This window comes from Stegastes partitus, unplaced genomic scaffold, assembly GCF_000690725.1.
Source record: "Stegastes partitus isolate 25-593 unplaced genomic scaffold, Stegastes_partitus-1.0.2 Scaffold1001, whole genome shotgun sequence".
Taxonomy (NCBI): Eukaryota; Metazoa; Chordata; class Actinopteri; family Pomacentridae; genus Stegastes; species Stegastes partitus.
The window spans coordinates 1-68,843 of NW_007578732.1; the positions used below are offsets into that span (position 1 = coordinate 1).

At 42.3% G+C, this 68,843-nt stretch overlaps 4 protein-coding genes across 4 annotated transcripts in view; all 4 read right to left on the reverse strand.

The window, feature by feature from the left end:
- Positions 1-5,473: 5,473 nt before the first annotated feature.
- usp15 (ubiquitin specific peptidase 15) lies at positions 5,474-31,304 on the reverse strand. Its single transcript, XM_008294853.1, has 22 exons — positions 31,200-31,304; positions 30,385-30,512; positions 29,935-30,065; positions 27,629-27,755; positions 26,837-26,982; positions 25,386-25,447; positions 24,841-24,930; positions 20,199-20,346; positions 18,691-18,864; positions 18,033-18,191; positions 17,721-17,945; positions 17,554-17,637; positions 17,069-17,163; positions 16,478-16,666; positions 16,177-16,295; positions 15,762-16,043; positions 15,594-15,664; positions 13,938-14,053; positions 13,702-13,851; positions 12,211-12,314; positions 11,146-11,234; positions 5,474-8,290 (listed from the first exon to the last, which is right to left on the reverse strand). The coding sequence occupies exons 1-22, from the start codon at positions 31,286-31,288 to the stop codon at positions 7,901-7,903; spliced, it is 3,168 nt and encodes a 1,055-aa protein (XP_008293075.1). The 5' UTR covers positions 31,289-31,304; the 3' UTR covers positions 5,474-7,900.
- A 2,576-nt stretch (positions 31,305-33,880) lies between these two features.
- On the reverse strand, positions 33,881-43,481 carry LOC103366980 (sodium- and chloride-dependent GABA transporter 2-like). Its single transcript, XM_008294854.1, has 14 exons — positions 43,364-43,481; positions 41,628-41,762; positions 41,397-41,537; positions 41,217-41,304; positions 40,992-41,109; positions 40,700-40,834; positions 39,364-39,467; positions 38,664-38,788; positions 38,456-38,568; positions 37,320-37,457; positions 34,807-34,909; positions 34,594-34,694; positions 34,330-34,500; positions 33,881-34,154 (listed from the first exon to the last, which is right to left on the reverse strand). The coding sequence occupies exons 1-14, from the start codon at positions 43,479-43,481 to the stop codon at positions 34,005-34,007; spliced, it is 1,740 nt and encodes a 579-aa protein (XP_008293076.1). The 3' UTR covers positions 33,881-34,004.
- A 1,586-nt stretch (positions 43,482-45,067) lies between these two features.
- Positions 45,068-65,747, reverse strand: kdm5a (lysine demethylase 5A). The gene is made up of 28 exons (XM_008294855.1): positions 64,354-65,747; positions 63,583-63,660; positions 62,043-62,165; positions 61,538-61,708; positions 60,860-61,039; positions 60,398-60,476; positions 60,194-60,285; positions 59,918-60,076; positions 59,527-59,646; positions 58,423-58,581; positions 57,805-57,986; positions 57,468-57,630; positions 57,255-57,374; positions 56,969-57,163; positions 56,668-56,849; positions 55,914-56,038; positions 55,631-55,781; positions 55,385-55,505; positions 55,032-55,208; positions 54,543-54,721; positions 53,226-53,544; positions 52,558-53,118; positions 52,265-52,423; positions 50,755-50,883; positions 50,506-50,653; positions 50,089-50,309; positions 49,433-49,906; positions 45,068-45,900 (listed from the first exon to the last, which is right to left on the reverse strand). The coding sequence occupies exons 1-28, from the start codon at positions 64,498-64,500 to the stop codon at positions 45,592-45,594; spliced, it is 5,223 nt and encodes a 1,740-aa protein (XP_008293077.1). The 5' UTR covers positions 64,501-65,747; the 3' UTR covers positions 45,068-45,591.
- Positions 65,748-67,214: 1,467 nt separating this feature from the next.
- Positions 67,215-68,843, reverse strand: part of LOC103366982 (3-oxo-5-beta-steroid 4-dehydrogenase-like) — a 3,823-nt gene continuing 2,194 nt past the window's right edge. Inside the window, exons 6-9 of the mRNA XM_008294856.1 lie at positions 68,102-68,211; positions 67,819-67,984; positions 67,650-67,732; positions 67,215-67,570 (exon numbers count right to left, since the gene is read on the reverse strand). Coding sequence (XP_008293078.1) covers positions 67,528-67,570; positions 67,650-67,732; positions 67,819-67,984; positions 68,102-68,211 — 402 coding nt within the window. The 3' untranslated portion in view covers positions 67,215-67,527. The remainder of the gene's footprint in view (positions 67,571-67,649; positions 67,733-67,818; positions 67,985-68,101; positions 68,212-68,843) is intronic.

The following is a 68,843-nucleotide window of genomic DNA, read 5'->3' on the forward strand; positions in this document are numbered from 1 at the left end:
CGTGCGCGAAGGCCGACAAGCGTAGGGCGAGGACCCGTCCATCGCCGCTTGCGGCTTTAATTCAATTTGCCGTTCCTTTGTGCACAATGAGTTTAAGACAATGTTCTGCAATTTAGACCCGGTATTTGCAACCCTGTCTGCCCAAAAAATCCGTTTCTATCCCACTAATTTGCATTCTCAGAGAAATGTCTTTTCTCCTGATAATGCGACGCTGTGATGTCGTAGGAAAAGAACCACAAAACCTGCCTTTTAAAGATGATGACATCCCCCTGACACACTTTCACCCACAAGACAGGGTTTGTGTCTGATTATTTTTACACTTCTGTGTTAATTTCACTTGTTTTTATTCATTTTCATCCACTGCTTGATAAGGTTTAGTGCAGTCTGATCTCGCAAAACAGCACAGAAATGTCTGACTGCACCTTGTGTGTTTGCTATCAGGGAAAAAACCCTCTGGCTTGTTTGTGTTTGTTTAAATCAATCACAATAGTGGAAAGAGTATGCAGCAACATGTTCCCTTCAAAATGTTGTCGTGTGGGATTGTTTTGGTGGAACATTTTTCACGCGCAGAGGCAAGCCTAGTCAACAAAACAATTCACTGAAAACACTAGCAGGGCTGCCTTACTAAACCATCATCAGAACTTTTCAGGGTGGTCGGTTGCTACCCAGAGGTGGTTGTTGTTTCCTGTAGTGAAGGTAATTTTGAAAACAGTAACATGAAGGTAGCGCAAGGGGAGAAAGTTTCGTGAAATAAGCTACCAGTGGTAAACTTATGCCTACATTATTGTCCACTTTAGACTAATATGACTAAATGGATGCATACTGTAGGTATAAGTCTGCTATTTCCATTATATTACGAGAGGGAACAGCCACACCCTCCGAGCAACAAGCTACTACACTGGAAATGGCAATTTTTAGAAAAAGATTTGGGTCATGCAATAAGGTAGACCTGCTTGGTTCTTTTGGTAAATCAGGTGTTCTTCCAAAACGGTTTTAACCAACACTATTTTGAAGGGACACCATCACTGCATCCTGGGCTTAGCACCACCCGAGACAATAGCGATTGGTTTTAAGAAATACAAACAAGCTAGAGCGCTTTAGCAGAATTTTAATGAGATGCAGTCAGACCATTCTCCAGCACCCACACTAGGTCTGGTAATGCAAAAATAGGTTTTGGCACCAAAAGTTCTTGGTTACATTCACGAAAATATCCTGCTTTGGGGTAAAATGGAACTTTTCTCTTTATTAACTTCATGTTAGAAGCTTGGCTAGTTGCCAGAAGTACGTCACACTTTGGGTAAAGATACAACCTTTTCACATGTTTGAAGCTTCTCCTCCATTTTCTGTCACCAGGGCGAGTCAGGCCACATCTAATATATGGTTGGTGGACAGCTGGAAAGCAAAACAATAAGTAGCAAAGACATGAATGTGTGGTACATCACCAACAAACCTAACCTGGGAGAAAATGTGTTTCCCCTGGTAGGTAACTTAGACTACAGGTGTAGAGGAATGTTGTTTTTAGACAGCAGGGCCCTATATGTAGATGGAATAATCATTTTTAGAATACATGAATGAATACAAATGAAACATGATGGATCCTGTTGACCAAGTATCACATCCATCCCTTATTTTTTATCCAAGCTCTGTCACTGTTAGTGTGACACTTCTGTTTTGTTTTTAAAAACCATTTTGAACTTGAGTTTTGACGCAGACTAAACTTGCTAAATAACCTTCCTCACTCTGTCAAAACATATCTGACCACCACAGATTCACCCAAAGGAAAAAGAAAAAAAACAAAACCCTTCCTCCTCCACCCTAATAATTTTGGCACAGCCCCTCCATTTATCAGCTCCTCCAGTTATGTTGCACAGCTCCAACTGTGAGTTCAAGTACAACTAATAGCATTTGCATATTAAATTATTTCTCTAAATCTTAAAAGAAGCGCTGGTAAGAGGATTATGTAGATTTAAAAAAAAAAAAAAAAAGTTATTTCAGTCACTGAGGCTTCTGGAAACACATCCTGACTGATCCTGTACCTGAAACTGAGGCTTGAAAATAAATTAAAGCAAGACTTGGAGAGAAGAAACACAACTCCACGGGATGCATGCCATTAAAAACATTTTATTTAAGTAAATGGTGATTTTTAAAAAGCAGATAGTTTTAGATTTGCGTTGGGTTCAGATTTTTTTTACGCACAGGTAACAACTTGATTAATGCCAAAGCATGCGCGTCTCCATTCGGTTTATTCTGTTTACAAACAGCGCAGTCAAGTCCTGCCCTTCACGTCGATCCGGTTTGCGTCCTCCGTTGCGAGTCACCAGCGCCGGCAAGGCAGTAGATTGCGCAGTCATCTCCACAAGGGGTAATATGACAACCCGACCAACAGCACAAACTACTACCTCAACCAGCGCTTGGCACCGGGAGCTGCTTCTTTTGTTCTCTTCCGCATCTCCCCGCTCCAGTTGAAGCAGAATCTCTCGGTGTCCCCCGTGCGTAAAAGCGCACGAAAAAAATGGCGTGCGCCCAAAAAAGAAAAAAAAAAAAAAAAAAGGAGGGGGGGGCCGCAATAAAGCAAGACAAAAACCCCACCCAAAGCATCGAAAGGAGGAGAAAAAAAAAACACCTTTCCCATATTTCCTGCACCCGCCGCTCTCCTCAGATGACCTTAGTGAAAATGACATATGGCAGGTAAGGACGGCGAGACTCTCCGTGGAGAGGCGCAGACATCCACCGCTCTGTCACACCGCAAATGAAAGGGATTGTGGCATTTATGTTGCTGTTAAGTTAAATAAAACAACATAAATGAGTCGAACAAATAAAACAATTCACAATCTTTGCAATTCGGAAAAAAAAATATGAAGCATCCAGACATTAAAATATTCAATTACGCACGAGAAATCCCACAATATTTACCATTTCTAGCGAAATAAGACGTACATTTTTCAAAAATTATGCAAGAAAATTAATTAATATTGCACATATTTGTTTGCATAATGAATCACAAGATTAAAAGTAGACAACCTAAAAGTCCAAATAAAGTCACAGGTGTAAATCCACATAAATATTACCGAGATTTTACTGGAGAAAATGCAAAAAGAAGAAGAAAAAAGAACATCCACATCGGCTCTTCACTCAGTCCGTCACCTTGCAGCTGAACTGCAGCAGCCTGTTTTATAATCTATTGTTGTCTGCTTCTGCCTCTGCGTCGTGGAGCAAAGTTGTCCCGGTGTCAAATCCACTCGGTTCAAAAACACCGAGACGTGGCACAGATCCGCGAGGACACGATTTGAGATCTTTTTTTATTCGCCCTTTCTTCCCCGCAGACGCCGCATGTCAGGTTAGTGTGGAAAATGAGTGGATGTGGCGGAGCGGCGTGGATAAAATTCGCGGGGAACGTCAGGACGGGTGTAGGCACGGCCAGAGATTGGAGAAAAACACGGAGGTGCCACTCTGACTGCGTTTTTCGAGCGCCAGCAAAAGAGAGGAGCAAGTGAGAGTGCGCCATCCGCTGGTTGCGCACAGAAGAGCGCGTTGGTGTCTTAATAGGAAGGTTTTTATAAAGTGGTCTGATGGAATTCTTATGATAAAATATGTTGTACAAAATTTATCAATTATCTGGGAATATCAATATCAATATCAATATCAACCTTATATAAAACCTCTACAATCCAGTCATAGTAATAATCTATATGCTGGTGGTTATTCTTTCTGGTGATAGTTATTTTCTACCTTAAAGCAGCCAAACTTCATTTGTACCATCCATCCATCCATCCATCCATCCATTATCTATACACCACTTAATCCTCACTAGGGTCATGGGGGGCTGGAGTCTATCCCAGCTGACTCAGGGCAAAGGCAGGGGACACCCTGGACAGGTCACCAGTCTATCACAGGGCCACACTTAGAGACAGACAACCAAGCACATTCACATTCACACCTACAGACAATTTAGAATCACCAATTAACCTCAACATGATTTTGGACTGTGTGGGAGGAAGCTGGAGAACCCGGAGAGAACCCAAGCTTCATATGATGTCTTTTTTTTTTAAAAATACTTTGAGTTTAAGTTAAAGTCTTGAAAAATAGCCAAATGTATGTTGTTGTAAACATTTTTGTTAAAATCAGTTTACTTTTTTGTCTTTTCACCTACTAACAGAGAAGAAATGCATACCTAGATATATATGTATGTGTAACTTAAAAAGTTGTTAAGACAAAAAAGCAATTTAACTAAAAATTGTTTTAAGATATTTTTGATTTTTTTTATATTATATAAATTCTCATCTACTTGAATTTATGAACTGTCAAAGATTAAATGACAAGAAAAATTAATTTAAGTTAAAATTGGTTTCATATATTTTTGATTATTTTATATAGATAGATATACTTTCTTGGTGACAGTTTTTTTTCTACTTAAAGGCCTCGGTGTGCATCAGGTGTTTATAGAATTTATTTAAGCTTAAAGTTTTGATAAAGATCAGAACAACTTATAACTGTGGGCAGTTTTAACTCACATTTCTTTTATGAGTTTTCACCAACTAATCTCGGAAAAATTTAAATAAAATCAGTGAAATTAAATGAAAACAGGAGCAGAATGTGAACCACGTCAAACAGGACTCAAAAAGGAAATAATTTATTAAACTCAGGATCCTAATCTAATAGACGCACACATTACAAACACATGTACACTGAACCCTCCTGATATCTTTTGGGGTCAATTTGACCTCATTCAATGTTTAATGTTTCCAAATAAATGATTGACAGAATTTTTTCAGTTTCATTTAAAGGGATATTTACACAGAAACTTGGGTAACACTTTTAATTCTGATAAGTTTCTGGGAGTTTAAACTGCTGGGGTCCAACTGAACCCAAGGATAAAAGATGTCAGTAAACGTGAAGGTGATAGGAGGGTTACATATTTCTAGTCTGAACTTCTCTCTCTGAACACACAAGCCATGCTGGTTCCTGGTTTTTCTCGGGGAGTGATCCACTCTCTGCACACTCTCCGGCCTCCTCCTGCTTCCTCCTATTGGTCAGGAGGAGGAGCTGCTGCCTGGGGAACCTCCCAGCTGTGAGCGGCCAGAGAACCCGTCAGAACCCGGAGAGAACACCGTGTTCCCCCTCACAGACCACGGCGGGATACAGAGAGTGGAGAGGAGAAGGGAGGGGATGCGAACCTTTATGTTTAGAAAATGCAACAAATCCTAAGAGGTTCACAGGGTTGGAAGCTGATAGTTATTCTACACAGTGAAAAAAACTAAGAATTGTCATTAGCTCCTGTGAAGAAGGTGTGCGATGGTTGTGTGTTGATGACAAACAGCTCAAACCAAACACACTGTAAATAATTCGATGGCGAGCAGCGTCTTTTTTTTTAATGTACAAGTTAAGACGACAACTTCTGAGTGTGTCGTTCACTATTTATGACACGGTAAAACATCGGGGACGGGAGGGAAGAAAACCAGAGCAGGACCCGCAGGAAGCTTTACACAACTTTATTGAAGATTGTGTATAAATACACATGCACATTTCAAATGTAAACCCAAGTGAACTCAAGTGCAGCCAAACCTGGAAACCCCCAATATGTCATCATGCAAGGATGTCTGGATTATTTTTTACAAAAAAGTCCCAAAACAACAGAGTCATCCTTTATATTTTTTTTAAAAATATTCCCTCCCTGACAAGAGCACAGGCAAGACTTTGCAAACTAGTGTGTATGTGCGGGTTCGAGCCACCGACATTTCAGGTCTTGCCAAGGTTTTAAATATATTGTCTGTTTATTATTAAATGCTTACATATAAATAAATAAACTTTATCAAATGTGCACTCACAGAGTGAACTCTTATGTACAGTATTGTATAAGCCTATAGTAGCAATCACATCTCACTCAGTCAGGATGGGGTGAGTCGCCCAAAAAGCAAGGCAGAGCAGAGCTGATGAAGCCCACTGGAGTCAAAGCACAGAGATGCTTGTAAAGGCATGGTACACATCTAATATTCTGAGGCAACAACAGGTACGCTAATGCTGTTTTTACAATGAAAGAACAGGTAGAAAAGGAAAACGTAGCACTCCACCATGGAGAATAGTTTCATCATGAGTTACATCGATGGAGGAATATCCTGCAACGATCTGCCACAAAATATTTTCACTGTATCATGATCCCAAAAGCTGAAAAAAGGGCCTTTTAGGCAGACTCACCCCACAGTTTGTTTGTTTTTTTTCAGTTTTCTACCCCCCTCCCTCAAAGCTCAGGACCACAAAGAAGAAGCATACCCCCCCCAATCTCACCCCCGGAAAAGGGACGCATTCAGCCGATACCCATGAATTCATACAGCCGGTATCAAAGGCGAAGAACCCAACACCGTCACATTCAACCAAACCAAGAAAGGGAGCCGTGGAAAGAAAAAAAAAAAAAAGAAAAGAAATGAAAAGGCATCAATCACATACATCTGGTCGTGTTCATTCCATTCAGCATACATTCTGGCCCTCGTGTGGGTTTTTTTTTTTTTTTTCTTTTTTCTTGAGATGACGTGGCCGTGAGATAACAAGCAAATAATATGGACATTTTGTACACCAAGTGAAGGGGCCATGCAAGAGAGAGAGACGGCGTGATGTGCAAAGAAAAGGCGACTGGGCCGAGATTAAGAGTTTAAGGCCGAGGTGATTCAAACAAGAGACGACGCATCTGATGTCAGCGAAATCACCGATGTTCCTAATCTCGCAGCGCCTCCGATGTGAAGGAAAAAAAACAGCCACAGTAAAGCTTTAGATACCACCTATGAACTGAAGAGGGAGAGTGGAAGAGAAGATTTTAGCTAACTCTTAAACAGATATTCACTGCAATCCCTGCACAAGGTTGATTAAGACAGAGTGCTGAACTTCTTCTAAAAAAAAAAAAAAACTTTTCCTCATTTGTTTTTGCAGCTAAAATACGGACGAATACAATCTGTTTGGTTGTTCTGCAAAGTTAGCCGAGCACGTCTCGAATCCTGCTTTGTTGTAGGTTGTAAGAAATATGAATTACCAGCACAGAGACAGCGAAAGCAGGACCTTAAAGGCTAATGCTAGTACACCGTCTAAAAAAAAAAATACAAGATCACAGCAGCAGCAGCAGCAGCAGCAGCACGAAGCAGGACGTTTTGGCTGTTCGACACTATAAAACCACACGACTACAGGCTTCACTTGTTAAGTCTAGATTGTAGATGCGTCTCACCACTGGCGCGCTAAAGGCAGCTTCCTAAAGCTTCTTTTTATCGTGAGAGAAAAAAAAAACCCTCTGAGAGACTAAGTGGTTGTTAAATTGCAGTATGTCTGGCATTAATACATTAAAAAAAAAAAAGAAAAAAGGTGGATGGGTTGGTGATTGTGCAAGTTCAAAAAAGTTTCAGCGCATCATGAAAACTCAACATAGTTCAGTGTTTTTAAAATATTTACAAAAATCCAAATGATACTAAAATGATATGCCAACAATGCATTGCTCTCAAATATATATATATAGAAGTATATATATATATATGAAAAAACCAAAAAAAGAAGTAGAGGGAGATCCAGAGCGCGACACTGAAGTGCGTTACAGCCTCAGAATCGATCCCGAGAGTCGTCTTTTTTCTTTTTTTCCAGATGAGCAAAGTTCTAAACAAATGGACGTGGCGACACACTCACACTCTGCACACAAACACACACACACAGTGATCCAACCACAGAGGAGGGCCCTGATTTCTTAGAGTTGCGTACCCACCGGCGGCTCCCCGACCAAGCGTCCCCGCAGTGGCTCCGCCCGTCGAGCGCTTTGAGTCCGAGCCGCTGGGTGGGATGGTGGCGCCGCCGCCATGCTGAGTGTCCATATGGCTTTGGATGGAAAGATCCTGTTCTCTCTCTCCGTTTATCCCTGTTCCCCCAGTTTACCTCAGTTGGTTTTCATGGCGACGTCTCGATTGGGCGCCTGCTCCTCCTCCTCTTCCTCCTCTTCTTCCTCCTCCTCCTCTTCCTCCTCCTGCTGCTGCTGCTGCTGCTGCTGCTGCTCGTTGTCGTTCTTCCGGCGCCGGTTCTCGTTCAGATCCTCCTCGTCGCTCTGAACGGCGGTGGCAGCAGCAGCGGCGGCGGCGGCGGCGGACGAAGCCCCTCGAGACGACGAGGCGGCCTTCCTCTCCTGCCTCTCCTCGCCCTCGTTCTCCTCCTCCTCGCCCTCCTCTTCCTCCTCCTCGTCCTCTTCCTCCTCCTCGCGGTCGAGGGCGAAGTAGCCGGTGCCTTTCACCGTGTCCTGGCGCTGGTAGAACAACACGTATCCTGCTTTGGACTGCAGAACACAAAAACACAGGAAGAGTTAAATGCAAACACTGCTGCGTCTCAGCTTTAATGACGAATCCCTTTTAAAATTTTAACATTTCTGAAAGCTACGGCTGTTAATATAACATGACTTTGTTACTCTCTGGTAATGAGTCACACAACAAAAGGCTGCTGTACGATCCATTAATCATAGCTTAACCCCGAGGACTTCCCGCGCGTACGGACAAATAATGACGAATCATTCCGTCCAGGAAAAGTTCTCATAATAAAAAACAGGAAGCGAGCCTGCAATGAACTGATCACCTGACTGTATAAACACATCCTGTCAGTGCAAAGCCTGATGTGTCCTACTCCTCTGTGGCACAGAGCTTCACTGGTGCCAAAAAACTACTAAAAATACAGTGTGATAAGGCACACTGTTGGACTAGCTGGAGTCCAGGAACACACAATTGTAGTTTGTTCAAATACGTATTATTTCACTCCTGATAACAGCCGCTAGCAAAACACACGATTGTTTTAGTGAACTGTTTAACCCCAAAACCTTCCAGGATGTTTGAAAGGCCTGTTATCTATAAAAACCTGTCTAAATGACACCCTTTAGAAACAGAAGGAATCAACATATTTAAACATTTTTGGCGATCCTTAAACTACCGTAATGTCTGGACTATAAGCGGCTACTTCTTTCACACGCTTTGAACGCTGCAGCTTGAACAATGATGCAGCTAATTTCTGGACTTTTACGAATTCTCCTCGAGACAAAAGTGACATTGAGTGCGACGACGACAGAGAGACTGAGGAAGTGTGTGACGAAGTGAGGCTGTTCAATTCTGACACTGAAGAAGACGACTTTAGTGGCTTTAGTGCAGGAGGAAGATGAAGATAGCGATCAATGACTTTTCCTGGTAGGCTGCTGTAGTTTTTATTTTCTTAACCAGCCGTGTTACAGGCACTGTTCAGAAAAAAGCATCTACGTATTTGTGTATGTTGCCGGTACGTATTTTATTAAAAGTTTAAAAAATCTTTCTCTGTAAATATCTCATGTTCTAACGTGGACCCCTGCAGCTTATAGACAAATGTGGCCTGTTTATGTACATTTGTTTTCTTTTTAAAGTTAGTGGGTGCGGCTCATATTCAGGTGCGCTCAATAGTCCGGAATTTACGGTACTCATCTGTGATGCACCGCCACCAGAAAACATTAACATGAACCAGATTCTGTGCTTCTCAGTGCATCTATGAAGATATCAGTGACTCAGCTACAAACAGCGGTCATGTAAGAGAAAGACTTTTCAGCTAAACTGCAGGCTGTTTACTCAAAGTAGGTAAGAGACAGATACGGAAACAAACTAAAAACGTATCTGTAGAGTCATTTTGTTGTTGTTTTTTAGTACTAGTAACACGTGTCATAGAGCTGGACCCGAATAGCCGAATAGCCGACTATTCATTCGCTGTGCTGGAATCGGGATTTCAATTTTGACCTCCGAATATCCCTCCTCCCCCCACTGCCGACACCGATAGCGGATACAGTACTGTGACCGCTGTTGGCAGAAACGCCTGCTCATTAATGCCCCGTCGGACCGAACACTCACCCGCCACCACCTCCCAACTATTCAGGATATTCATCATTAATTGGGCCGAATATCCGGAGAACAGAAATGCTATTGGGACCAGCCCTGACGTGTAGATGATTGGATTTTGTTGTAAATGTTGATTCCAGGTTTAAACTTAAATTTTTTCTTTTTTGTGATTTGTGGCAATAAAATTTTGTTATACTGTAAAAAGACCATTTTTGAGTTGTCTGCCTTCTAGCTGTGGTTGTGCTGTTTCTAATGAGATGCAGGACTTTATATTACTGTTAAAAATGAGCCCACAGTGAGTGAAAATACAAAAATGTTGAAAAAACTGCTTAAAGTTCAAAGGGTTAAGAGAATTTTTTTTTTTTTTTTAAAGATTAACATTCAATTTAGTTTTTCATTTATATTTATATGGCACCACACCATCACAACATAAGTCCCCTCAAGGCATCTGACAAAGTAAAGTGAAGACTTGACATGATATTATTGAGAGGAACCCAATGATTCTTTTTACGTCTTCTCTAGGAATCAAGGGGCCCAAATGGAGGTCGGAAAGTGCAATGAGACGGATTAACACATTGTTAGCTTTGCTCTTTACATCAGATTTACTGTTGACAAAAGCAAGAACATTTCCAGCCTCATGCTTTAAATTCCATAAACTTTCAAACAGTCAACAGTCTGATTATCCAGTCTGTCTACGAAAAGGACACCCGTTAATGGAGTCGTGTCTAAACCGGAATCAGCAGGAATGAGGAAGCTAAAAGAGGAATACTCCGCTAAATATTTCATTCTTGTAAACAAATGGGAAATGGTTTGCAGGTTATCTGCGGCGAACACTGATGTGCAGATCTTGCCCCTGCTCGTTGCTTACGTTTCTTTAAACCTCATCACAAGCAGGACGGTGAAAGTGAAACCTGAGGGGAAGATGAATGCCACTTCTTTATTTTGAGTTGAGCTGCCTGCATTTCTTTAAAATACTTTAGGTTCATATTTTGGCTCTGAGGTGTAAAAACCATCCCAGACTTTCTCGGTGCACCCCGCTGTCGATGAGACGTTTCTTCTCCGGCTTCAAAAACACAACTCTGGCTACTTTATTAGTAGTTTTAGGGATTCTCAGCACAGTTGGACGTCTTTGAGGAATCAAATTGTTTGGCAACGTCGTGACTAACTGCAATCAGTCGCATTATTCGACGCAACGCAAATGAAAAATTCTAGTTTGTGTCCAGCGAAATGTGCCTTTGATGGATGTACAGTCGGACTGTTGCCTGTGGCGTCTGCGAACCGGGACACTCACCACTATCTGATCTTCGTTGGCAGGAGACACGCTGCTGTCATCAAAGTTGTACCACTTTCCGTCGTCTTTGTTCTTCGCGTAAGCGGTATCTGAGAGAGGGACGAGATTAAAAGACGTTATAATTAAAGCTCATTGATTGCTCGGTCGGGCAATAAACAGAATATTAATCTGCAACTGTTTGTGGTTTAATCAAATGGATGGAGACTGCCAAACATTCACTGGTTCCAAACTCTCAGATGTGAGGATTTGCTGTTTTGACAGTCCAGACCTTCAGTTTTGTTGTTATTCAGGCTCTGAATTTTAAATAAAATGACACCTTAAAGCACAAAGTCCCAGCTTTAGACACAGCAGTGCCTGAAGTTTAGGATTTCAGAGTAACTACACAGATACACATGAAGTTAAAGAAAATAATCTGATTTAAAATTTTGCAGAAGATACATCTAAGCACACACCTGAAATACTACAGAGTTACACACATGTCCTCATTTCAAGGTGGACTTTGACGTACTTGCACCGTTCGGCTTTTCATGTTCTAAAGCATCTTTTGACTTCAAACACAAGCTGTTTCAGTTACTGCACAGATTCTGCAATTTCAGAAGTGTCCTGATTAAAACGGAGAACACAAGCAACACTTCTCACTCTGAGATCTACTTTGGCGACAGGCGTGCTTAAAAACACGGCACAATAATGAGTCTGTAAACAACCGCAACAGCAACGCGCAACAGGAAACGAGTCGAGAAGACCGTGAAGCAAACTGATTTGTCTTTTAAAAACATGCCAGACCCCCGCTGAGCGTCTGTGATGAGCTGAGTTTGAAAAGCAGCCTCGAACGCAACCGGTTACAAACGATGTCAGCGCTGAGCTCATCGGCCTGCATCAATTATGGAGTGTTATATGTCGGGCGTGAGGGAAATACTATATGTGTAGAATATGTAAGAAAAGAGAGCATGACACAAACATGTGCTGATTGTTACTCTGGAAATCTATTGAACAACTACTATACGATTAAAACAATGTTGGTTTAAATGTGAAAAAGTTCCTCTGTGTTGTGTATTTAGTTCTTACAGTGGCCTCCTCCCATCCCGCCGTAGTGGTTGGAAACAGCGATGAGGTCGTAGCGACAGGGTCCCGCGTTGGGGTTGATCAGGAACTCAGACATGTCCAGATCCCTGTAGGAGAAACATCCAAACAAGTTGTCATGTGCACGTATGCGAGATATGAGTGTGCAGCATCGTGCTAAAACACCACAGCGTGATCGCAACGACAGAAAGTCTGTTTTGAGGTGATTTTTAATGACATGAAGTGCAGTTTGAAGCACTAAACCACAAAACCCACCAGCAGCTTTAAAGGGCATGTTATCTTTTAAAAAATATTGACAAAATTACACCATTTATCAGAGCCAGAAACTGTAGGAACAGACAGAAATTGTCAGATTTTGAACTTTCAAATGGTTCCTCTGCTCTTCATTGGTGATGCATTGTTCAGCCTGGAAAATGATGCAAATCCCAGCTTTAAATCATCATATTTCATCAAAATATTTTTCTCATTTAAAGATTCTGTCAAATAAAGTGTTTCCACAAAAAAGATGTGGCAAAAAACAAAAAAGATCTGCACCCCTCGGCGCAACAGGGAAGCCATTAGTGACTCAGCTGCGACCGACAGACACGTGATAAAATATTCAGAGAATTATTGGCTGACCCGGGCTGAACCGCAGACTGTGTTTACACAGAGCAGAGAGGAGATAAATATAGACAATAAAGTAAGAAGTTAAATATCTGAAGCGTGCAGAGCCATTATTTCTTCTTGTCCGTTAATAGCAGCATCTGTGGGTACTTTGAAAGTATCGTCATCGTTGATTCCAGGTTACTGTTGGGTGTTTGTTTTTTTTTCAATTTGGTAAAATCGATCATTTTAAAGGTGGTATTTTGTTTTGTTTTTTTCATTATAACCTTGGTATCTGACACAAACGACTTCTGAGGTCTTAACACTTCTAGTCGTGGTTGTTCTGTTTCCATAGAGGTGCAGGACTTTATATTGCAGTGAACAATGAGCCAACAGTGAGTAAAAATGTGACGAGAGAAAAAAAAAATTGCTTGGACATCACTGAAAACCTTCTGAAATTCATATCAAATCAATTTAAACTTGCTAGCCTCTTAAGGGAAATTTTAGCATTTGTGAATTCAGCCCAGCCTTGTTAAAGCCCCTTTAATTTGTAATTGTAATTTTAGAAATTAAAAAAGACCACCTTGTAAGTTGCAGTCTGACAATCACTGCACATGGTATTTAACTAAATTATCTGCATCACAAATTTACCTTTAAACAGACATATAAAACTGTACAGAAATCCCAGTTTGTACTATTGTTATGACAAAGCAACAAGAACAATCCTCACTCGTGTAAAGCAACAAACCATCTTATGGGACTATTGTGAGTCTGCACATCGTGTAAACGGATGATGTATTGTGGCTGTTGTGAAAAACAGAAACAATGAACAGAGCGCTGAAAACACACTGTTCTGTGATAAATCGCTTTTCCTCTGAATGTGTGTGTTTGTACCTGAGCGGGAAGTCGACGAGCGAGTCCAGTTTGTCCCTCATGTAGCGGCTATAAGAGAAGCGCTTCAGATGGACCACCAGCACCGGCGGCAGAGACCACAGGTCCAACTTCTTCGTGGCCTGTTGGTGTTGCTTACAGTTTGGACAGTACCTAAGAGACCAGACACACGTGTTAGGAAACGAAACCTTCACGTCACCACTTGCTTGTAACTGGTTTGTTATGACTGTGCTCCTCACCAAGGGTCCTCTGCTCCCAGCTTCTCCTTTGTGGTGAACAGTTCGATGCAGTCCTTCAGCTTGAAGAAGGCCTTCTTCTGAGGCTTGTACTCCATGCTCTCATGTTTGTCAAAGTCCTGCTCGCACGCACACATATATATATATACACACAGTTGTTAGACCAAACATTGACTGGACATGGATTATATCTCTGCACAAAAAGGGCCAGTTAACTTTTTATGAGTACTCTGCACTTACGATGCCTTTCTACAGGATAACACACTGGCTAATAAAGTGTCTTGAGCTCACTGTAGAACATATTTGAGGATAGATTTGGTGCATGGATGCAGAGCTAACATTTACAGTTTACTGTAACACATAACACCATTTTCATCTATTTGATTATATGGATTTGTGCTATTAAAATATTTATATTGGACTATAAAAATCTAAGTGGCAGAGCACAAAACAATACAGCATGTTCATATTGGACACAAAAAATACGCTTTTTTTCCTATAGTGAATACTGTTGGGGTTTAAAGCCTTTGTGTTTTAAAGGTCCCATATTGCACACATTCTCATCGAGTTAATGAAAGTCTCAAGTATCCCCAGAATGTGTTTTCATCTCAGAATATCTCCAAAATGGTTCTTTTCACCATGACTGTATAACTACTAGTCCTGTTCTAAACAGGCTGTTTCAACATCTGAAGCTTTAAATGCAGCTGAACTGCTTCTGTCCACACCCCCGTCAGGCAGGAGACTCTCTCTGCGTCTGCGATTGACAGCACAGAGCAAAAACAGTTGACCACACAGGAGCCAAACCAGATGTAAACCAGTGTGTGCCACGAGGGCTTTTCATCAACTTCTCTGAGTGATAATTTAACATGGAAATATCGTCGAATTCTCCGCACAGCTGTTGTAAAAATATTTGTTTAGTAATGCAAAGTGGCAGTCATAAAAGTAACTGTTGGTAACATGTACTCCTAATGAGATACGTTACAGTCCCTATTTCATACTTGTATCCGTTATCCGTCTTCTAACTGAGAAAAGTAAAAAAGCTTTATTGGGAATTTAGCTGTGTTGAATTCCAGTATATGTGAGCACAGAGAGCAGGAGAGAAGCAAACGTGTGAATGACTGACACCTGCTCAGTCTAAGTTTCACTAAAGCATCACAGGTGACATAAAAACACATTTATCCACACAGTTTTGTAAACTGGTTTCAAATGCTCTTACCATCTCTACATGCTCCTCAGCTTTATAATTTCCACACAACTCTGACCTCTGAGTGTACGACTGTAGCTAATAATACTGTCAGCTGCACAATGTGCTAAGACTAAGGACTCTCCTGATGCTGTGATGACATTGCCACCAACAATAAAAGTAATCCACTGGATTAAACACAGCATTGCGTTTACACCTCCTAGTTTTTAGGGCATGCAGTAGAAATGAGTGTTCACCATATGGGACCTTGAGTGATGCAGTGGCCACTAGTGACAACAAACCTGTGACCTTTTTAATTACAAGAGTCACTTGGATTGACTGTTGCTTCTGTCTGGGTCACATTTCCATATTTCATGACCTGATTGCAGACTGCATTTGTTGAAGCTGTTCTGCAACAATGATGCTGTAAAAACTAGACATCTGTATTGGAAAGCATCTTAATGTCTGAGTTTTACCTCAACAACAGTCTCATCAAAGTACTTCTTCTTGACTTCTGGTTCCCAGTCCAAGGAGAGATAAGAGCGGTCTGTGAAAAGGTGGACAGAATACACAAATTATCTCAAATCTTACCTGCATTTATTATCATTAGTCAATTTGAATCCCTGCTTCAGGCCACTTCCTACCACTAAGGCGGAGGTGTCCCTCGTCAAAGCGGATCTGCCTGGTGTCCTCCTTGATGAGCGAGAAGTCCGTTTTGCCCATGTTATTGAACTGGAATGTAAAAAGTCTCTTTCTGTTGTGCCCGGCTGTCTGCTGGCCTTTCGTGGAGTTCTGCGGGCCGACCACGCCGTTCTCCAGTTCATTGTCTCCGCCTACAGAATCCTCCGACTGGCTGTTGTCGTTCTCAGAGGGCAGCTCCTGATCCTGGCTCGACTCGTCGTCCTGCTCATCGGTCTCCATCTCACCTACGAGAGGACAGTAGAGCGCTTAGAAGCCTTGTAAAGAATAGTGGCTTACAATAACAAATGCAACGTGGGGCAAAAAAGAAGGCATTTAAAAAGGCCAAAAGTATTTAATATGATGTCTTTGTGCACTCACTCGGTGATCCCTCCTCCAGCAGTCCATTAGTGGCGTTCCCATTAACAGTGTGTTGTTTAGATGGCTGCGTCTCTTCACAGTCCTCCTCGTCTTCCTCTACAGAAGATCGTACAAACCGACTGCAAACACAAAAACATTCTGAGGTCCAGCAAACGGCATCTCTGTTTTAAACACGCTAATGACTTGATTACATTCCAAAGCAGCTTGTAAATTCAACAAACTTATGAGGCATCATCAAAACTGACGCCATCGATTTCCCCTCAGTAACTTCACGACCAAACACCGGAACAAAAGAACCTACCAGAGGCGCAGCAGCAGCATGTTGTAGAGTTTGTCTTCACTGAGTGTTCTGGGCACAGCGATGAGGAAGGGCTGTCCGAACAGTGGCGTGCTGGTGTGGTTGTAGCCCGACTGCTTGTACTTTTCCCTCAAGTGCACTGGGATCACTACGTGGTCTGTGTCCTCCACTCTGTTCACCGCCACCTCGAAGCTGCAGAAACAAGCGTGGAGAGTCCGTCAAGTTACACTTTGGCACAGGAGTAAAATGTGAAGCTGTATTTGGCAAATAAAGTGATTTAAAATAGCGGGCAGCAAGATATTCTATGCTTTATATCTCTGATGATGCAATTATAGCAGGTAATAAAGCAAAGAGATATAAATTTATGAAGCTATCCTTCAAATTAAACACAACTGAAGCTGTTTAATTCAAACTGAGTGCTACATTTTTGAATCTACTCTAAGACGTAGAGGCTGTTATTTATATCACGAACAAAGGACAAAAAGAAAGTATCCAGCAACACGAATGCAGTCTGGTTGTCGTCACAATTTAGATAACATGCGGCTGTAATCAGAGCAGAGATAACACAGTTTGTCAGCCGAGTTTGGCACTCACACGTAGATATCGTCTCTCTCCATAATGCTGCTGAGGTTTTCGTTGGTGGCAAAGATCCGGTGGAAACGGTGGTTGTAGATGTCAGTTACAATCATCTGGAGGATAAGAGAGGGAAAGCTAGTAGAAAGAAAAAGAAAGGAATCTTCCACTGACGGAGGCTAATTAAACTCACACAGCCATCTATCCCTCAGGCTGCTATGACAAGGTTGAGATTATGGGCAGTATCATTTAAATGCAGCAGATAAAACTTTTGTGGACTTAATTAACTGGGCTGCTTCTTTGTATTTCTCTTCCTTGATCTAAAAGGGAAAGATGCAACATTTTTTTTCCCCCCACTAGCTGCTGTAGCTCACTAGGCAGGGACAGTTAAAAGGGGAATGGACTATTTTGAGCTGCAGCGTCCGAGGGGATGTCAGCATTGTAGCGTGATGGCTAATAACAGGGAGGATTACTGCACAGAGCCGAGCTGACTGTGGTGTTTATACCTTCTCAGCAGGAACCCCAGACAGGCTGGAGAGGGAGGTACACAGGTCAGAGATGTAGCCCACCTTCGGCACGGTCAGCTTGTACTGAAAGATAAGAAGATTACCGTCTGCTGTATTCACATAAATCACCACAGCATGCCATTGTGCTCATTTTAATGCGCTGTTACCTGTGTGGGTTTGGCCAAAGGATCCAATCTGACTAGATAAACCTCCAACGTCCGTTCCTTCTTCATAGGCAGCGGAAGAGTCAAGTAGCAGAAAGGATCGAAGGTCACAGAGACCTTGGAGCACACAGGACACACCAAAGTTGACTTGAAAAGGCCGTGGAAGATGTCCACGATGATGGAGTCATTCCGCTTAATGTGGTTCTCCCAGGCCTCCTCCGCCACCACCTGGAGCAAAACAAAAAATGAGGCGTTACGATGGATCCTGAAATCATATTGAAAAGCATAAGCTCAGTTCTGTGCTGCCGGTCTCGCCTTATCAGGCCGTCCGTTAGCGTCCTTGAGCTGGATGTAGGGCTTCTTCCTGATGCGGTTCAAGTCCTCGTGAAGGCCGTCCAGGAGGAAGGCTAGGAGCTCGTGGGAGTCCTGCTGCTGGTAGCCCGAGAACTGAGGGGCGAAGCGGCCCACCTGGGTCTGGAGGATGGAAACATAGACACACTTAGTAAAATATGACACGTACAGAAGAGCAAAAACACTATTTTCTCCCCAATATTATACATCTTTAATAGGAAATCAATATCTTTTTTTCAAGAAATATAGTGCACCCATGTGTTTTCTTGTGTAGTCCAGCAGTTTGAGGCTAAAATAGTTAGCCCCACGATGCTAATGCAGGCTTCACAAACTAATGCTAGATGTAATTCACAACTTTGCTTAGGAGTCTGTGGAATCATTAAGTAACGTTGCCCTTACATTTTCAAGGAAACCTTCATTCTATAAGGAGATATCTGGAGATTCAAGCATGTTAGAGTTTAGCGTTACAGTTTAGACTGTGGTATGTTAGGACTGTGCTGCCCTTATAGGATGACAAACGTTCCTTTCCAAAAATGTCCTACCAGTAGTCTGGAGCGGACATTAAAAAATGCTTAGAGAATTTTGTTTTTCTTTCACACATTTTGTTTTTCCAGGTGATCACCTTGAAAGGCCTTGGGGTGACGTAGCTGTATTTTCCCGACCACAGCTGCTTGATGAGCTCGGCGTAGGCTCTGGCGATCTCCCCCTTCATACCCAGCGGATTGTCCTCGTTAAGCTCGTCTGTGTACTTGTCTTTGAGGAAGTACTCCGTCAGTGGAGGGATATTGCTTAAACACTGAGGGAAGGAGAGACAGCAAAAAAAAATCAGCTGGATTCAGTCTCTCCACGAGAACTTCCACACCATCATTATATTCACTAAAACATTAAAAACAAATACTTGTTAAAACATGCAGGGTTGCAGACTGTGACCATAAATCTATCAAGTGCAGCTAAATTTTTCCCTTTCTTGCACCGGTGCACCTGACATTTAGCAGGCTTTAGTATACGTGTGTTGCATTGTGTTTTTTTTCTCCATCCACATTTTGCACCACATCGCAGATCGGTAATTGTGTGCTCTGCAAGTTTCTGTTCCCACTAGAAGCCCTGTTAAACCACTGAGCCCTGCGCTTTGACTCTTCTGTAGCTGGTGAACAGCCCATAAGATTGAATCCCCGCAGTTTGATTGGTGTGATATTTAAGCATTGATTCTGGTTTAGTCGAGGCATTTTTATTTTACTTTTTTACTATTTGCCTTATTAGACACAATGCTGAATTACTAAGGGTGTCTTTTTTCGTTGTTTTATTGTCCTTTGTGCATTTTATTGCTGCTATTACATCCTACTGATGGTGTTTACTTGCATTTGCTACTTGCAGTGTTTGTTTCCTGCTCTCACACAGTATTGTCCCGTCTCATCTGACACACCAGTCGTAAACAATGCTATCGCGTCTGAGCAAATTCATGAGGGGCATCGGGTCGCTTATGGTTCGGTGAAGAGTCAGCAGATTGATTCACTGGGGACACAAGTAACCCTCAGTTAATTATCAATGTGCTGTTGACCAGTCAGTGTTAAACCTACTACTGCTGCTGCTGCTAGCCCCTCACCCACTGTCCATGCACATTCTCAGGCTTTTTGTAATGCTCTCCTGTGGGAGAAGAGCTGCACTGAGCAGCCTATTACGTTTTCGTTATCATTTGTTACTGTCAGAATAAACGAAGAGAGATCACGGAGTGCATCTTCTCCAGAACAACACAACGCAGAAGCCCGGCGGTTATATTTATTATAGCAGCAACAAAAGGTGCAGTGAAAAATTCCGAATGCACCGAAATGAAAAAGTTATCAGAGCAACCAGTGTAAAAAGTTTGATTTTTGGCCAACATAAAATAGTTAAGCCTACTGTTGGACCACGACAAGGTGTCAGAATAGCTTCAATACTCCTCCATATATTTAACAATTCATTCTACTGTGCAGCATCTTGGTCTTTGGAGATTAGTCTCTCCAGGCAAGAAATTTAGTGCAAAGTGCTGTCATTTAAAGTTCTACTGATGACTTGAAAATTACTGTATAATTAGTGTAACTTTTTTTATTCTCTCCAAGGCTGTGAAGAGCTCCCTGAAGGCATGCTTGTTACCTGCACAGCAGAGTTCATGAAACAGGTGTTGCCCAGGTTGGAGAGTCCACAGAGGCCGGAGCGCTCACTCTGCCTACTCTGGTCTGAGTAGTCATAGCTGTTGCTGTAGGGGTGGTAGGACGGCAGACTATAGCTCGAATTCTTCACACTGCACAATAAACATACAAATACACAAGCAGACACGTTATACAGAGCTGAAAAGCTGTTTGTCAAACTGCTACAGGCAAAGAAAAACTTAATGCACGTGTACATACAATAATGGTAGCTCTATATTAAGTTAATCACGTTAATGCTGCTTTAAATCAAGATGAAGTTGTTAATACTCTCAACAAAACACTAAAAAGACTACAAGGCAAACATACAGCTATAGCTTCTACTATTACCTACAAAACTACAAAGCCCCCTTCCCCCCACACACAAAAAAACTCCCTGAGGCTTCATAGAAAATCAGTAAAAGCTTTAACATAGGCCTCCACAACTGCAGCAATCAGCAGACCTCTGGGAGGCCGGCAAGGCAGTGTTGCTCGTTTCTGGCTCCCACTGGTCAAGCGAAACTGCTGTGATGGCGGTGGAGGCAGTGGCCTCGCAGTTCAGCACACGATGGTCCACCCTCCTGCTGTCCAGCTCCACCGCCTCGGGCCTCAGGCACCACCAGCAACACAGGAGCATGACATCTCAGCCCCGCCCCGGCCCACGCCGGCCCACATGTCCGCGCAAAACTAAACACCCAGCAGCCTGGACGGAGTTCGGTTGGGGTCCGACGCATGCAAAGTCGGGTTTTTTTGTCGAGGCCGAGAAGAAAAGTCTCCACTGTTCAGTAGTGGTGTTAACTCAGCTCAACCCAGTGCAGCTCCAAAAAGCAGTTTCAATACAGTCCAGGTGAAGTTTAGGCCTAAATCTGACTTCTAAGTCCAGCACAGGCCGACACACAAGCCGTGGAATTCCTAAACACACAAAATCACACACTCTTGTCTCTCTCAGAGCCAACTGAGCAGGTCCCCTCTCCTCTTCTCTCCCCTTCTTCTTTTTCGGGCTCGACCGCCTGTCATCTTGTTATCCTCTCTGCCTCGGATCCCTTCGCCCTGTCCTACGCCGTCCTGTCCTGTCCTGTCCTCTGCTCCTCCCTCTGGCCTGCCTGCTGCTCTCTGCCGCTCTACGGCTACCAGCGGATATTTATAGCAGCAGCAGCAGCAAGGATGCTCAAGACTACTGCTACCGATGCTAGAGGTGCACCGAGAGAGAAAGAGGGAGGGGAGGGAGAGGCAGAGAGAATAGGGGGGAGGGGCGGACAGTACAAGGTGGTGGTGGTGGTGGTGGTGGTGGTGGTGGAGGGGGGGAGGCTGACAGAAGAGAAATGAGATGGGGATGGAGGGAGCAGCTGATCCACTGCATCCAGCTGAGGCTGCAGTATTCACAGGCCTCTCTTAGTATCTCTCTGCCTCAAATCACACAAACACGTTCAACACAACATTTATCCCCTTTTCTCGTTCGTTCCGCTCTATTCCCCCCTCCTCAACTCGACACACTAACACACAAATTCTTTCCTCTCTTGCTGGTAAGACTAGCGCCCCACCTTTAGTAAGTAACACTTTGACACCCCCTCCCCTCCTCCCCGTCCTCTTAAATATGCAATGGCTGCGTGCATGAGAGCTTTAAAAGGTGGGAGGGTCTAAATAAATTAACTAAAAGCTGGGGAAAGGGTTGGTTTTATCACCAGGGGCGAGCTGAAGATGAAATGTATTCTGAAGGTCACTTAGACTGCAGAACATGTGCATCGCAATGAGCTCAGGGGAGAGGGGAGGTAAAGAGACACAGGGAGAGAGTGTGAGAGAGAGAGAGAGAGAGAGAGAGAGAGAGAGAGAGAAAGGGGGGAGAAAGTGAGACTGGCTGCCAGAATCAGGGGACGACACCTCATAAGGCGGTGACACTTACTGCTGTTGTTGCAGAGCGCCGCTGCTGAGGCTAAAAACCGACCGGGGCCAAAACCGCAAAATCAAAAAGACAAGTGTTATGTAATGTGGGAACACTTCACATGAGGGTGAAAAATATATATATATAAAAAAAGAAGGTCCATGCATAATTCAGAGGAAACGACAGCGCTGGCACAAAAGTGAATCAGGGACAGCAGAGCTGCTGGGAGTGAAGATCCAATTTCCCCAAGTCACCCGCTCAGTGCATCCCACATTAAAAAAAAAAAAAAAGATGCCACTGCTATCAAAAAATAGAATGCAGAGCTGTTTCGAGGACAACTGAGCCAGAAGTCTAATACTGAGATTATCTTTTATTGTACAGCAAGTGAGTGTAGGAAGAATGAGGCCGAGTTCACTTATCAATATTGATTTTTCGGGTGGCCGAGCTTGTGGCTATTTTTCCCGCATTCCAGCAGTATTAAGAAACGCAACGCACACCGTCTATATCTAAGACACACAGACACACTCCAGCATGCAGTAAATCACACACAATAGGTGGAAGGAGGGGACAGCAAAAGTCCAGGGGACAGCAAAAGGTAGGAAGCTCCACCCACAGCGGAGCAGTGCTCTCGAGCAAATGGCTGACGGAGCCTCTGGGGTCCTAATTAGCAACAAATCAAATTGAGGCTGCAGTGAAATATTTGGAAAATGGAAACAAAGTGAGCTTGCCTTGCAAAACTAAGCTGCTGTAGTATTTGAGATGTTCCTGAGATTTGAGCTTATAGCGCTTCAGATCACCTTGTTAAGATGGTTCATAATAACCACTGTAAACATGTAGGAGCACCAGAGCTGCATGATTGAGCCGATTTCCTTTTTGAGCAGTTTACGGATAAATGTTGTTATTTTGCTGAAACTCCAGATGTGCTGCATCGACTTCCACTACACACAGGGGCGCTGTTAGACACCAGGATGACCCAGTCGGCTGTTAGCAAGTGCTGAGCTTGCTTTATAGAGTAAAGAAGTCAAACCTCACTGAAGACTGATCTTTAGAAACAAACAAAGCAGAACTAAAAAGGTGTGAGAACATTTTAGTTTACTGTACTACTCTATTTCATCGGCGTTACAAAGCTTCGGTGCAAAGTCTGTCTCTTGTAGCTGCGCTCTGAACGCGCAGCGGATATTTCACCATTTGTTTTAATAACAGACGCAATAAGAGTTAAACCTCATTCACACTAACCACAGAATTGCATTAAAACAACAAGAGGCTGCAGGTAATGGTAAGACATGAAATACGATCCAGGATGTTCGAACCGAGTTGCAGCTCCATGAATCTGCAGCTCATAAAGCACTGAATGCAATATTCCTACAACTGTAGAAAGCCATCAAGGCGGATCTTAGTTTATCGTTTGCGGGGTAAAGAGCAGAAAACACATGTTCAGGTTAAAATTAATCTACCAAGAATGTGCATTTGCATAAATTCGGCTGGTCCCTGCAGATAGCACGGCTGCAATAAATTTGCTGCACCAGATGACTTGAACGACTCTATTTGGAAAGAATTATTTGTTCTTGAGTGATTATGGAGGGAAGCACATCTGTATTAAAAACAAAAAAAAAAAATAGTTGAAAAAAAGCTGAAGAAAAGCTCTCATATGGCACAACTCCGACAAAACCATCCAAAGCTGTTTTTTGCTTTTAATCTGCACTCGTCATAAAGAACATTGCAGAGTCTCGTGTAGCGCCAACAACTGTAAAACATTGCCAACAAAGCACCTGTTTTACGTCAACATCAGGTTTTCTGCAGTTAAAATACTTTTGCTGCATTTCTTTTTGCAATTCATCTTCTTTTTCAGGGTTTTGCTCCACGATGGTACTCATTTTGCTTTGCACATGTGGAGTCTCTGTCCTAAAAATAACCTTCGCTTGGCGTAAATGATGCTCTATCGCTTGTAGATTAATGCACGACTTTTGTAACAAGCAGCAAAAAAAAGAAAGTTCTAGTGGGATGTGTTGGAATGAATTCACCTTATTTCACACTGCACCTTCTGCAATGACACTACTACATCTTCCCATCCAGCTCAAGTTGAATCTGAATTCAGCCCCCTGATATTCTATAAACTGGATGTTGGAAGTAATTTCTCTATAAAAGAAAAGGTAAAATGGTGGCAGATTGTTAAGTAAAATGACATTAACCCTAATCATGCAGCTCAAGCTAGCCAACGCTATCTATCAGTCTGATTTAAAGTCAGATGTAAAGTATTAACTAGCATAATTAAATGCTGAGCAAGGCACCCAGAGGCACCGGAGGGCCGTTTTTAGAGAGCACTGCTGTCGCTGAAGGAAATTCCAAGAGATCAGCCCCACGTAAGCCCCTTCCTCCCTCCCCTCCCCTCCTCCCTGCCATCAGCTCTTACAGCTGAATCTGCAGCATCAGGAGGTAGATTTAAAACCCAAATCACAGCCAGAGATAGACCGCTACGAAACAAAGGATTCCAGAATGGAGAAAATACGCTTCAGTAAGTGTGACTGAATCGTGGAATGAGTGTAAATGGAAGCTGAGGAACAACTGAAGCAACTTTGGAGTGTGTTTTTTTTTGTTTTTTAAGCCACTAGCAGCCAATTCAGCCTGAAATTCCAGCTCGATCTGTGCTGAGCAAAACACCTCAGGCTCCATCTCTGGCTGTTGGCATCCAAAACCCACCCCTCAGCTATTCAACCCAACAACTATGCCTTACTTCCTGCTGTTGAAGCTGCTGTTATGATTGTTTGTGAGAGATGAAGGCGAGATCTTTGGCAAAGCAGAGAGATTGGAAGCACCAGATGACCTTCAAAAAGATAAAGAATAGACCATGAGTTAGAGGAGAAAATAAGGAGCTGCTCCAGAGAAGAAGAAAAAAAAAAAAGAAAAAAAAGGTGTGCGAGTGTCGCTCAAATCAAACTGGGATGAATTAAAACAAATTGAGTGGTTATGTGAGCAACAAAAGGTCAGGCGAGAGACTGAGGCAAAGTTATAGAGAGAGGGGAAACTTTTGAAGATGGCACGGCGCTGTAGTGACAGAGCAAGTAGTTACACGTTTAAGGTTGTAAACTCCAAAAAGAGGAGGCAATGGGGAGGTGTTTTGGGGGCAGCTCACCGAGTGAAGGACTTCTGGAGCTATGTCACATCATATTGCAAGAAAATTAAAAGTAGCGTTTGAATACAGTGTGGATTCCAGTGCTTTGGTAGAACTCCTGAAAGTTCGCAAAGAAAGAGAAGCCAGGCGATGTGCCATTCACTCACTTGGGTGCCGTGGAGCCTCGGGGCCATGTGCCATCCTCGTTCTTCTGCTCTATTACGAGAACCTGTGGGAGACAGAAGAAAGAAAAAGAGAGCTCCATCTGCTTCCAAACATTTAAGCTTTTGCATCTCACGCCCCACTGGGGACCACTGAAGCCGAAGCTGTCTTTGTTTGCCGTATTGATACGCATTTATCTAGAGTTTTACTACTCGGATGTGACCAAAATATCAAATTCTGGAAGCAAAAAAAAAAAAAAAAGATGTTTTGGAGACAGCAGCAGACAACCTGTCACTGACGTCTCAATCAAGCTGAACGGGGAAGACATGAAGCCAAGGTTTTTGCTTTTTTTTTTAAATCATAAACACAAAGGAACAGATGTGTTTTTCTGTCCACACACACAGCAGACAACCTGTCACTGACGTCTCCATCACAGAGTGGTTGTTTCTAATGGGAGAAGATGGGCAGCCGGATGGATCTTATCTGCTGGGGATTTGCCTGATTCTGGCCAATCCGGTGCAACAGCTGCCGGTGAACGGGACAACCCTGTGACCTGAGGCCTGCTGGCTTCACAGAGGCCAGGTGTCTAAATTAAGCCGCATGGACTCGACCGTCAGGTGGATGCCAGGACATACGTGAGCATTTAAAGCAGCTTACAGGGGAGAGGTGGCTGCTGGCAGTTACAGGTCGGCCTGCTGGTTGCTCTAAACACCACTTCACTTTCAATTCCTGCAATACATCTGTGTTTCAACCCTCTGAACACCAAGCAGTTTCTGGGCAGTTTTTTTTTGCTCCTGTCACATTTTTAATTTAAATATTGACGACAAAATACAGTCTTGTGCAAGGCAAGGCGAGGCAGGTTTATTTGTATAGCACAATTCATACCGCGGTAATTCAAAGTGCTTCACACAAAAGTCTAAGAAGACAAATAAAATCAGTCCTCAGAACAGGGCGGCCTTTATGAAGTCAGCAAAACCATGACTAAAAGTAAGAGAACTGAAAAATCTCTTTTAGGCAGAATGACACAGTTATAGTACCATAACAGAACCACCTGCAGAATATTCCTTATTTCATGGTCTGTTATGACGAAATGAGTCATGCAATTGAGCTTCACATCTGTTTTTGGTTGCTTGGTCATGAAGCTGTGATTAGCTGCTGTGTGCCATGCTGGTCGTTATATTCTGATGGATTAAAACACAGAAGAGAAACGAGGTTTTCTGAAATCTCCCTGAACTGTGACTTGAAGGAGCTGACTGGCAGAAAACCCAAGTAAAGAAACAGTATCTGAAAAAGGTCTTTGAAACTAGAGCGAGTTTCACTGAGTTCAGATATAGCTGCCTACATAGCAAACCATATTTGGCCACATGTGTGTCAATTTTGTCAAATGTAAGGGGGGAAAGAAAAACCCTCCGAGGCTGTTCAAACTGCTCTCTGATGAAACTAAGCAAGTTCCTACCTGTCCTTGATAGAGGCCGGCGTCTTGGATGGTGCTGTCGGGTTTGTTGAGGGGCTCGAAGGTGTTGCTCATGTACCTGTTCCACAGCCTGGTCTCCTTCTCATCAGGGATGCTAAACAGCTTCCTCATTTCTTTCTCTATCATGTCTGTGGCAAAAAATTATCAACAGAAACACCAAAGACAACATCAGAAAGGTTGACATTGTACTGATACACACAGAAACACGTTGGACTCATAAACGTACGGTGAAAAGACCGACCACAACCATTGTTCAGCCACAAAGCAGGAACTATTCTCTGAATTCATCCATTTTCATGTTGGCTTTGAATAGAAGCCTGCATAATTCTGGGGCATGAACGGACACGGTGACATGGGGGTATAATGAAAGGTGGTTTCGTGACAAAGCAAAGGAACTAAAGAGAATGTTTGGATTTTTTTTTTTTTTGGAAACAACAAGCAGTGGCAAGAAATATCTTTAATCAACCACAGAGTCATGTACTCAAGAATAACATGACCAGAGTGTGGAATTATTAGTTTGTTTCAGCGTGTGTTTGTCAGACATAATGAGTGTTTAAGTATGTTAAGAAGCACTGCACACATTCTCTGTTCCACATCCAAATAGATGACAGCTGTTGCTTTTACATTTTCAGGGTTTTGTGAGCATTTGGGTGACAACATTTTGTGAAAATTCTGATATTAAACTGTGAACTTAACCCACTTAAAGTCAGGGTGGAACTTTTTGGAGGTCACTTAATCCTGAGCAGCAGCTACTCCAGACGAATTCTTGCTTACCTATTGTGTCAGCTTTACTGAAGCGTCTGGTGATCACATTGTCCATGTTGCTGTCTTCACAGAGCTTCAGCTCCGTCAGGTACACCTCCACCTTGCAGTGCTTCACAAACATACCCTGTTCCACCACCTGGAAAGAAAAACAACAACATTATGTACACGATATCTACGTTACATTTTTACTATGCAACTAATAAAGAAAGAGACACAAGCTTTATATATGAGTAACTACTAGTGGATAGTTCAAGCTATTTTTAACACTTGCTTTACTATCTGTGTCATGTCTGGCAACACAACACAATACGTGACTGCTTGGAGCTTTATGCAACAACACACGAAACAGCAAAAACAGGACATGAAGCGGCCAATGCAAAGGAAAAAACCTGGCTGCCACCTTGTATTACTTGTATGAGTATAGCAGATGACAATGTATGCTCCTGTTTGTCATGATACAGAAAAAGACTCTTCAGCTTGCAGTTAAACACACACAGAATCTCACGAGAAGCTAGGAAGTAAATGTACCGCAATGAGTGAGATGCAACTCTGACATTATCTCTTTCTTGTCTAGTTGCTGCAACAATGAAATCTAACAGGTAAACTGTGGTTTTGTACACAGCAAAGCAGAGTCCGCTGCCCTGGCTGCCATTCATCTGGTGTCCTGATAGGAGCGGAGTCAGAGTGAAGTGCCGAAATTAGCAGCACCTCGTGGAAACAGCTGAGGGGTCCCGGCCTATTTATTTCACCGCTGAGCCCCTCCAACACACACACACACACTCTCACATATAATACACACAGTACCAACTTCAGAAATGTCCCTGAGAACTGCAACAGTCATGCACACACACAGCTTAGATTCTCCCCCTCTCCTCCCTCCCTCCCCCCTTACCCAAACCCCGATCTCCCAGTGGGCCAATCCTGCCCCTCAGCACGACGCCCATGTGTTTGTAAGCTCGGAGCAAAAGCCCAACTCTGACAGAATTTCTCAAATCAGAGCCGAGCCAAAACCATTCACCCCACCCACCCCTCCTCCTCCCATACTGGTTTTGCCTCTCGCACTCCACTCAAAAAGCTGCTTCTCTCAAGTGTGACCTCAGCCGGAATGCCTCCACTTAAAAAGGAAAAAAAAAAAAAACAAGGACGTAGGAGAACTCCACCGGTGTTGACAATCAAACCAGAAGAGGACAGCGGAAGGAACCATAGCACCGAACCTGCGACTACAATCCTCCTAAATCCATTTTTTTAACCGCTTGTGCTCCACCCCTCACCCCAGGATGACACAAAAACCAAAGACTTTTTTTCCAAAGAAAAAGCAGAAAACTAATAATGAACCTCCTGCATGTTGTGTCTCGCAGATCGCTCCATGTAGCTTTTCAGTCATCCAGAACGTTGCCTGAAAATAGAAACCCTGCGGCCACCCGATACGTCCCACGACATACATGGCAAAAGGGGAGGGTCGATAAAAGGTGGTGGGGGGGAGAAGGAAAGAGAATGATAGAGGGGGAACAAGAGCCGCTTCCAGCAGCCATGATGCCATGACTGGCGAGATTTAAAGTGGGGATTTGATACTGTAGGTCCTGTTGAGTTGTGGGGGCCACCATGAAGAATTCCACTGAGTAATCAACCGGGACCACACATACAGCCATTCTGTGCCATATCAACACTTGTATAGGTACTTATTGGCCCTAAAATAACCCAAATTACATGACAAACATGAATGAAGGTCTGAAGGAAATGAATGAAATGCACCATCATTGTTTCTTCAGTTTCTAGCCATATAAATATCCAATATGTTAGTATTAATTTATCTGTTTCCAGGGTCTGTGCACAGCATATTTCATACATCTAACTGTCCAAACAAGCCAACCAATTCCTATATACTACAGCATTTCACAGGGTTAACCTCAGAGCTACATGAATCCACTCTAAACTAAATGTTGCATCTATTTATTGTTTTGTTGAGTAGTTGTGGAGTCATATCAGACATTATCAACAACTATATTCCTCAATTATCATCAGCTCGTGACTTCTGCTAGTCAATGATGCACAACAATCAAGATCTTAAGTTTCTGGTAGTGTTGGGAAACAATCAAGATCCAGATGTTAAGTTTCTGTGTACAGATGTGCCTTTCCATTCCTGCATCCATTTTCCCTCTTTTACTCCAACACAAACCACCCTGCACACCACACCTACTAATCTCAACCACTACGTTTCAAAACAGAAAGCCAGCTTTCCGCGTCTCATAGCACCATGTTGATTCGGTCATCAAGCAGCAGCAGCAGCAGTTTGATACTAATGACTGAAGCCTTACCTTGCGAGCGATTGGCTCCTGACCCTCTGTCAATCCATACCAACTGACCAGCTTATTCCAGCCTTCTGTTGGGACCAGGATGTAGTCAAGCTCATCAATGAGGTGCTCCTTGATGGCCAACACATCCCCGTCTGGAGGGAGGAAGAGAGGGAGGGAAAGGGTGAGAAACGAGCAGGCAGGCAAACACAATCGGTGGGTTAACACTTACACCACTGACCCTGCGCTGACTGTCTCACAGGACACAAAACACACAAAGAAAAAGGTATGCTGGAGAGCTTTCTATGAACCCCCCAAAAAGGCTACCCTATAGAGTCGGTAGACAATGTTGTTTTTGTGCCCTTTTCCCTGAACTCTTCCAGAATAGAAGCTACACTACTACACTGTTCCACCGGAGTATCTATAATGCACCTCTAATGATGACTTAAGGAGATGAAGCAGCACTTGTCTTACCTCTGAGAAGGCCGGAGTTGTCAACAGGTCCTGGGTAGACATTCTGGTCACCCATCTGGTATTTGTCCCAACTGTCAAATCCCACATATTTCTTCCACTGTTTGAACCAGTGACTGTCCACAAGGTACCTGCAGGGAAGGCAGCCAGGACAACATCAGCTCTGATTAAGGAAGCTGTGACACTCTTAGTCAGACTAGATCAAGCTCAAGGGGTTGTGTGCAGGTTTTTACAACAAGCTTTAAGACGAGGGTTTTAGCACCCTACACAAATCTGACTTTGGGAAGCAAACATCACACACGCTGATACGTGTAACCGTAGCTTTCTTGACGACGAGTTGAGTTCAGGTTGCTGCAAGCCTGGCCAGCTGGCTCTGTGATTTTGACAGGTGGTTCTTTTCCGACTCCGCCCTGCCGAAGTCGACAGATGAACCCACTGACTGGCGAACCACTTGGAGCGTCGGTAGACTAGCCGATTAGCTGTTAGCCTGCTAACTAGCCAAATCAGACAAACGACGCGGAGTCTCACTGAGATCGTGTCATGAGATAAAAGGCGAAACGGGAATTTGGAAGTGGTGAATGTGACCACCGGAGTGCAACAATTAAACGATACGTGCGGTCTGTCGTTGTTCACTGGAGTCTAGCGGCTGGCGTTAGCTTTAGCCGCCGCTAGCTGCCACACATGAAGCTGACAGGCTGCAGTTACTGTCAACACGGCCCGTCCCCGCCGCTTTCTCCTCCTCCGTGGCGGTGACAGCCTCGGCGGAGCCGGCCGACAGCCCCGCGGCGTCCCTAAAAGGATTTCAGCTCGAGTCTTACCAAGTGTCCCCCTTTCTTAGCTGTGTTTTCAATAGTGCCGCGACCTCTCCTCTCTGGGTATCCAGATCAGCCGCTCCTCCTTCCGCCATCTTTCCTCAGACATCACCCGCTGCATGCCGGGAAAGTGGGCGTTACCGAGGTACGTAGAGCGTGACGCCGGCGTCGCAGCCAATCAGCGATGGTGCGGCGGTGCTGGAGAAGCATGACACCCAGCGGTAAAATTATTCTAGAAAATGGTTCAAAAGTGCTCCATCATTGTGGCTGCAAAGGCTTCTGGATCTCTGAGCAACTGTAATACTGAAAATGTATTAAGAATTTATTTATGTAATTAATGAATTACTGTAATTTAATAAAAGGCACTTCGATTTTCTTGAATCAAGCCCAGAAGTTTCAGAGATTTCAGCCTATAAAACCATGAGCCCCTCAATAACTGTATTGCCTCAGTTGTTACTGATCAGATAACATCCAACTTGTATTAACCTCAGACCAGCACTGCTCTCCAACCACTAATCAGTATCAATCACATTATTATATAAACAGAAGATGTTTAACAAAACTTCCTTCAACTAAATATAAGAAAACTATTTGGCAATAAAGAAGGAAGGTTCATGTTTAGTGTTTACATCAAGTCCAGAGCTCTAAAAACTAACAGATCTCATTGACAAGCATCTACATTTTAGCAGCAACATCAAACCTGAAACTAAATCCTCATGATGGCACCTTTAAAAGAAACTGAGAAACTTTTACATTCAAGCAAGATTTTAAAAAACTCATTCATGCTTTTGTTTCTTGCAGAGTCACTTACTGTAATGTACTTCTTTCAGGCCTTCCTAATTACACAATTAGACATTTGCACCTCTTTCAAAATGCTGCTAAAACACCAAGATTAAAAAAAAACACATTATCCCAGATCCTAGATTCCTTTACTGGATTCCAGTTAAATGTAAAATTAAATTGAAGTTCCTACTTTTTGTTTATAAATCTCTGAATGTCAAATAGCATTTAGTCGTTTTGTTGCCCACCGATGGAAGCAGCTCCTCTTCGCTTTACCCCAAATGTAGCCATTTTAAAAATTAAACTCGAGTCAGTTATGTTTTTCCACTACTTTTATTTAATACATTTCATTTGACAAAGTACATGTTTTTATTTTTCGTTGTTTCTGTCCTTTTCTGCTGTTTTAGTCTCTCTTTATTTTTATTTAATTATTACGTAACATTGGTGTTACTCTTTATTCAACTTGTCTGTACTGTTTTTGATTTATTTAACTTTATCTTGCTGTGTTTTGTATTTTATCTTTTACATGTTTGATGTTTTGCCATATTGTATATTTAAAATTGATGCCAAAAAAGCACTATTAATTGAACTGAATGCTCTTTATACAGCAAAGGTTCTGTATCAGCTGACATTTTTAACAAACTGCAAGAGGCCAGTGTGTAATTACAGTTAAATACAGTTTGTTTGTTTTTTTTATTTTATCAGCACTAATCACACGTTGGTGCAAACTAACCTTTTGCAAAGTCATAACATGTGAAGAAAGCATGATTATGAACAAAATCATGCTATGATCAGTAAGTTAGATGGGTTCGACATTTCCATAAAAGTGCAGTGATTTTAAAAGAAAAAGTCCAATTTGAAGCAGCAGAGGTCGAGATATCCAGACTTTTAGTCTCTAGTGTAATTTTCTCACAAAGCAGCTCATCTGATGTCTTTTCATTAACTGTCTCTCTGATAGGAAGCGATTTTGTGAAATGGTTGAAAGTGCTCCATTATTGTGGCTGCACAGACTTCTGGACGTCTGAGAAACTGTAATCCTGAATATAAACTCTTCGGGTATTACATCTTTCTTTGTGCACTGAGGGGCACTGTATCGTTCGACATTTTTAAACTACTTCCTGAGGTCAGTGTGGAATATGTGGAGCTTCATTTCATAAAGAATTTGTCTGTTTTTTCAGCACTAATCGCATATCGGTGCATTATGCAAACTGAGCTTTTGGGTTCTCTGGTAATTTTGTGTCACATTTCTTTAAAGTAGGACACTTGAGGGACTGGTTTTTAAACAAACAGTCAAATTTGAATCAGCAGAGTTTGAGATCACCAGACTTTGTCCCAGGTACAAACAGTAAAATGGTTCAAGACAACATACAATGTTTTATTTAAAACCATACTTACAAGATTCACATTTCTTTGTACAGTCGTAATATGTTACAGTACAAAAACGAAACTACAGTTAGTCCAACAGCTACTGTAGCATAATGCTATTCTATATGTCCATTTATTTACGTATATACCATTTATCTAATTTCCTGCAAATACAACAGAAAAACCTCCTAAATCATTTATCATAATACAACAATATGATACAAATATGATGTAATAGCCATAAAGTGGTGTCATATATATAAAGAAACTTCAAGAAGTTGCTGTATCTGCAGGTATCCCACCTTTCACTAACATCCAATGCTTAACCTATTCTTTTTTTCTTCACTGATTTTACTATATTTGTATTACGTACAAACATCATCCTATATACAGTATATGCCAATTACTTTTGTCCCTGAAATATGCCCTCGTCCACTTTAAGTAATTCAATAAATGGCAAACTACTTTTTTATTTTTTTCTCCTCGTCTTTCTTTTATGGCTTAATGTACAAAAAGGCCAAACCCAGCACACTGTATTATCTCCTGAGTCCTCCGTTTCTGTTATGTATTAAAGTGTATAATGTGGTACTTTCTTGCAGAGATCTTTCAGCAAGTCAAAGATGAAAAACCCACGCAGGGGGTCTCGTGCACGTTGCCGCCGAGGCCTCATAAGTTGGCATCTGTGTCCGAGACGGGGAAGTAGCCGTTTGTAGCTTTGGCGGCATCGGTCTCAGGAGCGAAGATGGCCAGTAACTGCTCCTGCTCCCTCTTGGTTTTGGGTAAATCGTCAGATGGTGTGATGAGCAACTGGATGCGCTGTAAAAAATAAAAAATAAAAATACAGTTAATTAGCTGCAGTCTAGAGCATCTATGGTTGAAATCAAGAGCACGCTCAGAGGGGCACAAATCCTCTTTATTGAAGAGTTGATCTTTTGCAACTTATTTGTGTGCTCTAAATTGAAATATGCCATTAAAATGAGGGTCAACATGCCTCCTTGAGAGTTCCCTGGGTGGTGCTGATCTTGTACACCATCCAAAGCGGGATGCAGACCATGGAGGAGAGAGCGAGCAGCCAGCCGATCACATAACCCCACCACGGATACACGTACTCGTTGTTGTACTTCAGAGGAGTGTATTTAATGAGGGAGAAGGCGAAGGTACCCTGCAGGGACGAGTTAACGAGTGTTGATGAACAAAAACTCCACTGAAAAGCGGTTTATTGGAGAATAAAATGAGTAAAGGGACGGAGGCTCACAATGCAGGTGGCTGGACTGAAGAACAACCAGCAGTACTTGATGTAAGGTCCGGGCCGGTAACCAATCATGTCCTCGATGTTGTCGTAGAAGCGATCCGCACCTGGAAAAACAAAATAAAAGCATGTCTGGCTGTGCTTTGCCTTCAAACTCAAACAGGCAGCACGTCTCCGCTGTCAGAAATACAAGAAAGCCTGACGTCGTATTGTGCTCACCGTAGACCCAGGCAATGCAGACGGTCTCAAAGATGGACATGAAGAGGAGACACATGCCACTGGCTGCATAATAATCAAAGAGCTGGAAGACGTACATGCCCCCCTGGAGACGGAGAAAGCATCGAGTTGTAATTATGCAAAGATAATTAACCTCCCACACATTTCTCACAAAGCAGATTGACAGTTAATTAAAATAATCTAACAAACCACTTGTCTGTGTGTTGTCCAGCCACACACACACAAACAAAGGAAGACATGAGATATTTCATTACAACAGCTCAAAACAAACACATTTTCTAAGTGTTGGAGACACTGTGGGCTTTCTGAGGCAAATCACAGTCGTATATTTTGGTCTCTTTGGCAGGAAGTTTATAAGATTTTGAACAAAATATTTTGCTTGGACGTCCCTTTTAAGCTACAGATCTTGGCATCAGAAAAGCTGCTTCTAATATTAGTTTTCTATTGCAGATTTTCTTTTCGATTTACAAATTTTCGAAGTGCAGCCAGTAGGAAAGTCTTTACTAGAAAGTGAATTATACAGAATTAGTTGATTACTTTCACAGTCAAACTGCAACAGGACAAGTTTTTTGAAAAAAAGTTGAATTGTGAACATTACGGTTATACAACCATCGTTAATTATGTTACATTTAATTTAATGTGAATTTTCTGTCTGCTTGGTAGACTGATATCTGAGCATGAGGAAAACACATCCCAATCTGTAGGTTCTATTAAGTTTGGATTTTAATTTTGTGATATTTTTCTTCAATTTTTTACATTTTTTTTTATAATTAATTTTTTATTTTTCTCATTATATTTGTAGCGTTACTAATTTAAAAGGTCTTTATACACTTCTGGGCTTATTTAAAGTATTGATTGTCACTTTCTGTCCAGTAGTTTTTGCCATATACAAGAATCTTAACATAAAAATACACGTAAAAATAAAGAAACAAAATGAACAGGAAGGTATATAACATATACATATTATGAGACTCACAATTTTCCTAACTTTGCATGCGATTAAAGAAAATCTAACAACTTCTGACTTAACTTGCAGGAGTCTGACCGATACTGGGGGTTACAAAGTAACTTATCACACTACTCAGATTACCTTTTTGTTGGAACAAGTAATGTAAAGCATTAGTTTTGCAATTCAAGTGATCAAGTAATTTATTATTGTTAAAAATGTGCTCAATTTTCCTGCTTCTTTTTTTTGCATAACAAAACAAAACCTTTTCCAAACATAGCAACAGAAATAAGTTTTAAAACTTTTCATCGAAGTCAGAAAAGAAGGCCATTTGCATGTTCAGTGTGTTCACTTTCATGCATGTCTAGTAATTAAACCATTTCCCTGGAGTCAAATGACACAATGACATGTTGTAAGAATTCACATTAAGCCCCACCTTGTCCATTTGAAGGTTATTATGACTATGTTAATAAATAGCTGTACAGATGATTTTGCATCTGTTATTAGCCTGCAGGGTTACAGATTATGGGCTGTAAACGAAGCTATGCAATGAGGTAGAGTGCGTACACTCAAAGGTCAGTACATTCTCACGCCCTCTGGACAACATAACCAACATGTACAAGGAAGTGGGAAGTCCTGTTCATTTTGTTACATGACAAAAGTAATCTAATGAGCAATTTTTATCAGTTACAAGCTACTTTTTATTAGCAGATAATCTTGTAATAGAACAAGTTATTATTAAAAGTCATGTTACCCAATGCTAAGTTTGAATTTGCAGACTTAAAAAGACAATTTAATTCAAATAACGCAAATATTTATGGTCCACAGAAACAGTGCATCCATGTAAAATGTCCACATTCACATATTGTTTCCAGAAGAAGTAAAGACAGCAAAAGGCAGCTGATAAAGCAAAGTATAGATGGAATATAAGATGTCAGAGCTGCGGAATCATTTAATTTGGCTTCAGCAGGTTTACTGAAGTTATGCTGCTACGCTGTGTTACAGCCACATACAGTAAAAATGTGTGGTAGCCTTTAAAGCTGCACATTACATTACATAATGGCAACTATATACAGTGTGTATGCTCAGTAACTTACTTACTTCAGCGTTGCGTAACAATGCTGGAGACTTACCTGAGAAGTGTTGCACAAAGGCTTTGTACTTACAAAATGATGACTTGTTGACACCTCTGCAGAGCCTTCATGTTTCCAGCTGTGCAGAGGTGAAACCATGCCAACTATGTTAAACTCTAATGAGAGTTTACTTCAGCAGAAAACAGCATCTGACCACCAGGTGCAGCCCACAAACCAAGCAACAGCCTGGTTGGTTGAATATGAAACTAATTTTGGTTTGGGCTCCGGCTGTCACAGCAAATGTGGCACCATGAATTAATTTAAGGCAACGAGGGAGACACATTTAAGGCCCAAAGAGTGTCATCTTTACTACGAGAAATCCTGCAGCAACACTAGGTTTTGTGCTTGCAGCTCTTTGGCATGTGTTTGTGTATGTGCAGTGTGCATCTGTGTGGTCCCAGAGTGTGACCCCCTACCTCCATCAGCATGATGAGGCCCATGAGGAAGGAGAAGAGGGCCACGGCCAACAGGAAGAGCTCCCTGCGGTTCTTACGTCGAAACACGGCGGGATACATGTCGACTATCGCTGTCACAAGGCTCTCAACACACACAAACTGAGGGGACGGAGGGCACAGAAGAGCAGGACGGGAGGGGGAAGTAATTAAATATATGATATTAGAAGAATTTGTGACAGCTACAATAAGCTTTGATCATAGACCAACAATTCAACTCATCAATATAAAAGAAAAAATATTTTTTCAATCATGTGCCATTATAGGAAAATTAAAATTTACAAAAGTAGCATTTTGTAATTAAACTTCTTAACCCCAAAACCTTCCAAAAAAGCATTTATATCTGTTTAAAACTTGACAAAGTAACTATTTAACAGAACCAGAAACTTTAAAAACAAAACAAAACAAAGGAGTCGTTGCATATTTAACTTTGTCTTTCCACTACTCATGTAACCTGCTGCTTTGTGATGTTTAATCGAAATCTGTTTACTCTCCTTTACCAAATATAAATCGCTCCCTCTAAACAGATTCTGTAAAAAAGCAAAAAAATTCTGAACTGTTTGGTACAACTGAGAAACCACTATTGATTCAGGTGTGACCAGCAGTCATGTGACAAAAATCTTGGGACTTTTTATCCGTACGAGGCTGCACTGCATGCTGTGTTTGTAGAGAGCAGATAGGAAACTAATTACAAAAGGAGATACTCAAATATCTTAAGTGCATAGAGCTGCCTCTTTTTTTTCCACCTGTGGGCACCATGAAACAGGTTGAGTCCAGGATTTTTCAGTTTTTTATGTAAAATAAATATTTGAGGAAATTCAACTTTGTTTCTATTTTTTCATTCCTGTGAGGTTCCACAGGGCTCAATCCTCGGCCCCATTTTGTTCAGTTTATATCTGTTATTCATTATAAGTGTGTCATAATGCACAAAGGACATTTCTGAGGTCTCTTGACTTCTAGCTTCTTGTGCTGTTTCCATACAGGTGCAAGACTTTACATTGCAGAGAAAAATTATCCCAACGTAAGTAGCAATATGAAAGGAGGCAAAAAAAATAAAAAAAGGCAGAAACTGGGGTTAAAAACAGTGAGCCGCTTCCTACCTGGCTGTCCAGCCCCAGAAAGACGATCATGATGAAGAAGAGGGCGGCCCACAAAGGAGAGAAAGGCATCATGGACACAGCTCGGGGGTAGGCGATGAAGGCCAGTCCAGGACCTGCACAGAGACGAGGGAGATATTGTAGGCTGAAAGCTCAAACTGATCTGAGAATTAAAACAAATCACCGTCTATATTCTGCTGTTGTCACTCACCAGATTCTGCCACTTCTGAGATGGGAACGTTCTGTTCATAAGCCATGAAACCCAGGATGGAGAAGATTGCAAAGCCGGCCACGAAACTGGTGCCGCTGTTCAGGAAGCAGAGAGCCAAACAATCCCTGCAACAGAGAGCACAGTATTTAGATTAATGTTCTCCAACATCAGGTTCATGCAGGTTGTCGTATCTTAATGCTTCCTGTTGTCATAGTCACAGTGTTTGCACAATTAATACAGTAGATATTCTGCATAGATCTCATACTGTTTATACTGCTCATACCGCTATTTATTCCTGCTTGTATATTCACATTTATCTATCTTCATATTGTTGCCTACAGCAATTATATATACTTAATGTATTCCTACCACTGTTCATACTGGTTTGTTCTGTTTATACTGTAACATTCATGCTGCACATAATGCACTTTTGCTGCCTCTTTTGCACATCTGATGAGATGTTAAACTGCATTTCATTGTCTCTTGTACTCTGTGCAACGACAGTAAAGTTGACTCTAATCATAACAGCTCATGACGAGGCTTATGTTGGTGAACAGATGATAGCTGCTTTGAATCCAAATGAGTAGATTTCTAGGTTAAGTCTTTGGTTTGCAGAATTACTTTTTCATGTAATCTTAAAAAGAAACTTGAGTCTGTTTGAGCATGTGCTCAAATAATAAATGTTGCATCGCTTACATACTTGTAGCAGTTGTTGTTATATTTGTTGTAGCTGCCCAGAGCAGTCAGAGACCCCAGACAGATGGCGTAAGAGAAGAAGATCTGAGTGCCGGCATCCATCCACACCTGAGACGAAACAGATAATAAAGACTCATTCACATGTTTGAATTCTAATCTGTGTGATTGATGTTTTACTGATTTTCAACAATAGTAGGTAAAATCATCAAACATTAACTGGACAATACTGAAAAATGTAACCAACAAATAATCGAATTTTGGATGTGAAATGTAAAATAAAGCAATAAATTAAAAATAAAAAGAGAAAAAAGGCTATTCTTCTCTCTGCTTACACCCATTCAAAAACTCCAAAAAACACTGCAAACACATTTATTCTTTCATTAAAGAGAACAAATGGTTCCCATGTGTAATCCATCTTTAATCCTTCAAAATAAAAGTGACTTTCTCAATTGGTATTCAAGAAAACGTCTCATGGAGCCACTGTTTCCTCCATCCAGAATTTAGTAATCTTCTCACATTCCCACATACAATTAAAAAAAAGTTCCCGTTTTTATACTTAATGCATGTGTCTGGGATATTTTCCTTAAATTTGAGCTACATTAGCCGAACAAACCGCCGCAAGCTTCCAATCAGTGATGGCGCACAAGCCTTTGACGCAACACTAAATTCCATACAACATACTAGGGCACACTCACGAGGGTCGACAGCCTCAAACGTGACGTGTCGTGTTTCCATAATCCAGAGGGATTCACGTGCTGCGTTTTTACATACGTAATCATTGACTGATGCAGTTGTACAGTAGTTGAAGGTCTGGTTTTGTTGCCTCAACATTTATTAACAAAGGACATACGTACAGGATGTGTCGAATGCATATCGATTAGCAAATTAAGCATAGTTTCAAATCAGGTGGTCTTTTAGAATGACTTTGACATCGTTCTGGGACACGACTAAACCAGACAACACAAAATTACAAAATATTTTGAGCGGACAGAGCCTCCCTGGTTTTTAACCTTTGCTAGCATGAGCCGAACAGAGCCAGTTAAAACTCTCTTGAAGCCCTTGTTAGCTGTCTGTCTGCATCTCAGGCCTGGTACAGCTCATGTTTACAGTCCCAGTGGTGTCCTGGCCTTGCATTTGATCCCTGCAGTCCCTTCCTCTTTAATGGAGAGCAGATGGACCCAGCAGAAACTAGGATCTCCAGCGGAGAGCCATGGGATACCTGCTCTTGGTGTTACCTCGCCACAGGGGGGCAGAACACCAAAAAAGGACCTCACTGGGAATTCGCGATCACATTCCAGATTCCTTTTGATGACATTAATCGATTTATGAGATGATGGTACCTGAGGGTCCGACAGTCGGCCTAAGTCGGGGTAAAGGTAGAACTGGATGCCGATTCCAGCACCAGGCAGGGTGAGTCCTCGGATCAACAGCACGATCAGCATCAGATAGGGGAAGGTCGCGGTGAAGTAGACCACCTATATCGACAGGGGACAGGGGTGTAAGAAGAAACACGGCAAAATAAATACCAGATGTCATCCCTCATGTACCCTAAAACTGTCTTCGGGTTAAAGAAATAAACATTAAAACAAAAAAAAAAGGGTCGCCTGGTATTTTCAGTCCCCTCTCGCCCACCTTTCCCGTGGACTTCACCCCCTTCCAGATGCAGAAGTAGCACATGACCCAGGCGATGAGCAGACACAAGGCCAGGTCCCAGTTCAGAGTGCCCATGTGGTCGAGGCCCGGGGAAATCCTCAGCACTCGTCTCCTACAGGGGGGGACGGGAAAAGAAGGTCATTTACACCATCAGACCGGCGTCGCTGTACCATGAAGAGGAGCTTCGCCGGTGTGAAAACTCACTCCCAGAACTCCATGACGGGAGAGGTGGCGTTCAGGTCGATCGTTTGGTTGATGGAGGTGTTTCTTCTCTGAAACTCCACGCAGTTTTCTGTGGGGACAGAATGACGACTGTTGAGATTAAAAATAGAAATCCTCAAAAGTGTGGAAAAACACTGAACAGGTTGTAATTTAACTTGTTACCTGTGTTCCACGTGTTGTTGCAGGATGACCAGGCCAGATCCCAAGAAAAGGAGTAAGACAAGTAGAAAATCCCCCAGGCCAGAACGATGATGTAGTAGAAGTTTAACAGAGTCACGATCACCTGGGTGCCGTAGCCAAGACCTGCACAAAGGACATTTTAACAACATTCAATCATTAATCGTCCCGATCACACTATATTTTATAAATAACAAAAGATTCTCTTCTCCTTGCCTTCAAACAAGGGACTGATTTTCCTCCAGCAGGTGATGCCTCCCTCGCTGGTGAACTGACCCAGCGCTGTCTCCAGGAAGAAGACAGGAACACCACAGGTGAACAGGAAGATCAGGTACGGGATGAGGAAGGCACCTGAGTTGAGAAAGAGCAGATGATTCAGGATTACATTTTAGGAAAAAAAGTGAAAAAAGAAGTAATTTCAAGAAATAATGAAAGAAAACACACATTCGACAAATTCCAGTCTTGCTTTAGCAGCTATCACTGCACAGAAAATTCTCATTTTGTTGCGTCTAAGTGCAGCTTTCGACACTCTTGATTATAGAATGTTCTAGGTTGGCCTTGCTGGAACTGCTCTGAACTGGTTTTCATAAGTCTTATCAAACAGAACATTCAAAGTTACTGTTTTCAACTGGAGTTCTTCAGCTGCCCTCATGTCCTGTGAGGTGCCACAGGGCTCAATCCTCGGCCCCATTTTGTTCAGTTTATATCTGTTAAATTTTGGCCACATTTTTTTAACAAGTTACGCCGATGACTCCCAGCTGTTTGTCAATAATTTCTTGCCGTTTAACACAGTTGAGACTCATTGTTGGTTCGGATCATATTTTGAGCAGCATCACTCTCACCTGACCTTGGACCACAAACAATGAACATGAAGTTTCAGCCAGAAACATGGGAGTTGTTTTTGATCACAATCTCAACTTCAGTCGGACTGGTTTAGAAATATTACCAAAGCCAAACCAGGATTCACCAAAAATATTGCTGAGCAACTTATTTGCACCCTCATTTTCTCCCATATGGACTACTGCAACTCCTCTCTCCTCTCCTTGACTGGTCAAAAAGTTTTAAAAGCCCATATTTCATCTTTTCTACTGTTTTATTCTTGCCCTGTTCAATGTTTTATTGTTTTCTTTAAAGATTTTGTCGCTACTTTTTGTCTTGCAAAGCACTTTTTATTTCTAGCTTTAGAAGCTGCAGTACAACAACAGTTTATTATTACCTTTAACATGCTTGTTTTGTCTGATTCCCTCGTAATTTGCGTGTTCTGCTGTCTGCACCAGTTCACCTCTGATTAATGTTTAATTGAAACAGGATGAAGCTGGTTTAAAGCATGAAGCAAAGTGAAGATGATGTACACTGTACATCACTGTACAGATTTTTTTTCTTGAGATGCAGACGTGTTACATTTTGACCAAAGCCACCGCCGCCACTCTTCTTCTTCTTGTTCTGTGTTGACGTCCCGCCGTTTAGCCGAGGATGTTTGGCGTGCTCAGATTTCCGCCTCTCTGCAGGAACAGCTGCTGAGAGCAAGAAGCAACAACAGCTGTCTGACCCCGCTCGACCCTGAACCCTGACATCAACACCCCACGGAGGCAGAAGAGAGGGGCATCCAATTTAGCAGCTACACAAGCAGGTCCAAACGCACATAAGGAAGAACCCAATTTGGATTGATTTGGTTAATTAATGTGGGTTTTTTTAGTTCTTATGCCTGAGATCCAGTAAGTCTGACAATATGTAGTTTTTACGATCTAATTTTAAAGGTCATCAGTCCCCTTATTTTGTGCATCTGAAGACATTGTGGTTCACTGTCAATACACCAGAATAGTGTTGAATTCTGCACAATTTATACTCCATATGCAAATCTTTGTGCTGTTAGTTTTAGATGTACTCTCAGTCATTGTGTGTTCATTCATAGAGAACTGCTCGGGAAAGGGGCACATGTTCCTCCCACTCACCTCCTCCGTTCTTGTAGCAGAGGTAAGGGAAGCGCCACATGTTGCCGAGGCCGATGATGGAGCCGGCGACCGACAGGATGAACTCCAGCTTGTTGCTCCACTGGCCTCGCTCCTCCATCTTCTCCTCCGAGAGCGGCAGCACCTCCTTGGCATGGCTGGTGCCGTTGGGGAGGCCTGCTTTGGCAGAGTCTCCTGTGGAGGAGACAGTCAAGAGGATTGCAGCAGGTTACAAGAGGGCTGACTGATGTCGAGATACAATTAAGCAAAGACACCGAGGAGTCACAGCTGCAGAGCGATGATATTTCAACGGCAATGCAGTTTAAATGAAAGCACGAAAAATACAAATTATGTAAAGAAATTTTAAATTAAAAACTCAAGATAATCATTGTACCTGTACATGGCTGGCATGTATGGCTTACCTTTCATCGCAGTGTCACTTGATCTTCTGTGTCTTGTCTCAAAGGCTGAAACTGTACGTGAAGGTTTGTCTGTAAATGCTCAAGTTTTAGTATTTAACATGACTGGAAAGGGGGGCGGGGGTTTGTAATGCTAAACCTAGCCCAGCCTCCGTCCGACCCCCTTCAAGCAAAGTACATCACCTCCAACCTCTTCCACTCCAGTCTCCTGTTCTTTTTTCTTTTTTTTTTACACTGCAGTGAACCTCTGCTAAAGAAACAATGCAAAAAAAATGCAATAAAAATATGATTACGTACACCAGTATGTGCTTTCTGTAGACAAACAACTGAAATGACATAACTTTGATATGAACAGGATTCACCTTTTTAAAAAACCATTAAATAAAATAGTACAGAGAAATTGTGACTGAATGGAGTCACCCAGGATTGTGCACACACTGAAATAAATGTTAAATTAACTGTATTCATGCTTAGGAGTGACTCAGGAAGGTTTGACACAAGGAATCACCAAAGAAATAATCACCAACTGCTTGCTAGAAACTAAAAGCTGCATTTTTGGTCCCTCAGTGCATCAGTGACAATAACACAACAGGTGGTGAAGATGTAATGGCATGCGATTACAATGCACAAGTTATGTAATACGCTGCATCTCATTGCGGTTTATTTCGCTGATGCCTCGCAGCTCCTTGTGGGTGCACATTTCCAACTTTCTCTTCCTGCCACGGTGTCGGAGGTGAGTCACTTAGATGGAGGCTGAAGCAGCTGAGGTCAGTTCACACCGGATTCGACTCGGCCGAGCGGACATCAGAGCAAGCCCCTGGCTCCGCCCACAATCCTGCCATCCCGTCTATTTCTGCAGCAGAACTGTATTTAAGTATGTAGGAAAATACTGTATGTGAGGCATCAAAAAAGAAAACCTTAATACATTTTGTGTCAAGCAGAGGGGAAACACTTATATAATTGAATTCCAACTTGGTAGTCCACATAGTGAAACTCGCAGACATCACATGCCATCACATCTCTCCTCTAATGGAGCTAATGAGTAACACAGGTAATGTGAAGCTTAACTTACAACTTGGAATTCAATCAACTTCTCAATACGGTGAGTCGTAAGTCACTGCCGAGTCTGTTGGATGATTCATGGCTCAATTTCTCGCAATTTCAGGCAAGTTAATGACACAAAAACTACAAATTCTTTATCATACGTGGTATTATTTCTTCATTTCTGTCCTCTCTCCCTCTATAAGATAAAACAAAGAGTTCAGAAGAAAAAAAATGCAATTATCAATTATTTGACTAGGAATAGTTTATTAAAGGTGAGAAAACAAAACAAAAAGCCACAATCCATTTGTTTAATTGCTTAAAAGCTATGTACATTATAAATAATTCCACTACATTACAACCATTTGTTTATCCTAGTCTTGAGTCCTACATATTGAGATGTTACTGTCAGAAGGGAGCAGTTTGCACTGAATACAACAGCTGGAATAAGTGTGTGTTTGACTGTAAGTGAGTGTACCAACGCCTTGTTATCGTTCACGGGAGGACTAGGAAGTAGCTGGTGGGTGTTTCTAGATCTAAAACTGTCGTAGGAGGACTGAGTCTGTGCACATCTTAGTGCTTGGAGAAGAGAATGTGTTGCTGCTGAAACCACTCGGAGGAAGTTTTGTCTTGTGCTTTATAATCCGGACAGTTATTCGTTTCTCTCTTCTGACGAGCACAATCATAAAATCTTCCTCTCCGAGGTTCAAAGACTGGATTCTGGGTTGTGTGTGAGGTACTCAGTCCTTGGCCCATTGTTTTTTCACTGCGCTAACTGCCCTGCTGAGGCTCTTGCTGCTGCTGATGTGAAGTTGCTGGGTTTAAGTGAGGAGCGGAGGACCAGGAAGCCACGACCGACGACGAGGCCACGCTCTGGACGCCGGCGCACATCGACGTCGACAGGACCACCACGCTCTCCTCCGCCACCTCCTCCACGGTCATCCCTCCGCTCAAGCCGGCCGCCTTCCGGGAGCAGTCCATGCAGATGTAGTCCTCGTTCTCGGCCATTTCGCACGACACGCCCACGCAGACCTGGTGGAACCACTCGTCGCAGCCGCCGTCGCACTGCACCCAGTCCACCTGGACACACAGGCAGGGAGACAAAGTCAGACATGTGAGTGACTATTAAAGGTTCCACGTGGTGAAAAAACATACCACTGCTTCTTTAGCCCTCCCTCAACCAGAAGGCCTCAAGCATTGAAAGCCAGTTAGTCTTATCCAGTTTCTATGTAGAAACTGATGAACCAGCAGTACTCAGCCTAAAGATTTCTATAATCCTTCCTCCTTTACTTTTCTTTCGTTAACTCTAAAACATCTCAGCCACAAGCAAAACACACTGAATGTTCTGCTGTTGGCTGCAAGAGTGAACACAAGAGTCTTCATGCACTGCCAGCATCTAAGGAACTGAGTCGGATCACTTTTATTTTTGATCGGAAAACAATCTGAAAATCCTCAGTTAGCATGATGTGGCTAACATTACCATTAGTTTGTATGCTCACACGTCAGAGCTCTGTGGAAACTGTTAACGCTGAGGGGCAGTTAGAGATGGTGGAAACTTCAAGTAGGATTTGAAACCATTATTAAAGGACTTACTGTGCCTTGTACAACCTCAACTCAGCCAGCATTTGTCTTTTACATCCATTGGCTTCTCTCCTGCCCTCTGTACTCACATATAAACTGCATTTTAAAACAGCTAAACTCCAATAAAGCGGTTTTCATCTACATATTTGATCCTTTTCTGTTGTTGGACAACAGAACAAGTATGAAACAGTGACTTAAACAGTGTACACTGGACTAGAATCACACACTACAGCTTTAAGAGGGACAACAACAGGATGCAATTGTGACACTGACTTTAAAAAAAACTGATGTCAGTGCCTCGTCAAGCAAAACACAAAATTCACGTGTAATTTTTAACAGCACATGTCAAAGCTGCAGGTCAGTCATTGCTCGATTGATCTCACTTGCTGGAGCACAGAGTCAAAACAGAATTTTTCAAACACTTACAGGCTGTAGATGATCTTGGATTCAAGAAAGCTAAGGACTGTGAGTTCTCGCAGACTAACAAAACGTTAGAAATAACCTGAGCATTGTGCAGTCCATATCTGAAACCCCAACTCATCTGCATCTCTTCATCCATGTTTCATCTTCTGATCAGTGCATTTAATAAAGGAAGAGAAGTCAACACTCACTCCACAGTGTTCTGGTTTAAGAGTGTTCTCTACATATTTTGCATACACTGAAGAACCTGCAAGTTGGAGAAAATGGCATTTCTCTGTTTTTCTGACAGTTTTATCTGATATTATTAATATGGCAAAGTGCTTAACAAATGTATTAGACCACTCAATGTAAGGTTTATACCACAGCTGCCCTAAATGAACAGCATTGGTAATCATCAAAATCATTTCTTATGTTTCTGTAATGGTTAATACACAAGTATTTAGAAGCTCTTTAACTGAAATGATGATGATTTTCATGTTAAAATAGAATTATTATAGATATCCAGGAATTTTCAAATGTATTGTTTTACAAAAAAAAAACAGAAAAAATATTATTTATTGATTAAGATGTCAAATTCTAGTTATTTACTTGCATTTCTGAACAGAAAAAATAGCTTTAGGGGTTGCTTGATTCATTTCTGACTTCTCAGAGAAGCCCAATGAGCCGGCTCAAATTTGGCTATAAAAAGACGAATTCAGTTTGAAATTCCTCATTCCTGTTCAAAATGGTAAAACGTTGAGAGCTGAGTGTGCATTAAAGCACCTCATGATGCTGGACGGTCTATTTATATACAGACAGTGCTTAACAAATTAGACAGCTGGTCGAATATTTGTTCAGCACTGTATATGTATGTATGTATGTTATTTTCTATTCAAGGTGATCTGGTTCAGGCTGGTAGCTCTGTCTCATCGTGCCCGAGGCTCCAATCAGGAGAAATCCTGTTCAGTCATCAGTTTATCGCATAGGCACAGACATCAAAACTATAGATCTTACTGAATAAGCGCTGAAGGTAACGGTTTTGATCTTTGATTTTGGACTCACACATACAGATAGAAGGCTGACAAAAGTAACTAAAAAAGAAAAAAAAAGATTAGATTAGTGTTTGTGAGAAATTGCGAGAAGAAAATGGTTGAGGAAATCCTAAAATCTCAAGCTGTTAATGATCCCATATTCAGGTATTGTCAGTCTAGTTTGGAGCAGCACCATCAAAATTTCATCACATCTACTCAGGCCTACCGATTCCTCAGCTCTGATTGGCTGCTCGGCAGACACACAGGGGACGGAGACTGGCCACTGGTTAACTTGGTACCAAAGTGCTGTTTCCGAGGAGGACCACATCAGTGTCGCCTGTTAATACGTTATGTGTAACTCTCTTTAAGGTGTTCCAGTGCTGTTATCAGCTGTTGATATTCAATAAAGTTACATGATGTACATTTTGAGAAATGTTTGTTATTAACTCTGGTTTACGAAAACAAAAAAACAGGGTCATTTACTGGCATGGAACCGCAGCGTTCGAGTGTGCAGGACCCAGAATGTGGACAGTGATGTTACCAAGATGGGTCAAGAACTATCTGTCTAAGGAGGCTACAACATAATGATGCAGTCCAAAAAGAAAATAAAAAAAATGAACAGGGCATCATGCTAGATTTTCATTAGGTCAGTCTGCATCTAGAGGAATTTCAAACTGCAGAATAAAAGCGTATACAAAGTCCATATCAGCCCTTAGAACTTCAGTGATGGAGCTGTGGAGCTGCTCACAGGAGCAGTGACACTAAAGATACCAAATGTGGCAGACATTCCCAGAAACATGTATGTAAAAGTCCTTTCACAGCCTGTAATCAAAAAGCCAGGAGCACAAATGTGTTTCTAGATATTTATGAGCCAACAGATGTCAAATCAGTATATCTAAGCCTCTTTGATGTAGTTTAATACTTCCAGTCTTTTGATGCTATGTTTTTTTTTTAATTCTTTTCTGGGGTATTTTTCTGCTTTTATTAGCAATGAGAGTAGGGAGACGACACAGAGTTGGTAGAAAAAGAGGAAGAATGACTTTTAACAGAAGGAGTCGGGTTGGAATCAAATGCCCATTAAAATATAAAAACCCATCTGGACATTGCTATCGATTCTCCAGATAACTGTATTGTATTAAATTTCTCATAATTTGGATTTGATAATTATAATGTCAACATACGGGTGTAAATGAACCACTAAAGTCTCCCAGTTTGATATTATATGTAAATATCAGAGGAAATCTATGCATTAAAAGTCATTTATTTTTGCAAAATGATTAATTTTTAGTATTAATAGTATAATAAAACATCTTAATGTTAAAAAGTCAACATATTATATAATGCTGAGATAATTATCGTATATTATTTATGATCTGTCTATACTTGCATGTACATTGCTTTCAAACAATATTTAGAAAGTGTTATTTAAAACACAGCTTTTAAGAAGGTGCACAGTCACACGGTCACCTCTGATCCCTGTCAATTGCTAAGCTGTAGCTATCAATCATCTATGTTTCACCCCTTGTGCCTCTTTTGCTGCAACACGGGTCTGGATCTGTGGTGCTGAAACTGGATCATATTGACATGTCAAGTGCACTCACCTTATCTTTACAGGGCCTCTGGCAGTTCTTGGCGGCGCACACAGCGTTCTCATCATTGGAGTCCTCGGCGCCGGACCAATCGTACTTGGAGGGAATGTCGAGAATCTTCTTCTCCTTCCTCTTCTCCAGCCCCTCTCTGATGGCCTCGGCCTTCGCTGCCGCCTTCTCCTTCCTCTTCCTCTCCTTCTCCTCCTTGGCTAACCGTTTGGCCAGCTGCTTCATCTCCCGGTTCTTGTCCAGGTTGAGCTTGAGCTTCTTCTTCTTGGGTTTGCCCCCGAGGCCGAGCTCGAGACCGACCCTTTTCAGCTCTTTGGACTTGGCCGGTCGGATTTCTCCCATCGCCGAGGCTCCACCGGCAGCCGCGGCGGCCATTAGCATGTGGTGGTGTTCGGCTCTTTCCAGCTTCCGCTTCCTCTTCTTCTCTGAATCTTTAAGCTTGATCTTCAGAGGTTTCTCCATCAGGGAGTCGTCAGGCTGTAGAGAAGGAAGATAAAATGAGAATGATCACGTCTAATTCTTACTTCAGGCTTGTTTGTCAATAATTCAACCTGCATCTCGCTACATCATCAGAACCAACCAAACACAACAACCACCAGCATTCAGTCACTATCCTGTCCAGCTGCGCAATCAGGTTGCATAATGGATGACCTCCCTACCTCCATGACCTGAAGGAATCTCTCTTCAGAGGGAGGGTGCGTAGCCTGCAGGATCCTCCAGATGTGCTGGGTCTCATCCAGGGACACCTCCAGCAGGTCTCCCAGCATCATCAGCTCCTCCAGCTGGGCCTTAGCCTGCGGGGACAGCGCGAGCACTGGCGGCTCCAAGCTCCGAGGGACCAGAGGGGTCTTCCTGGGCTGCTTTCTGGGTGTGCCCAGGTCTGAAATGTAAATATTTCTCAGCATGAGAAGATCATGACTTTACTTTTAGAGTAAATAAACCAATTAAAAGGTCTATTACGACAACAAGAGCTCAAAATAAAAGCTGTTCTGAATTCTGGTGCACAAAAACACCAGAGGATCAAGAGTAGGCAGGCCTAAAGCAACAGAAACGTTAGTGAGTGAACGTGGCCTCACTTTGCACACAGGACTTGGAGGCCGAGGAGTAGGCGTGTTCGGCGCAGAAGGAAGGCGTAGCGGCCGGCCACATGTGGCTGACCACCTCCTCCGACTTTACAGGAATCTCCTCATCGCAGAAGAGATAGGGCTTGACCTCGCCCGGGTCCTGGAGGCACAGAGACACACAACGCCAGGGAAGAATTAGAAAAACTAAACCCCTGCTTGACAAAAGTAGGCTTGAAATCAGACCGCGACTGCCTCACACACCTTCATGTCATAACCGTAAGTCTCCCTAATATCCTCGTCTGAGTCCGTCTCCTCGTCGTCGTAGTCCACTGATTGGCGAGGCGACGTGGCTCGGCTGAAACCGGACTGCTGGAAAGTTTGGATGTGGCCCTGAAAAACACAAAGATACGTACATGTGTATTAAACATCTCTATGTTCTCAAAGGAAAGTTTTTTCTGGTTTCACTGTGACTGACATGGTGTGTAAAATTCTAAAAAAAAAAATTTAAAAAAAAGCAACTGTGCATCTTATTTGAGCTTGATGCCACAGAAGCATATGTCCTAATCTTTACTGAAAGTTGAAATACACTGAGGTACGGAGGCTTTGTCTATGTAGCCGAGTAAGAAAAGATGCAGGTAAACTTGGATAACAATGACAATCATGATATTTAAAGGTAAAAATGGTAAAATAATAATAATAAAAAAAATGAAGAGTCAGTGTTTAAAAACAAATTAATTCACTAAAACACAAACAGCTGGAGGCAAAATAAGATAAAACTAAAAACTGCACCAAGAATTCACATGATCAAACTTTGGATAGGTTGCAGGTGCAGATTAAGTGGCATCTGCAGTGTAAATTTAATCCTTTGAGCGAGTACGATAGAAGCCACATCCTCTGACCCCAAAACCTGTTGGCATGTTTGAATCTTATCTATTAAAAAACAGGAAAAATTACACCACTGATTAGAGCCAAAAACTGTAGAAAACAAGAAGAGAATTGTCGGATTTTCAACAGTCCTTGCACTAATCATTGCTAACATGCTGTTACGCCTAAAAAGTCGACCAAATTAAAGCTTATAAGACAAGTGGAAGACAAGTATGAAAACAAATGAAAAATTTTAGTAAATTAGCTACAGGATGTTGCGTTACCACTTTTTCCAGTATTAGTAGCATCTGTGGCCACTTGTTGCACATGTTGAGTTTAGGGTTTTTCAATTTTTGTACAATTAATAAATAACCAAAGAAATTCAGTTTTCTTTTTTATGATTCATGGCATTGCAACTTGTTATACTGCATAAAAACAATGACATTTTTCAGTTCTCTTTAGGATTTTGGACTTTGTATTGTAGTGAAAAATGAGCCCACAGTAAGTGACAATGTGCCAGGAACAAAAAACGCCCACAACCTTGTTTTGGTTCAGAGGGTTCAAACAAAGCAGTGAAGTAATGGAATGCAGAGCGATAAACTGTGTCTAAGGGCTTTAGAGGACTTCAGCGGCTTTATTACAGGTTTGAGAAATCAGACAACCATCTGACACACTGCGTTTCCTCACACTATAGATTGCAAACCCAATCTTTAGGTCTCGTTCATAGTTAGATATTAGTGCCCTCTTGTGGTGCATTCTATATTTACATCCTCTAGCACAGCAGAAACCACTTTTACAACTACTATCTGTACCTCACAACAGCTTTTCTACAGTCTTACTCGTGTTGTACCACACTACAACAGAAACTAGAGCTATAGGACATTGTTAACAATCATATATGAAGTACCTGTAAGTCAGGGTTGGCCGCAGCTTTCTGCAGCTCAGCGTTGATGATCTTCTCAGTTTTCTCCCTGGCAGCCTGCTCCACCATGCGCTGGCTGAGCACAGACAGCTTTGCCAGGGCTGACGACAGCTCATCTGTGGCCAGAGCTTGACGTGCTCGGTCCTGGAGGGACAAGTTAGACCAGCGTAAAGTCGGGTGTTTAGTAGAGAACAAAAGAAAACACTGGAAAGCAAGTGTTGAAGACAAAGCAGGTGGTAGGTGTCAGCTGTAATCAGGCACCTCATTTCTATGCATACCTGCCAGCTCATTGCCCTCTCTGTCAAACACTGGAGCGCTTCTCCTTCTGGCAGACGAACCGGCAGCTTCTGCAGCGAAACCAGCAGCGACAGAATCGTCTCTAGCCTCGGCCTCCTCGACCGCTGGCACAGCGGACACAAGAATTTGGAGTCTTTGCTATTGCTCTGCCAGCCCACACCCACTTTCTTCTGAGATCCCGTCTTCGGCAGAGGAACGCAGGCTCCGTGGAACCAGTCCTTACAAAGCTCACACTGCAGCATGAAGCCGCTGGCCGTCTTTCGACACAGGCAGAACTTGACTTCCTCAATGCGATCCGCCATGGCCATCTTGGCTAAATTTGCAGCGCGGAGTGAGTGAATGGCCTCCACCTCTTTCTGCTCTTTGGCTTTGAAGGCTGCTGCAACAGTGGATGGGTCTCGCACCTCCTCGAGGCTTTCTTCGAGGTCGCTCAGCGTGTCGGGGTCGAAGCCGCCTCGCTCCTTCTCCATGAGCTCCTTCACACGCTTCCGCTTGCTTTTACTGTTGCCGTAAACGCCGATGTCCACACGAGGACTGAGAACCTAATGAAAGAAGTAAAATTCAAGTTTTAATCTAGTTTTCGTAAGCTGCAAATTTAAGATTTATACATCTCAGAAGCATTAAATGAGCTTGTCCTCTGATGACCCACCTGCAGCAGTGTGTACGTGGAGTTTTTCTTGAGGAACGTGCGAGCGGTCCTCTCCCTCCAGGCTCGAGCTGCAGCCACCTGAGACTCCACCTGAGCCAGCGGATCCAACCGGACAGGGATGGAGCGACCTCTGGCCAGCAGGCTCTCCAGCTGCTCCAGGTAAGCATAGCTGCTGCCACTCTGGATGGCCTCCACCTTGGAAGTCCACTCCTTGGCCTTCTGCAGGGCCTCTCGAAGGGCCAGAATATTAGGCAGATACGCTGGGATGTTTCTCGCCTCCAGCACGATGCTCTCCAGGGTCACCATGCTGTGTCGAGGCCTGAGTTTATAAGAGGACAAACGGGCAGACGATGACATGAATTGTTTTTTTTTGTCAAAAGCACCACTTAATGTTGCGTTCTGCAGTTTTTAATGTGGCTTGTATGAAACCTGTTTGATTTTTGTGGATAAACACTCTTATCTCCTCTGATTTGGGTGCTTTTGTCACATTTTCACACACTGTTGGCTCAGTTTTTACTGCAATACAAAGTCCTGCATCTCCATGGAAACGGCACAGCCATGGCTAGAAATAGAAATAACTCAAAAATTTTTGCACAGTGTGAAAAAGTTACACTGTCATAAATCATAAAAAATTAGCATTGAATTTCTTTGATTATTAGTTTTACAATTTAAAAAAAAAGCTGGAATCACCATGTACAACATATCTCCAAGTGTTCACAAGGTTTTACCAGCATCGGAAAAAAATAGTGGCTCTATTTCTAGCATGCATTTAAAGTTTTAATTTGTTTCCATCCTTATCTCCTATCTGTTCTGTTTAAACACTTCAGATCAGTTCAGTAGAAAAGCTCCCAAATTTTTGTTCCATGTCTGTTGGTCCCAACAGAGTCAGTCACGGCTTCTTAGTGGTGGCGAGAAGCACAGAATTTTTATTTATTTATTTTACTGAATCTTGTTACTGCAAATGTATTTGGGGTTTTTTTACGCATATTTTTAAAATGAGACATGTAGAATAAAATGATTTTGATAAAACATGCAGATTTTCAGCTGAGTTGGTTATTGTTCCTTATGAAACTGATAGACCTGATTAGTTTGACAGTTGAATATCCAGTGATTCCTCCTGTTTTTATAGTTTCTGGCTTTGATAAATAATGTATTTCTGGCCAGAAAAAAAATTACAAATAAATGATGTTCAAATCCAACAGAGGGTTTTGAGGCTCAGAGAGTTGTAGATAGATTATTTTTTGTCTCTTTTACTCTCTTCACTGAACATTAGAAATTTAGAAATGTAATCCAATCTGTGTTTGTGTGAAAACATACCTGGCCTGCAGACAGGCACGAGCTTTATCTTCCCATCTCTCTGAGACAGTGAGGATCTCTTGCAGTTCTGCCATGGCCTTTTCCACAGCATGGTGGGGAGCCAGACCCACCCCAGAATCTATCAGCCTCTTCATCAGCTCCAGAGTGACACGGAGGGGCTCAGCAAGGGTGACACGCACCTGGGATTTAACACAGACAAAGTTGTATCTCATTATCTTAAAACCACTGTCTATCAAACTAGGAGGGGAGCTCTCATTGTTTCATTAACAGAGTCATAGCTACTTGAAAAATGTATCCATAAAGAAAGCAATACAATAACTGTGCCACCTAATTATCAACCAAACAAAAATCTTGATCGTTCTCATTATCACAACATCCATTTTGCACAGAGCCTAAACCCAAGAGGTCTGTGTGCAGTTTAAATGAGGCCACAATTTTAACAACGCATTTAAAGCAGGCAAACAGGTTGCGTATCTAATAAAAGCTCACCTCATCGAGCCAGCGAGCCTGCTGGAGCTCTTGTTTGAGCCGAGGCAGCTCTGGCAGCTCCACGTCCAGACCGCTACCCAGCTCCAAAAGTGCCTGCAGCTTGGAGGAATCAGGCATCTCATCTGACAGCGCCACCTGGGCTCGCTCATGGAAATCCTCCACGTTCTCCAGCAACTCCTGAGGACATTAGGAGTAAAGGTAATGAAGAACAAGTCTGACAGAATGGTAGTAGTATTGATGGAGCATGGGGTAACAAGGGAGAGGGGTGAAGGTGGAAATAGGCTGGGGAAAGTTTTAATGATTCTTTTTGACAATTTTGCTGAATATAACCAGAATTGGGCTTCATGACTAACCTTGACTTGTCGCGCCTGGCTGATGATGCACGGCAGCCTATAGAGCTGATCCACGAAGGCCTTGAGCTCATCCACGGTCAGTTTGGTACGATTGCGACCGCTGTCAGAACGTAGGCGGCTGCTGTAGAAACACATGGAACAACTCTCTTCAGTTGACCTAGTCAGCTACCATATCAATTTCCAAACAGAATGCGTGCTCTTGTGTTGGATTAAATGAAGGGTTTATGTGCATCCATGTCAGCTGACCTGTGCCTCTGCTTGCGGCTGAGCAGCAGCTGAGCTACAGACGAACACGTCTCTGCCTCTTTGACCATCTCCCTCAGGCGACGAAACAAAGCGTTTTCAGGGTACTTTCTGTCTTCTGCATCCTCCAGCAACACCTTGAGCTCAATAAGATCTATGAGAGTCACACAAAAACAACGACAGAGAGAACTTAAATGAGTCTTTACTTACACAAACAAACAAAAAAAATAGTCACAAATAACAATCATCCAATGACACAAACACACACACAAACAACGAATGTCACCTTTTTTGTTTTTCTGGTCTGCAGCCAAGGCCTCGGTGACCCTCTTCGCCCAGGTGTCATAGGACTGCGCCCGTGTCTTGACGCCGTACAGCATGGAGGGAAACTCCTCCAGATCGTAGCGATACCTGAAATATATCATACAAATATGTTCTTGAGAATAGGATGCGTTTGGACAAGTACATGTAGAGTACAGCACCGCAAACCAGAAACACTTCAACAAAGTGTCAGATTTCATTTCAACAGACCACAAATGTAGATTTCTTGACCATGTACACTTCTGTTGTCAGACCTTGTTTGCATCTTACTCGTCTGACTTGCTGGATGTAGATGCAGTTATAAGGTATAAGCCGCCTGCCATTGGCTGCTCATTTCAGGCAGCTTGGTACTCCCCTTTTGTAAGCCGTTTTCTTTGCTACAACAACAACCTCCAACCAGCAACCTTCCACACTGAAAACTTCAAATTTGCAGAGGATTTGGATCATGCAGTAAGACAGCTTTTATTTGGCGGATTATCCATTGTAATCACGCTGCTTGTCTCCATGAGTGCAAGTTTCCCCCTCAACAATTCCATCAGTCACTATCTTGAACGAATACTTCACTTAACCCTTCCCAAAACGACTGACTGATTTAAAGAAAAAATACAAACCAGAGGCTTTTCTCCCCCTAAATGATACCAAGATGCATCCAGACTATTATTTTCTACAGAATGAGTCGGTATAGCCTTTAAGCACACTGCCAAAAGAAAATCTCTCACCGAAGACACTTGTTGCCCAGCGGACAGTCACAGAGATCCGCTGCATGGTGGAGACAAACCAGCCGATCGGGGCTGCAGGAGCAGGTCAGTGCAGACAGGAAACAGGTTGTCTTACACTTGTGGCACTGACGCTCATCATCTGGAACAAGTTCAAACACCTCCTGTTCTGATGACAGCACGCCCTGTAAGGAAAAGGAAAAAGAGCTGTTGATTCCATTTCTATACAAAAAATTAAACCTGAAAAGCAAGGCACAGAATTAAGATCAAAGGACATAAATTGAGCCAAAAAATTTGCATTTACCATTTCTTGGACAGCTTGTCTGAGCTTTGTCTCCTCATCCATCATGTCTCCCATTTCTTTAAAGACAGCAGCAGCCAGCTCCACGTCAAGGCTCTCTGGATCAGCGGCCATTTTGCACAACAGTTCTTCGTGGGAGAACACGCAGTAGCGGTGGAGCCGCCGGTAATGAGCAACACACTGACGGCCCATTGGTAGCTGAGAAGCACGAGAACACAGTAAACAAATATATTGAGAAAAAAAAATTCCATTGCATGTTTTAATTAAAAGAGATTTTTCTTTTTCTCACCCAGTCAGCGGTGCAGAAGTTAACAGCCTCTGCAAAGTTGTAGCCCTGGTTGAAGCCGCTGTGGTAAGCCCTGGGGAACGTTACCACAAACTCTCCTGCACACTGATTGGTCCGGTACACCTGAAGGGAGAAACATACACATAGATGAGACTGATAATTAATGGTGATCACATGGGTGTCCAATCAGATCAAGGCTGGACCGAGGCTACGTACAGGGACGCCGTGCTCCATGAGGACGTTGGGATTCATGATGGTGACCAGCTGATGGAGGAGGTCAGGCTGGGAGTCAAACAGCTCTGGAGCCAACTTTTTCATGACAGCTTCCAGCTTCTCTGCTGCAGACGCCGGCACGCCATACCAGGTCTTGGGCTCACCCCTGGAGAACAGAGTAACAGGATGGAATATGCTTATTTGGGCATGTACCACAATTAGACAGTCAATTGTAAAGAGAAGAGAAAGAAAAGAGACACTTGGTTGTGAGTTTCATCCAAATTGAAGTGATGAATAAGGTTAGTTTTCATTAACATTACACCTATATGTGGGGTCTCACCAGTGCAGGAAATTGATGGAGTAACTCCAGTGGTCTTCGATGTGCCAGCAGAATGAGGAGAAGCACATGCCCACATAAAGCCAGGGCACCTTCATGCCTGAGATGTCCACGTTGATGTGGGTGAGCACTGATTGCTCCAGCACTGGCATGTTGTTCAGGTTCCAGCCGGAGTTTGCATACTCCTGACAGGAGAGGAAAATTCACTTGAAGGCAAAAGTCACATTTTTATTGAATGTAACTCCATTAAATAAAAGAGAAAATAGCTTAATGGGCTTGGTTGGATGGAGGTCAGATGAATAAAACATCCTCATTAATATCCAATGTTGCCCCGCCATTAAAAGTAGTTGACTGGTTAAAATCCTCTGACAGAACATGCAATAACAAAACTAACTGTGCTTGTAATTAAGGTCAACGTAATGTGAACCTATTACAGATTCTAAAACCACAAAACCACCTGCACCATCACTTCCCCCACTACATCACATTTACCAGAGCATCTCTTCTTCTAATGACCATATATCTGTATGAAAGCTACAGCATTCTACTCTTTAATAGATGTCTGTACAGTCAATACGTCTAAGGTTTATTGTAATTTACTCTATGTAACAATCTTCTCACCTCCTCGTCTCCCAGTAGCCTCCTCTTGCCGTCCCTAACTGGAAACCCACTGCCCACCTCCTTGGAGCTGATGTCGGCTCCGTATTCTACGATGACGTCCTCCTCGATGCTGCTGACCAGACGCCAGAACTCCTTTTCCACCAGCTCGGTGGGAACCATCTGTGAACACAAGTTGGACATAATGAAAGGCCCTGCTTTATCTCATCACTTGCCAGGTTTCCGTATAACCTTCATGTGAATTTGAAGCAAATTTTTTGAAAAGTTGCAAAGAAAAATTAAAAAAAGAAAAGAAAATGCGACTCGGGTTTGTTTCCTGCTACAACTGCAACTGCATTCAGGTTTCTTCCTGGGTTTGCTGAAACGGTGTGTGTATGCAAGGTGTGTACACAAATGCAGGGTGGGCTGTTGCTAGCCTGTGATTGGCTCCGGACAGATGACGGTCAAATATATGGTAGTTGTTCTGGCCTACGTCTACCCTGAAAGTAAGACTTGACTTATCAGTCCTAGAAATACTTTAAATAAATATCAGAACTCTACCTGTTGCTTGGGACCAGGGAAACATGGCTACAGTTCATATTATAGTTTAGCCACCCTTAGAGGGGGCATAACATTTCCATTTACTATGTTGGGAGCAAATAAACTAGGCTGTGGAGTGTCGACAGAAGGTGGCAGTGTAGGCTCTGTTACACATGGCTGCAATAAACAGAGCAGAAGAAGTTGAAATAAATAAAAAAAATAAAAATAAAAACTTTCTGCATCTACAAAAAATGAAGAGAAGTGAACAGATTTTTATCCCCAAATATTCTAGTTGTAATTATTCTGTCCTGTCAGCTGGTATCGGCCATGTTTCATAGTGCAGGAGACAAAGACAATGAAAGAAAACAAAGTTAAATAGTCGTTATTTAGGAACTTATTAAAAAAAAAGATGTGTTCATCACCCATTACACACATTAACTCTTTTCCAAAAAGTCAAAAACCACCTCAAACAAGCGTAACAACTTTGGCAAACTTTAAAATAAGTTTAAATATACAATACAGAGAGGCCTCAAAGCAAAACATTCAGCCGCGAACTGTTTACTGGCTCAATAAGAAGATTATACACACATGAACAGGCATGTTGAAGTAGTCCGACTTGAAGTGATCGGCCATCTCTCCAAAGCTCTGCAGCGTGTACTCTCTCACCGCCTGCTCAAAGCCAAATGCCTCCCTGGGTTTACTGCACTCCTGTAAGGGCAATATAAATGGAATATTTATTACAGAATGCACACTATGAACAAAAAAGGCTCAAATATTTATTAGAAAGATGAGAAAACAATAACATTTTTTATCATGTGTGAGCTGAATGTAAAGGTGAGTGTATTAATACCAAAACTGTCAGAAGGCCTCTACTCATTTTAGGCGAAAAATTTTTAGGGTATTTTTGTGCACAAGTGACCGTAAATTGGTCAATTCCTGTATATAAATCATCTTTGTGTTTCTTATATCCAATTATTACCTCGGCAACACATTTAGGGCATCGCCAGTCGCCCTTGGGCACATCCTGCAGAGGTGGGATGAGGCAGAAGGTGTGGTAGCTGTCGTCACAGCCGTCACACAGCAGGAGTCGATCCTCCTCGTCGCCTCGTCCGCACACCAGGCAGAGGTAGAGGTCGATCTGTGGGGGGGGGATCAATGCCACAGGAGGCACAGGGTTTGTCACGCTTTTCACAAGTCAATGAGTCACCCAAGACGCAGCACACATCAATGCCAAACGTAATTAAATGGTACTCACAAAATTGACCTCCAACGTCTCCTTGCGTGGTCTCATTTTGATGGCGAAGGCCTGAGCTTTGAGGTGCCGCTGCTTCTTGTTGAATCCATCGTCTAAGGGAGAAAAGAGCCAACATAAGACCAGAAAACTCACTGTGACGCTGCTGACTTGTTGTGCAGGCTTTGCCATGGTTGAGAAGTCAAATCACCCAACAATGACACTTACCAGCTGGTACAATCTCCAAGCCGACCATCTTGGGACTTGTTCCGAAGATTTTGAGGCCTTTTGGCTCCTTGTTTTCCCTCTAGAGAAACAGCAACAACAACAGCAGACTGTGAAACAGAATGATCCTGCTCAAAGGCCAAATGTTAAGACGGCCTCTGGGGAGCATGCCTGCCACAGCTGGGAGTCAGGACAAGCACTGGAGAGGGATGCAAAAAGCTGTAAATGTTAAAAAGGCAATGCTTTTGTATGAAATAGCTGCTCTGCCACAAATGACACACTTGTGACCTATTTGCAGCAAAGATTCCACTCAATAAAACACATTATTACACAAAATATAAACATCAATAACAGCATACTACACATGGAAACTTTCTGCAGTGTGATCCTATTACTATATATCTGACTAACACCAACATGAAACATTTTTTGTAGCAAACCTACTTCAAGATGTTCGCGTGTTACCTCCGACTTTAAGCGCCTGGAGCGTCTCTCAGGCAGAAGTCGGTCTTTGGTTTGCGTGGCATCGCCGTCCCCGTCTTTCTCCTCCTCCTCGTCTTGTTCCTCTTCCTCCACCGCTTCCTCACCGACCCCCTCATCTACTTCTTCCCCGTCGTTTCCCTCATCGTACAGCCGATGCAGGCCCTGATCGGAGCAACAAGCGGAGTTCAGGGGAAACATGGTTCCTGAAAAGTATCTATTCCAGGCTCTAAGCATTAAAAAACAGGTCAGGCCAAGTTTGCTTTGTGTCCCGCAATATGAAGTGTTCCAAGACTGAAATGTGAGAGCGGCCTTGGCAGCAGCCAAAACAAATTTATGGAAAAGAATAGAGAAGTAAACTAACTGAAAAATGAGAAATTTCCATATGAATCCACATGTCCTAAATTTAAAGAATTGCTGCACAATTTCAGGTAGAAACGGCGTACTGTATTTCTCATATAAAAAAGCTGCAATTCTGAACCTGTATGCAATATTGTATCAACATGTTGGTGGGCATTTCAACTTCCAGAACGGCTGCACTTATAAATCATTCTGTGAAAACCTCAGAAGACAAATAATCTCTTATGATGGTCTGAAACCTACTTAACTGGATTGTACAGCGACTACATGAAGTACAGACGTACGGCAGTGAGCACCACTCACCGTTAGCGTGGCTCCAGACTGGAAGAGCTCGTAGGGATAAAGGATCCTCTCATAGTGAGAACGCAGAAGTGATCCGGTGCCTTTTCCTGGTGGGAATCCCATCCGACCGGCCACCTTGGACCATACCTTCTCTTTACAAACCGTCTCAAAGCCACCCTCTGACGACACAATCTGAAATGCACACAGGAGTCCAATATTGGCACTTTTACAAGGATAATGGATACTACTATAAACACAATGCAAAAACATCAATAAGGAAACCTCTTTGCCTGGTATAAATTAAAGTGAGCTGCAACTATATGCAGTCTGCAGAGGCAGTCGATTTTAGCATCCATCTAAAGCTTGCTATTATTTTTCCAGTCATAAAACAAATTATAAATTATGTGTCAAAGCAGCTTGTGACAAGAAGTAAAAACCCACATTTACAGCAAAAATCAATGTTATATACTTAAACTACAAGAATAATAATAATAAAAAAAAGCTTCCCACATGTATTCGGCTTTACCTTGCTGAGCTGGTAGAGGTCCAAGATCTTCCTCTCCACATGAGGGAATCGAATCTTGGATCCCTGCAGCTCCCAGAACTTTGCGATTTGATCCAGAAAGTTGAGCTTTACCCGAGTGAGAGCCTGGACAAGCAGGAGGGAGAAGAGAGCAGAGAGAGGACAGATGTCATGCTCAGTGAGCACCTCAGGTAAAATCATGTCTGAATGGGTGCCCTTTGATACACAACCGGACTTCTCTAGTGAAACCATATAACACCTCCACTGGAGCTGCTCTGAACTGAAAGAACACTCCTTCAAATTTCATCAGGTATTTAACAGAAGCCCCTTTCAGACATGGTTTTCTGTTAATCTGGCGGCAACGTAACATGTCAGCTTCACGTCTGAAAGAGCATTCTGGTCGCCTTTCTGTAAAAGTCGTGACGACAATCCTCCTGGGTCGGACCTGGTAAAATTTCTGGATCACTTTCAACACGGCAAAAGTCTGAACTGCATGCAGACACACTAACAGACAGACACCAGGCAACGTACTTTGTGTTGTATGAATTTCAACTCCACAAATTGATCCAAAAACATCCCAGAGAGCACAAAATACAGTTTGCTACTAAATACCTGTTTCATTCACTTCGCCCTACAATTTCAGTCGATTACAAACTGAAACCTCGTACAGTTCTCATTTCCAGCTACGACTCTACAACAAAAGTCTGGCTGACAGAACCTCATGGACTCTGATTTAAAGGTTCCTGGATAGTTTTTCTAACTTTATTTCCGAGATACAAGGTTTGTATCGCAACGTCAATTGTGTGGAAATGTCTCGCCTACACAAAAGATGCTGTTGACCAAAAAACAGGGACTCTGTCGGCAGTTTCTTGCAACTGTTGCCACTGCACGAGGCAATTAATGTGTTTACTAAACTCTGTGTGACCGCTGCAAAGCCAGATCTGAACGCCATCCAAGGCAGAAAACTATTCAGGCCTTTTTCAGTGATACACTAAATGAGAGACGTTCCTTTTTTCAGCTTTTTAAAAACACTTTCAATGCAAATGCACTCGAGTACAAAATCTCTCTTCATCCTTCTTGAATTAATAATTATTTCCACATAGAGTTACTGAAGTTTTCTGCTGAAAAGTCCTGTATTTTTTCTAAAACTGCAAAATGCATACCAGAAAAACTAAATATTGCAATGCCAGTAGAAGCAGAAGCTTTATTTGTCATTGCATAAAATACATTCTATCAAACACAATGAAATTAGAGTTGCCAGTCTTGGTCAGTGTTTTCAAATATCCCATGTCACTGCCAAGATCCAGTTTTATCCATGTCTGAAAAGGGCACGACTGCATACTCGACTATTAGCCAAGCTGCATTAACGAGTTAATTAAAAACACACCTTGCTGCCCTGTATATGTGAACTGTGTTTCTCCCATTCAAAACTTCTACACACTGATGATCAGATTTTTCTCTCTCATGAAGCAATGCTTGAAACACAACTTTCCTCTGTGTTCGTTTTTCACGGCGGCAGGATGCATCTTTTGGGAAAACTCACCTCAAGTTCATTCAGTCTTTGTACTCGAGGAGTGAAGCGGAAGTTGCGAACATCACAGGCGAAGGGAGGCTGCCAGTCCTGACAGACAAGAAAAATAGAAACATTCCCAAATCCACTCTAGCAATGAGGAACTGAGAGCAAGAACACACACACCAAAATATCCAGTAGCACTAATTCTACTGATTAAAAACTATCTGAGCATTTTTTTTTTCATGGAAAACTTTGTATAAATGATAAGAAACAGCCTTGTTGAAGCTACTGTTGCTATTTGATTCTGAAGCAGAGCTATTCCTGTTGGCCACATAGACAATCCAAGTGTCTAGAAAACGTATTCAAATGCTTGCTTGTGTATCTATATGACATAAAAATTCAGCATAAATATGGATCTGTGGTGTGACAGCAGCTACAGGCCTGCATGTGGCCCAATGTCGCATCTTGGTAGCTAACGTGGTACCACCATTGTACTGGAACTTAGCTAGCCATCAGGAAAACAAAAACAAAGGAATAATAACCACAGCTGTTTGATCTAGTTCTCCTTGTAAGAACTTTTCCAGCAGAACAAAGGTAACACAAGAACAAAACCGAGTGTGTGCAGCTGCTTGCACGGAAATTAAGCCTTCTTTGACCTCTATTAGAGTAATGGCAACTAGTAACGTCGGTTGCCTTTTTTTTTTTTCTGCAAAAAAAAAAAAAAAATCCACGCAGGCCCAAAGTGAAACCAGGAGCATTTAATCCACTCATTCCTCCGGTGTTTGAAATATGTGGGTTTACCTCGGGGGGTCGGATCTTGCAGATGCCCGTTTTCTCTGCAATGGGTCGGATCTTGTTGATGAATCCTAAAGGATCCGAGAAATCCTCCCAACTCGGCTCAAACACCGGGCATTCAGGAGGGGGGACGAACTCAGCGAAAGCAGACATGTCGAAGTGTTTCAGTCTTTACAGATAATATGTGATCGAAAGCGCAGAGTTGAGCTCAACAGTCCATCATGATTGTTATTATTATTATCGATGATTTTCTTCTTGGGGAACTTCCTCCGCGTCCATCATGATCCTTTCTTTTTCAAAAAAAAGAACAATAAAAATCTGCTAAATAACAAGTCACTTCAATGACGGGGAAAGTGAAAAAAACAACAAGGAATCCACTACCGATGGATGAGCTCCCATCATTCGTAAACAGCGGGCCGGGCCAGGCCAGGTCGGGGAGTCTCCGGCGCTCTGCTCCCCTACCTGGGACGGAGGGCAGGGTCAGTCCGATGTGGCTCCATTCCTTCCCCGCAAAAACAAAAAAAATCAACTCTCGGCCAAAACTCGGCCCGCGGGATTTAGAAAGAAGTTCAACAAAGCACTCTTTAAAAAAAAAAAAAAAAAAACCCAAACAGCTGCGATATTAGGTTACGCAAGCTAACGTCGCTGTTGTCTGTGTTCCCGAGCGGTGCATGATTTCTCCGTGATGATGCATTTCCAACAAAGTTAGCTAAGTCCCATAATATTCGCTAGCTCGCTCGTCAGGCTTTCCTCCTCCCCAAAAATAAACTCCAGTCTACTTCTGCCGGTGCCAGTCAAGACGGACCACAACAAGGAGGCGGCTAGCGGCGAGCGTACATTGTTGACTGATGTCTTCACTCCGCGCATCGGCACCCATTCATTGGAGCACTTGGAAAACTAGCACACGGCTAATTTGCGGGGCTAAAAAATCAGCTTAGCCGTGCGTTGCGCAGCTAACATTGACGTTAGCTGGCGAAGTCGGTCGAGCGCGGCCGTCCGTCGTGGTTTAAGTAGAAGAAACGGATTCCCGTGGAAAAAAGGCAGCGTTATCTCCGTTTTGTTTCGCCTGTGATGACTTTCCGTGTAATTTAACGTCGTCTGTAGGTGTGGTAGCCGCATTAGCCGACGTGCTAGCTACGACTAGCAAGGTGGAGAGAGCTGTTATGCTGCCTTCAGGGACACTCAGGAATGTTTTTCTACTTCCGAATTCGCATTGTTACAGCGGTTTGAAACAGAATGTACCAGACACGTTTTTGTGTTTTTGTTTTTTGTTTTTTTTAATTTCCTTAAGCTGCCAAAACTTTTTTTCCCCACTTTAAAGGACCCTTAACCCCTTTCTTCATTGAAGAAACTGTATACTGACAATGCATCTTTCATTGTGGTTTTGTCTTGCTGACAAATCTAATGTAGATTTTATCCTGTTTTATCTTGTTCCATAAGAAAGTGGTTATGTGAGAAAGCCTTGGTTTAGTATTTCCAGTGTTGTATTTGATCTGTGTTTCCCCCGGAGGCCAGAGAGAGAAACCTGTGCAGGCATTCAGTGTTGCACACCTGTGATGTTTCCAATTATAGTTTTTATCCGTTTCTTTATGTTGCCTCACTTTAAAGACGGCACAAGCCAACACACACTGATGTGTTTCTGAAAAGGCCTTGAGTGTCTGAATTTAATGTGTTTGATCGTAATTCTTCTGCTACCCTTTTATGATTTATAGCTCTTGTTTTGTTTTTGAAATACAGCAGGACATTTCTGTTAAATGCTACATTGGTAAAATTAAAGTGAGTAAATGAATTGAAGGTGTAAATTAAGCATCCCAATGCTAATGAGTGGTCGCATTAGTGGCCTATACTGAAAAGACTTCTATCTAGATGCCACATTTGAGCAACACTAAAAATGTTTGCAATCTTTTTTTTTTTTTTTTAAAAACAGATTTATTTTGTCTGTTCTGTTTTTTATTGCCACACACATTTTCAATGGCTGCACCTTTAAAGTTCCAAAGCCGTTGTGCAATCAGTAATTACTTGCCAAACCCTGATGGACGCAATATCCTCATCGGCATTATTTTGCCTGCTCTATGCCTTAGATCACGGGTGTCGAATCCTGGTCCTCGAGGGCCGCAATCCTGCATGTTTTAGATGCTTCCCTCTTCCAACACACCTGATTCAAATGATCAGGATCGTTATCGGGCTTCTGCAGAGCTTGATGATGAGCTGATCATTTGAATCAGGTGTGTTGGACGAGGGAAACATCTAAAACATGCAGGATTGCGGCCCTCGAGGACCAGGATTCAACACCCCTGTCTTAGATCATAACCAATCCAGCCTTTTCTCTGATTAAAACAGCCATAAACGACCGATTCAGCTCAAATAATGCAGTTTCCACTTAATAATATGTGATTGCAACGCCTACATTGTGACTGAAATGTTACCAGTGCTTCAGACTGACTTGATTTTAATCACGAGGGTTATATTTTAAAGATTATACTCCATTATTTAGATCACAATCATTCTACAGAAGTCATTAAAGTTTCATATGGACACTTTTAATTCTACCACTGACATCAAGTCCTGTATATTTGCATGTTGTAACTGTTCGATTCAGATAAAAGCAGCTATAGATGTATGTAAACTGGCAAATACAGTTTCAACATGAAGAGCTTGTTGCACATTCCACATTTAGAAATATTAGTTTGACAGAATAACAATGATCAGTTTTGTTGCCGCTAATAATTCAGGTTTACAGTGGCCCACCTGCCATAGAAAAAATGTCCAGAAATGTGAGGTCAAGTTCTCTGTTTTCCATTTGTCTTTAAATGCCTCACAAGTCTTGTGATGAAAGTGCAATTTAAAAAAAAACTCACACATTACAAGCAGTTTTATTTATTTATTATTAGTTTTATTTTTTTGGGGCTTAGAAATCTAGTTAGTACGGACACAGACGGACTTTGTTAAAATAATCACCATTGCGTTCTTAACAAAGTACAGGGTAATAAAGTATATATAAGAATAGAATAGAATAAAACTTTATTGATCCCTTCGGTGTAAACCTCAGGGAAATAGTTGAACATGTTAAACATGCCATAAAATGTAGTGTAAATAAAAGTTGTTGTAAAACTACTTCTTAGTTAAAGTCATAATGTTGTAAAAACAAGAACAATTGCTAAGTCTTGATATCGATGAGGTCTAGTAGTCATCATGAAACGGGTACTCCGGGTGATCAGACCACCTGTGGAGTCAGCAGAGGAAATTAATAATTATGTGCTTATTGGAGAAATAAAACATCACAGAGGCTGGAATTTGCTCACATGAGAAGCTCCACAAAGCGAATGTTCTTGTTCAGCCCCTCAATCGCCTTCATCTCAGCGTCGGAGAGAGAGAAGTCGAATATCTGGGAATATCAGTGACAACGTGTTTCATATGTCAAGGTGGCTACACATAGGAATTTGGATTAAAGCAGATGCAACACAAACACACCTCAAAGTTCTCCCTAATGCGAGTAGGGTTGAAGCTCTTGGGGATGACCACCACTCCTCTCTGCACGTTGAACCTCAGGCACACCTGAGCTGTGGTCTTGTTATACTTCCTGGCAACTGACGCCAGCAGCTCATCCTCCAACAATGGGGGGCATTTCAGGTTGACCCTGTTCAAAAGGTTAGTGTTTTTCACTGTGACGCAACAGACTACCTTAAGAACGTTGTGTCTTTAGTTAGTTAGGCATTAACTGAATGTGATAGACCGGCTTATTTCTGTCCATTACCAGGATGCGTCTCTAGATGTCCCCAGGGGGCTGTAACCCACGATGACGATATCTTTCTGCCGGCAATATTCAAGCAACTTTGGCTGAGTGAAATAGGGATGGCACTCAACCTGTGGTAAAAAATAACATCAATATGTATTTTTAGTTGATAAAGATAGTACAAGTTCTTCTTTTTTTTTTTTAAACGTTTGTCTGCATTTCTGTACCAAACCAGTTTCCAAAGCACATCTTTACAGTTTATTGTTGTTAGAGTTATGATATATGTAGTGCATAGAAATAATAAATTCTAGTATCTGCAACTAAAAGGACTTCAGCTTCCCCCAAAAATACTCAAAAAGTGGATTTTGCTACCATCAGTGTTCACCAATAGAGTGAAACTTGAAAAATCAGATGGACAACATACAGATCGTGGATGTGTTACAGGCAGAGAAGCTGCTTTTTACAGTAAGCATATCAGTTTTCAGTGTTTTTTGTTTCTCTGCACATTTCTGCAGAAATTGGGCCAGATTGAAAACTGCAGCGAGCACAAAGCCTCCGTTTGTCTTAATCTAAGCAGAGATGCACAAACACACAGTCTGTACTTGTACTTGTGAACTTGTGGCATGTGCAATGACAATAAATCTGATTCCATCAAAACTCAGCTATTCATGTGACTCAAGCGGTTCTGAAATTTATCTTCCAGCAACATTGATCAGGTGCCACTGAATAACTCTGGGTTTTTGCCAAAGCTACTAGTGTTTTG

Excerpts from the sequence above, each read along its gene's own strand:
- LOC103366980 (XM_008294854.1), bottom strand. The coding sequence starts at position 43,481 with ATGGAGGAGCGAGGCCAGTGGAGCAACAAGCTGGAGTTCATCCTGTCG. Across the intron at positions 38,569-38,663 it reads CTCAGAAGTGGCAGAATCTG|GTCCTGGACTGGCCTTCATC; the intron begins GTGAGTGACAAC and ends GTCTCTGTGCAG. Across the intron at positions 34,155-34,329 it reads CCCAGGGAACTCTCAAGGAG|CGCATCCAGTTGCTCATCAC; the intron begins GCATGTTGACCC and ends TATTTTTTACAG.
- kdm5a (XM_008294855.1), bottom strand. The coding sequence starts at position 64,500 with ATGTCTGCTTTCGCTGAGTTCGTCCCCCCTCCTGAATGCCCGGTGTTT. Across the intron at positions 60,477-60,859 it reads CCAGGCGCTTAAAGTCGGAG|AGGGAAAACAAGGAGCCAAA; the intron begins GTAACACGCGAA and ends CTGTTTCTCTAG. Across the intron at positions 56,039-56,667 it reads CTGGGCAACAAGTGTCTTCG|GTATCGCTACGATCTGGAGG; the intron begins GTGAGAGATTTT and ends GATATATTTCAG.
- usp15 (XM_008294853.1), bottom strand. The coding sequence starts at position 31,288 with ATGGCGGAAGGAGGAGCGGCTGATCTGGATACCCAGAGAGGAGAGGTC. Across the intron at positions 26,983-27,628 it reads CAGTAAAGCTGACACAATAG|ACATGATAGAGAAAGAAATG; the intron begins GTAAGCAAGAAT and ends TTTTTGCCACAG. Across the intron at positions 16,296-16,477 it reads ATGCTGCTGCTGCGCCTCTG|TCGGTTTGTACGATCTTCTG; the intron begins GTAGGTTCTTTT and ends TTGTGTTTGCAG.